At 26.2% G+C, this 62,529-nt stretch overlaps 3 protein-coding genes across 14 annotated transcripts; 2 read left to right on the top strand and 1 right to left on the bottom strand.

The window, feature by feature from the left end:
- Window positions 1-18,154: 18,154 nt before the first annotated feature.
- Window positions 18,155-21,305, top strand: LOC111275321 (endoglucanase 25-like). Its single transcript, XM_022860603.2, has 6 exons — window positions 18,155-18,675; window positions 18,907-19,217; window positions 19,310-19,771; window positions 20,029-20,164; window positions 20,259-20,431; window positions 20,565-21,305. The coding sequence occupies exons 1-6, from the start codon at window positions 18,303-18,305 to the stop codon at window positions 20,964-20,966; spliced, it is 1,857 nt and encodes a 618-aa protein (XP_022716338.2). The 5' UTR covers window positions 18,155-18,302; the 3' UTR covers window positions 20,967-21,305.
- Window positions 21,306-21,446: 141 nt separating this feature from the next.
- Window positions 21,447-26,515, top strand: MLO13 (Seven transmembrane MLO family protein). 10 transcript variants are annotated; one of them, XM_022860604.2, is made up of 14 exons: window positions 21,447-22,095; window positions 22,456-22,513; window positions 22,660-22,871; window positions 23,330-23,446; window positions 23,600-23,645; window positions 23,762-23,841; window positions 23,934-24,008; window positions 24,392-24,480; window positions 24,597-24,646; window positions 24,981-25,021; window positions 25,112-25,318; window positions 25,709-25,776; window positions 25,877-25,937; window positions 26,019-26,514. In XM_022860604.2, the coding sequence occupies exons 1-14, from the start codon at window positions 21,973-21,975 to the stop codon at window positions 26,250-26,252; spliced, it is 1,461 nt and encodes a 486-aa protein (XP_022716339.2). In that variant the 5' UTR covers window positions 21,447-21,972; the 3' UTR covers window positions 26,253-26,514. The 10 variants fall into 10 exon arrangements, 8 of the variants coding, with proteins under 8 accessions (XP_022716339.2, XP_022716340.2, XP_022716341.2 ...); XM_089756017.1 differs by having other exon boundaries at window positions 21,963-22,095; window positions 22,406-22,513; window positions 26,019-26,512; XR_016334421.1 differs by lacking the exon at window positions 25,709-25,776 and having other exon boundaries at window positions 25,112-25,357; window positions 26,019-26,089.
- Window positions 26,516-35,509: 8,994 nt separating this feature from the next.
- LOC111275320 (uncharacterized) lies at window positions 35,510-39,347 on the bottom strand. Of its 3 annotated transcripts, XM_022860600.2 has the most exons (6): window positions 39,147-39,347; window positions 38,334-38,585; window positions 37,863-38,099; window positions 37,509-37,726; window positions 36,127-36,233; window positions 35,510-36,008 (listed from the first exon to the last, which is right to left on the bottom strand). In XM_022860600.2, the coding sequence occupies exons 2-6, from the start codon at window positions 38,583-38,585 to the stop codon at window positions 35,998-36,000; spliced, it is 825 nt and encodes a 274-aa protein (XP_022716335.1). In that variant the 5' UTR covers window positions 39,147-39,347; the 3' UTR covers window positions 35,510-35,997. The 3 variants fall into 3 exon arrangements, with proteins under 3 accessions (XP_022716335.1, XP_022716333.1, XP_089611647.1); XM_022860598.2 differs by lacking the exon at window positions 36,127-36,233; XM_089755521.1 differs by lacking the exons at window positions 36,127-36,233; window positions 37,863-38,099.
- Between the last annotated feature and the right edge of the window lie 23,182 nt (window positions 39,348-62,529).

Here is a 62,529-nt window from a genome sequence, read left to right as displayed (position 1 = left end):
AAAAGTTTTAAACTAAAAAAATAAATAGTACAAAAAGCATTTTATCATTATTTGTAAATAAAATAATAAAATGAAAATTATTGAATTTGATTATCCAATTAAAAAATAAAAAATAAATGTAAAATAATATAATTTTCCTTATAATTTTATAAATTATTAGATGATAAATTTAAAATATATAAAAATTTTAATTAAAACTTTGTTACCACGCGTTAAAACGTTTTCAATATTTTAACTTTGTATAAAAATTTTAGTGAACTTGTCCCACAAAATAAATATTTTAAAATTTTAAGAGACAAACAAAGTATTTATAGTTTTGAAAATAACACGTTTTAATTAATGAATTTGTTATCAAATATATTAGTTAATGATTATAAAATTAATTATATAATAATATAATAATTTTTAATAATTAATTATGATAATTTGTTTTTGGGGGTTTTCTTTACCTTTTTGTTTTCTTCAATTTAAAAGTCATTTTTATCTATTAACTGTGTTTTCTTAGCCTTATTTACTTTTTTTATTTTAAAAATAATATCTATTAATTAATTGTGTATCTTTAACTTCCTTTATTTTTTGGATTTCTTCAATTTTAAAAATAATATTTATCTATAAATTATAATCATTGGTTGTATTTTTTGGGTTTTATTATTTTTGTTTTTTTAATGATATTGAAGATAATATTCACTTATTTAAAATTAGATTAATAGTGATCATTGATCATATTTTTTGGGGCTTTATTTACCTTTTGATTTTTTTTATTTTAATAAAAATCATATATTTATTAATTATGATAATTGATTGTGTCTTTTTTGTTTTTTATCTTTTAATTTTTACAAGATATATTAAATTGGTTATATATTGATTTTTTTGTCTTTTGACTTTACGTTTTTGTTTTTTTTCTATAATATTTATCTATTAACTATAGCACTTTTTTATCTTTTCATTTTCTTTAACTTTAAAAATTATATTTATCTATTAATTGTGATAATTGATTGTGTCTTTTGGATTTTTTTGGCTTTTAGATTTTTAAAATTTTAAATATAGTATTCACTTATTTAAAATTTGATTAACTATGATCATTGAATGTATTTTGTAGAATTTGTTTGTCTTTTGATTTGTTTTCAATTTTAATAAAAATAATATATGTTTAATAATTGTGATAATTTATTATATTTATTTATTTTTCTTACCTTTTGGTTTTTCATAATTTTAAAGAGATACATATTATATTAATTGTGCATTGCTTTTTTTGCTTTTTGGGTTTCAACGGGCTTAAAAATATATAGTCATGTATGTATATATATTTTTAAACTCTTTATTTATTTAATGAGATTTTCAAATAATTTGCATTAACATATATTTAATAAATTCCATAACATGAATAAAAAAAGTATAAACTTGCTAATGGGTAGAGAGATATATTTACAATAGTAGTTCTACAAATATAAATTGCATTATAATAATCTATTTAATTTATGATATTTAAAATTTTGAAGATATATATTTCTTTTTTAATTTTAAATAATATATTAAAAAATAATCTTGTAACATATTGGTTAAAATAACCTACTTGAGTAATGAAAAACATTTATAATATTAGAATATCATTAAAAATAGTTTGCTTAATGATAGATATATTTTTATTTGCTATAAACCAATTTTTGTTTAGGAAATTTTAGTGAATGTCGAAAATTATCAGTAATACAATTTAACTTGAAGATCGATCAATTTCTAAAAGAATGAGATACAAACAAATTTAAAAGAAAAATATAAGAGATTTAATAAATTAACTCTACTTAAATAATTTGAAAATGTAAGAAATTCATTATTCAATATTGATTATTAAGTTTATTTATCCTTCAAAAGAACAAATAATCCCTTTAATGGATGTATCAATCTTATGAGAAAGAAGAGGTTAGCCCTAAGAGATAAGGTTGCTTAGAGTACTTTTCACTCAGTTTATTTCACTTTAAATAAAACTATCATATTTAAATGATGAAAATCTTTAGTGTTCATTTGACCTCAATTTTATTTAATAGGAAAATTTTCAACTTTTATTTTTAGCTATACTTATGCCTTTTATAAATGAAAATTTGTAGTTCAAACCTAAGCTTTAAATCATGGATGTGAAGGGAAAATGTAAAAAAACAATTATCTTTTTGCTAATTCATAAAAATATAGAATTGTTTAGAAGTGTAAGACCTTAGACTTGATCTTAGAGCCATTAATTAATGCTGCAATTAAAAAGAACTATTATCATTGACAAATTCTAATATTCTTTTGATAAAAATTAAATTAAAAAATTAACGAAAGTTAATAAATTTAATTCTGGTTTCAATTGAGTGTTTTTATAAATTTGCATTAAATCCAAAAAAATTATCCAAATTCACATATATTTACAATATTACTATTTTTATGTGTCTTTTCTATATATTATTAAAGTAGGAATTCAAATTAAAGTTATATTATTATGAGGTTATTAGTATCTATAATCCCTAAACTTTAAGTTAAATTCTACTTTGGTTCTTAAACTTTAAAATGTTATAATCGAACATCTAATTATTCAAAATTATTTTATTTTGATATTTTTATCTATAAAATCATCTAAATTAACAGTATATGCTGACTAACACCACGTGATCACATTGCTAGCATCTCACGTTACAATTAAGAGATCAAAATAGAATTCACTCAAAGTTTAAGGACCAAATATGAAACTATCTCAAAATTGTATATATCTCATACGTGTCTTATAAAAATATTAAATTTAAAAGTATATTTTCATATTTTTTATTGCAATAAAACTTATTAGATAGAATTTTATTTTAAATAGAAATAGACATTCAAAACTTAAAATTAAGTTAAAATTTTCAAATTCCTTTTTTCTTTTAATTTAATACATTTTAAGAGAAAAAAAGTTTATTAAAAATATTATTTAACTCATAAGTCATAATAAAAAATATTATTTTTTGTCCAAAGAATTTATTTTTAAAATATTAAATATCTTTTATTTTTCCTTTTTAAATATATTTTATAAAATATGTTTTATAAAAAAGAAAAAATAAAAATGTTTTAATTTATATGAATATAAAGTTTTTATAATTTTGAATAGATTAATAAATCTATTTTTGAAAATGATTTGAAATTTTTACATAATATTTTAACATGATATAGAGTTTTATTTAATTTCTTAAATTGATATAAAAATTTTTGAAAAAAGAAAATAAAAGATATTTAATATTTTAAAATATATATTTCATGGATCAAAGATAATATTTTTATTATAATTTATTAGTAAAATAATATTTTTAATAGAAAATAATTTTTTATTTCGAAAATTATATAGAATTTTTAAAAAAATAATTTAAATTTTTAACCTAATTTTTATTTAAAAAAACTATTTTCTATTAAAAACAAAAAATATAACTAACAAATTATATTGCAACAAAAAATATAAAAAAATATAACTTAAATTTAATATTTATAAAATATATGTGAAATTTATAAAATTTTTTAGATAGTTTCATTTTTTGTCCTTAAATTTTAAGAGAATTCTATTTTAATTTCTCATTTGTCACATAAGATACTAACTAACATTATCACATAGTGCTAGCTGACATACCAAAATACAATTCACTCAAAATTTAGAGACCAAATATGAAACTATCTCAAAATTATATATATCTCATACGTGTCTTATAAAAATATTAAATTTAAAAGTATATTTGCATATTTTTATTTTAATAAAACTTATTAGATAAAATTTTATTTTAAATAGAAAATAGACTTTCAAAACTTAAAATTAAGTTAAAATTTTAAAATAAATTAAAAAAAAATTAATGCATTTTAAGAGAAAAAAAAGTTTATTAAAAATATTATTTAACTCATAAGTCATAATAAAAAATATTATTTTTTGTCCAAAAAAATTATTTTTAAAATATTAAATATCTTTTATTTTTCTTTTTGAAATATATTTTATAAAATATGTTTTATAAAAAAGAAAAAATGAAAATGTTTTAATTTATATAAATATAAAGTTTTTATATTTTTGAATAGATTAATAAATCTATTTTTGAAAATGATTTGAAATTTTTACATAATATTTTAAAATGATATAAATTTTTATTTAATTTCTTAAATCGATATAAAAATTTTTGAAAAAAGAAAATAAAAGATATTTAATATTTTAAAATATAAATTTTATGGATCAAAAATAATATTTTTATTATAATTTATTAGTAAAATAATATTTTTAATAAAAAATAATTTTTTGTTTTGAAAATGATATAGAATTTTTAAAAAAAGAATTTGAATTTTTAACCTAATTTTTATTTTAAAAAAACTATTTTCTATTAAAAACAAAAATAATAACTAACAAATTATATTAGAACAAAAAATATAAAAATATAACTTTAAATTTAATATTTATAAAATATATGTGAAATTTATAAAATTTTTGAGATAGTTTCATTTTTTGTCCTTAAATTTTGAAAGAATTCTATTTTTATCTCTTATTTATCATATGAGATACTAAATAACACCATCACATAGTGTTAGCTGTCATTTGCCATCAAATTTAATGGTTCCATAAACAAAAAAATAAAAATAAAATAACTTTAAGCAATTAGGGATCCGATTAGAATTTTTTAAAGTTTAGAAACTAAAATAGAATTTGAGTTAAAGTATATGAGTTACAAGTGCTATTAACTTATTATTATAAGTTATCACTTTAATTCGTATTTTTCAACTATGAGTGTAAATGAAAAAAATAAAAAAGTATTTAAAATATTATTTTAAGAAGAATTGATTTATAATATAAAAAATAAATAAATTTAATTAACCATGAGATTTCAAATATATATATACATTATTCACCTTCTGTGTTATTATAAAAGTTTTTATTATATAAATCATCACTCTAACATATATTTTAATTAATAATTGGTGCATAAGAAGAGAAAGAAAAATGTTTATTAATGAAGTTAAAATTTTGTTTTATGAATAGCAAATTGCAAAGAACATGTAAAAGATAAAAAAAATTTATTATGGTTTTTATATATTTATCAATGTTATATTAAACTCAAAGCTTCTTTTCAAATTCATACAACATTTTTCAAAATAATTTTTATGTGCATTTCATCTTTTTAGAAAAGAAATTATACAAAAATTGTATTATTAAATCTTCCATTTAAGCACATATTTTAGGCAATTATTGTATAATAAAACAAATACATCAATTTTGATTAATCAAGTTAAGTTATTATTTTTATAAAAAAATAGTAAAGTAAATAAATTCAGTCATAAGTTTTATAAACCTTATATTTATTTAATATTAACATTTTCACTTTCTCTTTGTAAATGTTTATGCCTTTTCAAAGGAAAATTTTATTAAAAAAAGTTGTATTAAAAATATATATATAAAAAAGGTTTTATTATTATAACTAAACTATTATTACTCAATGTTCGTGTTTAACAAAGGAATAAAGTGAAATGAAGTAAAAAGACAATAAATATTTGTTAACTAAATATTTTGGTATGAATTTATTTTATCTAATAAAACTTATCTTTGTATTCCACTCAACTCAATACCTATAAAATAAAAATGTTAAGATCTAATTGTTAATTAGCAAAAAAGAAAAGAGTTATTTTTTAGAATATTCTTGGAGACTTTAATTGAGTATTTTATTTTACTGAAAATTATTAATTTTATTAATTAATTAACTAATTTATTATTATTATTATTATTATTAAATCTAATGTTGATAGCAAACAAATATGTAAATTTTTGTTAATAATAATCTCATGTAAAAAAATTCTCAAAAAATAGATAAAAATTTTGAAAATAACATGGATTTTTAAATATTTACAAAGAAAGTTAATTTTTTGGATCTCTTGAAGTTATACCATAATAAATAGTCAAATAAGTATAAAAAAAAATTTATTTACTCACCATAAATAAAATAATAAAATCATTTTCATCATTTCATTCATAAAAATGATTTGATTGTTGATAGAATATTTTGAAAAATGAAAAAAAGATCAAAAAATATAAATTATAACTTTAAATTTAAAATTAAAGAGTTAAAATGTTAAACAAATTGAAAGTAATTATGCATAAACTACATAAATTTGTACCATGAATGTAATTGCAAGTGTAACATTCATTTTTAAATACTAAAAACTTAAAGAAAATGTATTCATTTTAAAATGTATTTATTTTTTAAAACTTAGCAATTTTATAAGTATGTTGTATATGATATATTATAAAATTATAAGAATTATATGATTATTTTAGTTATATTATAATTAGTTAACGTAAATCTGTTAATAATATAAATAAATATAACAACATAAAATATCTATATTTTATAGTTTAATTCTCACATAAAAATTATTGAAAGAAAGAAATAAAGAGTCAAAATCAATAAATAGATTAAGAGAAAAAAAAAGAAAAAGAAAAACATGGGATAATAAAAAGAATCAAAATCTTATCAAAATAATAAAACTTAAGTACCACATTCCACTGTCAATGAGCTCATCCTTTAGCAAAAATTTAAAATTCCCATAAAAAATAAAAAACAATGAAAAAAAAGGAAAAAGATGTAAATTTTATGTTAACTTGATTCTCTAAAAATAAAATGCTAATAAAATACTAATTCATAATTTTAAAATAAATGAAAAATTATGATATCAAACCTTTCAATCTTCATTGCAACAACTTTATCGTTTAAAAAATCAATTCAAAAGTCATAAGTAAAAATGGATTCTAAAGATGTCTTAAAAGCCCAATAAACATATTTAAATAGCAAAAACATTGATCTTGAATCATATAAAAAATAAAAAATTTTAAAGACGCAAACATAAAGAGGATCCTTAGAAATCTCACGAATTAACATGCTACATGCAAAAAATTTATAAAAAAAAGATTGAAAGAATTTATATAATCCAAAAAAAAAGTTATAAATAAACAATTTAAAATGCAATATTCATACTTATGATTTAACTAAAAAATAAGAAAATAAAATGACAAAAACAGAGAAAAAAATAGACTTTTTCATCAATCAACCTCATTTTTGTACTAACATGTTATTTAATCTTAAAATTATAAACATCCCATAATCGTAAAACACAAATTTTGATCATCCAATCATCTTTTTAATAGATAATCATCAATCGTGATATATTTTAATTTGTTAATAGCCAAGTTTAAACTAAAAAGAAAAAAGAAACATGATAAAAAATTATAAAAATACAAACAATAAAAAAAATACACCAATTGATTAAGAAACAAACTTAATATGTAAAAAAAAATCATAAATCATGATTAAAAAATTAAAAAATTATAAAAATGAAAACATAATAATAAACAAATCTCATGATTAGTAATGGTTAATAGCCAAGCTTAAACCAAAAAAATAATCATGATAAAAAAGTAAAAAATTATAAGAAAAAAACACTAAAAAATGTCAATTGACTAATAAACAAACCTAAAATGTAAACAAAAAATTATAGATCATGATTAAAAATTTATAAAATTATCAAAACAAAAAGACAATAAAAAATAAAATCTCATAATTAGTAATATGACAAACAAGAATTAAGAAAAGAAAGTATAACAGAAGTATAAAAGACATTCACATAAACTCTTATTCTTAAAAGAAATAGAAATCTATAAGTTACGAAAAAAATCAAAAGTAAAAAATATAAATCTTACAAAACCAAAGATTTGATCAATAAATTTTAACAGATAATGGTTTTAAAAAAAATAAATATAAAAAAATCAAAAGTCTATAATCCAAGAAATATGATAAATAAGCATTAGGAGAAAAAAGTATAAAAGAGACATGAAAGAAACTCATATAACTCTCACCCTTAAAAGAGATAGAAACCATAAATCACAAGAAAATCAAAAGTTAAAAATATAAATGTTACAAAATCAAAGGTTTGATTAATAAATTTTAACAAATAATGGCTTTAAATAAAATAAATATAAAAAAATCAAAACTTAAAAACTAAAGTAATATAACCAACAATAATTGGAAGAAAAAGGTGTAATAAAGATACAATTATATAACTCTTACCCTTAAAAGAAATAGAAGATCATAAGTCACAAGAAAATCAAAAGTCAAAATTAAAAGATTAATCAATACATTTTAAAAATAATGGTTTTAAAAAAATAAATATAAGAAAATCAAATGTCAATAATCCAAATAAATATTAGACAATTAAATGTATAAATTTATAATTTATGTAAAAAACACTTGGCATTTATTACAAAATATTTGAGTTATATATATAATGATATTAACTTGTATCAATATAGGACTTTTTTAGTTGAAAATGTGATTGTCAAAGCCACTTATAGCTAGTTTGAAAAATGTGACAAATGAAAATGATATGAAATTTCTCAAATTTTAAAAATATTTTAATTTTATTTGCTTTTTTTCTAATCTCTTGCCTAAATTATAAAATCAAACGCTTCAATTTTTTAAGTCAAATAAACTAAAATCCAAATGCAATTTTTATCAACAATTAAAATCATATATAATTTCAACCAACAATAAAAATTTGTATTTCTTTTTCACTTATTGTTCTAGCCACACATTATTAATGGAATATTTTTAAAAATTAAAAGCTACAACCTCATTATGGTGTAGTTTCCACCATGTTTTCTTCCTTCTTGCCTTTACCTTTAGTAAAAATTTTGTATCCATTAAAGAAAAGTAGACCCTGACTAGATAAAGAGATAATAACAAAATGTTTTTTTTTTCAATTAAAAAAATTAACCTTTGATGGTCCATGACAATTTACGGCACCGGTAAAACAGCGTTAAGGAATGAAAGAAACATCATTAAACTAAACAAGTGTTATAGCTAGAGTCGTTACTCTACAAGCTACAATAGTCGCCAAAATAGCCAAATGAGTGGTAGCTTTTTTTCTTTGTCCAATATTAAAGTAAGAGGAATGCAAAAGAATCGATGATGTTTTGCCTTAAAGCCCAAAATTAGTTTCAAAAACAAAACTAATGCTAAAAGATAGCCAAAAAACCTTAAAATTGAGAATCTTTGGTTGATTTTATGTTTGTAACTCTAATTTAAAACTGATTACATATGATTTTCCAAATTTAATTACTGTGAATGGGACTACTAGTGCTTGGGTGTTAACTTTATTGTTGATATGAAAACTTAAAGAAAGAAAAAAGAGAAAAACAATAAAAAATGATTGAGATTTTGTTAAGTAGATACAAGTATGGGAAAAGATGGAGTTGCTAGAAGCTAGAAGATAAGGGCATAAATGATCTGAACATGAACGAACATTGCTATTTTTGTGGTTTGTTCATTTATTTTTAGGATTGTTCTTGTTTGATTAATTTTAATAAGAAATTTTTATACTATGTTTGAGCTCGGTTTGTTTAGATATTAGAACATTCGAGATCAATTTAGGATTAGTTCATTTACGTTAAATGAATTTGTTCATGAATATTAAACAAACACGTTCACAAACATATAAACAAACATAAATTAATAATTAACAAATTGATCTTACAAACAATGGCTTGGGCTTTCAAAAGCGAAAGGGACATGCTTATTTATAAAGAGTTTCCTTCTCTACATTGATTTTTCAAGCTATATGTATAGAAAGACTATAAATAAAAAGTATCCTCATAACTTGTTATTATCCATTTTAGGCAATTAAGAATTATATTTACAATAATATTTGTTAAAATATTATAAAATATTTTTAATATATGTTAAGTGTATTTTCATTGAATTAATATTAAATTATGATTAAAATATTGTTAAAAGATATTTAATCATATAGTAGTCATCTTAAAAGGAATATAAACAAAATATAAACAAATATTTATTGAATTTATTTGTAAACGTTAAATAAGCTTGTTCAATAATATAAACAAATAAAACATATCTCTATTTTTGTTTAATTTATTTATTAAACAAACATTAAAATCTTATTTAAGGTCGTTTATTAAGCTTAATAAAAAAATATAAATAAACAAAAACTTAGCATATTCACAAATAGTTCATCAAACGTTATGTTCATTTACGTCCCTATTGGAAGAGTTTGTGGAAGAGGCAGCTTGAGAAAAAGGTTGGGAGAGATAATTTTATTGAGATGTTACTTAATTAAATTGAATTTTTTTTTCAAAATTATAATTTAAATTTATTTTTCATCATCTTAAATACATGGACAACAATATTGCCACATTAGCAATACACCATTGACTTACCACATCAACAAAAAATGACATGTGAGTTAAATAATTCAATATCTCACTTAAGTTGAAAGTGTGTGTAGTACATATTCTCAAGATTGTCAACAAAAGTCTTACATTGTTATGAGTAGATAGCCTTTAATCCTCTTTATATAAAATAAAATATTTAATCTTAAATTTAGTAACCACCAAAAAGTTGAGTCCTAAAATAAGTATTTAGCCAATTCAATTTTATCACAGAAAGTTAACAACCAATTCGTCCAACCTAACCTCCAACAAGATAACTTTGAATTGACACAAATTTAATTTAATTTTAAATATCAATAATTTTAACTTAAAATAATTCAATCCAATTATCTAAATTTAAGTAATTCAAATATCAAATCTAAATGACTCAAATTTGAAATTATTTAAATTAAAAATGATCTTAATTTTTTGACAAAAAAAATCAAACTCAACCCATCCAATTTCCATTTCTATACCTCCACTACTTGAATATCCATTAAAATTAAATTTACTTCTCAAATAGCACCAAAAAATTGTGTTTCAATTGTTGATACATGTATTTTCTAAGAAAAAGCACAATTCCAATATTCTTTCTCGAAAATAATTACTTTTAAGCACGTTTTTAGTTAGTATTTATAATATAAATTTTTAAACTTCACAAATAATGTTTAAACATGATCCCACGCTATATTTAAAGAAATAAAAAATATGATATCTTATTTATAATTTATAACTATAAATGAAAATAATCTCATGATTAATACTTTTTAAGGCATTATTCTTAAAACTTTCAATTTTATGCTATTTGTCATCTTTTGATTGGCTTTCTTATAAATTTTTATTTATTTATTATATTAATTGATGATGATGGGTAGAATGAAGAAGTTTCTGGAATAGGATGCCACAAAACAAAGAAATAAATAAAGGATAAAATCATGCAAAATTAAAAGATTGCATGGGATTGCAAGTGAAGAATAAGTAATTTTCAACAAATACAAAATCAAAGAATTGTGAGTGGAAAAGAAGTGATTGTAAGGTAGAGGAAGAGAGAGATATGCTTCAAAGTTTTAAACTTGAAACCCCTTTACTCTCTTTTACCCATAATTTCTGTCTCATCTCTAACTCTAATTTCTTTCTCTTTTTTATTCTATCTTATTTTGGCCTTGGGTATTTTTCTTTTTAATTTTGCTCTTTCCTTTCTTTTCTACTAATTTATTTAAGGTTTGTTTTCCCTATGGATGCTATATATTGTCATTTATGATATGGGATTTTGTGATTTTTTCTTCAAGCTCCAATCTAGGTAGGATCATTTTATACTGTTCAAGCATCATGGCTTTAGATTTTGAAAGAACTCAATGATTTGCAAAAGGATTTGCCAATTTCTCGAAATGCAAGTCCCATTTTCATGGTCTAAATATACATTAATTTTGTACCTTTTGAATAATATTATTTTTTATCTTTTACGTATACTTGTTTGACTATCTTTCTTTGCACTGGTTTCATGTGATGTATGTTATGATTTGTGTACAATTAGACTATTTTTTCATTGTTTCCAACTATTTTGTTATAAGATTATATTGGTAATTTAAAATGTTGTACATCATACATTGGATAAAAAATACTTCATTTTAATGAATAGATTTAGTGTTTGTATTAATTATTCATATTCTGAATAATTATATTTTGAGCAAAATTTTTTTTTTATAATAGTTAATAATGAAAGAGTTATTACTATTTAAACATGTTTAAATTTGTAATAGCCAACAACAAAAATTATAACTATTATGTTTAGACATAAATGTTTGATTATAAATGTTTTAACATAAACATTTGATTATAAATGTTTAAACATAAATGGTTATATTATATTTAAACAAACTGACATAGTTATTCATCAAAAAGATATGATTGTTCAATAACTATAAAAAGGTTTTTATTCATAACCATTTTTACTACTTTTGTTTAGAGAGTTTTAAGATTTTGTTGTATTCTAAATGTATAATTGTCTTTAAGAAAGTTTTTTTCACGCTTTAAAGTCAAAATTCATTTGTATTATTTTCATTTTCTTATAAAATTTCTAACAATTTAAAGGCAATTATGAATAAATTTTTATATTTTGTATTTATTAAGATGCAAAAGAAAGAAATTTAGAAATTCATTGGTGAAATCCAAATTCATGAAACAATTATGGACAAAGTGAAACTAATTCTCTACTACCATGCCAAATAAGCTTTTAGTGATCATCACCAAATTTCCAAAAGTGATTTTTGATGTTAAATTAGAACTAATTATCACTAAAAAGAATGTTCTTAACTAAGTTTAACTAAGGTTCTTTAAAAAGAATGTGTTTTAGAATATTAAACAAAACTAGGTTTTAGAGTACAATTACATTTGGGAAAAGTATCACTCCCAAAATGCCTAGATAAACTAGTACTAATTAGTCTTCTATTATTCTAAATTTGTCTTAGTTAAAAAGTTTTTTTTTATTATTTTGTTTTCTTAAATTTTATTATTTAAAGTATTGGAAAGAAATTTTAATTTTTTGTCGCCATTTTGGCAAAATTAAAAAAAAAATCTCCTCTCACTTAAAAAAATTCAAAATTTTCATTTTTTTCTTTAAAAAGGCTTTTTTCGTCTAATTTGTTAAATATTTTAATGCAAGAGTTTGTTTTTATTTCCATTTTTCTAGTTTTGGTTTTTATTTTCTTTATTTTATTTAAAATATATTTAAAATTTTCACCATTTGAATTTAATTTAGAAATACTTTTTCACCTAGAAATTATTAAAAAATCAACAATTTGTGATTTTTAAAAATTTTATCATAAAATTTATTTTTATGAATTCTATGAAAGTTATATTTTATTTTAATTTTATTTACTTGAAAGTAAATGTAAATTATTGTTTTTGAAATTTTATCTAAAATTTTTTTCATTTTTGAGAATTTAGAAAAAAAAAATCTTTCACTAAAATATTTCTAAGAGATCACCTATTCTTGACCTTTAAAATTTCATTATTAGAATAATTATCATATATTTCAAGAATTTTATTCAATTTACAGTTTGTTTATTATTTGTTTGAAAATAGATGTCGATTATTTTTATTGAAGTTAGCCATTCTTGGCTTTTAAATTTTTATCATTGGATTTATTATAAATATTATATTTACATGGTTTAAATAATTATACAAAGAATGAGAAAACTACATTTTCAAATAGTTATTTATTTCTTAATTAATCCAAAACTTTCAGATTTTATTTTTTTATGTCTTTATATTTTCAAAGAATTTAAATCTATCCCTAATTTAAAAAGAATAAATAAAAATATATAAAAAGATAAGTAAATAATTAAAATAAATAAAGAAAATAAGCTAACTAAAATTAAAAATAAAATGCAAAAAAAGAAAAAACCTTTTTAATGCGGATGGTTTTGGTATAGTTTGGTTATAGTGCAAATCCTCTTATAAGTGAAAATTGACCTGATTTCTTTTAAAGCCAAAACAATGTCGTTTTAGGTACACTATAAAACCTTGAAAATTAGCTTATCATTTCATTTACCCATTATCCCTTTTCTCTTTAAAATCCATTTTTTCAACCAAAATGACATCATTTTAGGTACAATATAAAACTTCAAAAATCTGCTATTCATTTCATTTACCGATTACCCTTTTTCTCTTTAAAATCCATTTTCTCTACCTTTTCTCTTGAATCAGCTAGGAACACTGTTACCTTTCACAAAATTTGATGAAACGTCATGGTTGTGGCTGCTTCCATCACTGGTGACTATTGCCTTTAGCGATAAAAAATATAGTTTTCCAAATCTCCTATTCTCTTATTCACTTTGGTTGGTCTAAATTTTTTGAATTATTCTAAAACTTCCTAAATCTACACTTTAAGCTTTGGGTTCCTCTTTTCCTATCACTGTTTTGATCACAAAAAAACCAAAGAAATCTTCTTGTCACTCTTTTCCCTACTAGATCACTTTTAAGAACTCTAAAATCCCTAAAGATAAACCTCAAATCGAAGCCTAAAAAAAATTACCAAAAATCTTCTTGTAATTTTTTTTGTGTACTTATGTATTGCTAATTGTGATTGCCTCTCTCTATTATCCATTGTGTAGATTTTTGGCTAGTTAATCTACGGTTTAGAATCAGACAAAAATTTTCAATTGAATGTAAGGATTGGATTTGCCAAGTAGATCTAATTCTTTTAATTTCTTCCTCATTTTGCATTTGATTGTCTTCTTTGATTTTTATTTCTATTTTTTTGCCAATTTCCCTTTTTTTTATTTTGGTTTCTAGAATCTGATTATCAATTCTTCCTTTTCAATCTTTTTGATTTTCATCAATTCCCTAACTTTTTGATTTTCATTAATCCCTCTTGATTATTTACAAAAAGGTTGTTCAAGTCAGATGTAAAGCCCATTGAAAATAAATTTAAAGGTCAAAATATAAATTTAAGGTCAAATTAACAATTGTTTATACCCAAAAATAAATCAAAAGGCTTAAAATAAATTTCAAAGCTCACAAGAATTTAAGGATTCAAAAGCCCTAAAATCGAATTAGTAGTCTAAAAGCCAATCTTAATAGTAACATTTAATTTAATTTGAATTACAATCCAAACTGGTTAAAAGATTGAGATTGAAAGTTTAAAAATGAATCGATTTTATGGAGCCTAATTAGTGAATTGTAATTGAAATATATTAAAGACAAAATTAAATGTCTTCATCCATTGGTTTATTTCATAATTATACAAATAAAATAGGTATTTCTTATTGGGATACGCAATATTGATAATTTGATTTATGAAAAACCATTTCCTCTTTTGATTTTATTAGGAATCAAAGCTCATTCTTTAAATAAATTAAAAATCGATCCCTTCTCTGAACCTCAATTTTTTTCACAATCAACCAAGAAAAATAAGTTGTCCTCGTTGAGATATGCAATGTTAATGATTTGATTTATGAAAAATAACCATTTGTTCCTTTGATTTTATCAAGAATGAAAGTTCATTTTTCAAATAAGTCAAAACCAATTTCTTGTAAAAAATTTGGATCTTTTTGTGATTAATCAAGTAAAATAAAAGTTATTGTTAGGATACACAATATTAATGTTTTGATTTTTTAAAAAATCATTGTTTCCTTTGATTTTGTTAGAAATTAAAGTTTTTCTTTAAGTGAGTCAAAACTTGTCTCTTGTAAGAAACTCTAATCTTTTCACTATTCACTAAGCAAAATGAGGAGTTTTCGTTAGGATACATGATATCGGTACTTTGATTTATAAAAAAACCATTTGTTTCCTTTGATTGTTGGTTAAAAGCTCGTCATTTGTAAGAAACTCAATTATTTTCTCAATTAACAAAGCAAAATAAAGCTTTTATTATGATGCATGATATTAATGCTTTTATTTACAAAAAATCGTTTCCTTTTTTAATTTTTTGAAAAATCAAAATTTTATCTTTCAAAATTTGACCTTTGCAGGTTAAAAGATCGATTCATTTTCATAGGGAATCGATCGAATCATGCTAGGTAGCATTCTATATGAAAAATCTTCACAAAAAGGCAATTGCCTTAAATCTTGTTTAGCACTCTTCTAATTAATTTAATTATATCTTGAGTTATATAACTTCAAATCAAGATTCATTTGAAGATTTATAAACTAAACTTAAGGAGTTTTCTATCTATATAAAATTTAACATATGATTTAATATATAAAAATTATAATGAACTTTTAAACTATCATTTATACAGTTGTTAATCATCTTACATAGTCTCCAGTATAAAAAAAAAATCAAGATACATTCTTAAAAGTTTTGGATTTCAATTTTATTTGGCCTATTAGAAAATATACTAAAAAAGCTTTCCAACAATATAAAATTTGAATATTAAAACTTTGTAAATCAATATAGAAAATAAATTAAAATCAATGTTGAAAAACTTTATTCTTACAAAATAATTTTCTCTTGTTAATCAATTTTTCAAAACTGATATTATCAGAATTATATTAAGTCCAAGAAAAATAAATTTAATTTAAAATAAATAATTAAACTTTCATTTAAACTCAAATAAATAATCTTTAAAATTTGTTTTGTTTAAGAAATGTAAAAACATAAAGAAATGATTGTTTAAATTTAGAGAAATATTTTATAAAGAATTGTCCATCTTGAAAATTATATTTTTAACATAAACATTAAGATTAATATTTTAAAATATTTTTCTCATATATTTTTAAATCAATAACAATTTTGAAAAACATAATTTTTTTTAGCATAAAAAATAATATATCATAAGAATCATGTATTAAATAATTTTTTTTTAAATTTTAATCAAATTTATTTAATTTAATATTTTATTATTTCAAAATAATAATAAATTCAAAACTAACAAAAATATCAGCGGTGAAGAAAAGAAGTTTTAAAATTTCCTTGTACATATAAAAATACATGGATTGAAACTTTGAATCTCAATTAATCCTTTTGATAAAAGAGAATAACGTTATTTAAATTATTGATTGAATTGATAAAATTAAAATCTGTTATTAATAATTTTTTTAATTAAATAATTTATAAATTTAATATAAAATTATTTAAAAACTTATGATTTATCTTAATTTTAGATTAAAAAAACCTTCCTCCATCTTAAATTTGTTCTTAAAAAAAATCATTGAAAGAAAATGGAACAATACAAGATAAAAGGCTTCGATTAAATTTTGTAGGTATGGACGAGAGAAAGAAAGAAGCAGGAGTGCGTTCGGTGGAGAGGTGCAAAATTGCTTTCATGGTACGATTAAATATTTTACATTTGTTGGTTGTGTCGGAGTACAACGCGGAAGACGGAAGGAAGCGAACAGACACGTGATATATAAATAAAAATAAAATACAAAGCAAAAATGATGACTTACAGTGTCGGCAAAGGTTCGGTTGAATTAAAAAAAGAGTCCGGCTGATTGGGTTCATTATGGAGTAATTATGGAGAATCCATGTTAGCGGTCCGGAGGGTTTGATTAAAAATTTTTAATTTATTTATAAAATATTTTTTATTATATTTATAAAATATTTTTTATTAAATTTAAAAATAATATCTGATATTTTAATAATAAATTTAAATTAAATGGACTTAAATTGATTTTAATGAACAAATCAAACGATATCTTTGAAAAACATTTTGAGATGTCACTCACACTTGAATGAATATGCAATTAATTCTACTCCACTGCATTAGTCACATATATATGTTTTTTTAACATAAATTGCTTTTCTCAAATCCTAAAGTTATTAATATTATACCTTAAAATCTTTTTACAGAATTCAAAAATGAGAAGAGAAAGCAACGCATGAGCTAAAAGCTAAACATTACCTACCGTTAGTTGACATTTGGACTAGAGCTTTGGCCTTTGGGGGAAGAAAAATACAATATGAATTGGAAACCAAGCAAAACCATTATAGGCAAGGCAGGCTGTCGTTGTCCCTTACTACTCTTGTCAGTTTCGTCAACCGCTCCTTCATTATTATATTTTATCAAGTATTTTAATAAAATGTATTATTATATTTAATAATCTTAAATATGGAATAAAAATAAATTATAAAAATATGAAAGAGATAAAATTTAAAAATTTGAAAATATATAAATTTATTAAAAAAATTCATATTTAATGTATAAATATAGCTAATAATATAATAATTTATGTGTATTTAAAATATATTTTATATTTCATGTGCTTTACGTATATCTAAAATAAAACAAACAAAATAAGTAAATAGGCAAATGGTCAATTATAGAAGAAGCGTGAGTCAAGGAAGCCAACCATGCGAAGCTTCCAGCTCAGTATTACCTTTCACCTTGGCATCCAAGTGGTAAGTGAAGTCCAACTTCTCACTCCAAAAACTAATAAAGAAAAGCACCAACCGACTACATAAGCACATATTTTATCAACGCAGTTTCTTCCCCTTCCCCTCATCAGTTATCAGATCTGTCGGTGGTGCTGCTGCCGCTACAACCTCTCAAATATTGGGCCATTTGCTTGGCTGTCTGACTAAAAGCAAATAAAAAAAATTACTCCATACGAGATGTACGGCAGAGATCCATGGGGAGGCCCGTTGGAGATAAACGCGGCCGACTCCGCCACAGACGATGAGAAGAGCAGGAATCTACAGGACTTGGACAGGGCTGCGCTCTCTCGCCCATTGGATGAGACCCAGCAGAGCTGGCTGCTTGGCCCCGGCGAGCAGAAGAAGAAGAAGTACGTTGATCTGGGATGCATCATTGTCAGCCGCAAGATCTTTGTGTGGACGGTGGGGACCCTGCTCTTCTCAGGCTTCCTCGCCGGATTCATCACCCTAATCGTCAAGACGGTTCCCCGTCATCACGACGGCCACTCCCCGCCCGATAACTACACTCTCGCTCTTCACAAGGCGCTCATGTTCTTCAATGCTCAGCGTTGTACGTTTTCTCTCCATTACTTTCTTTTGTTAGTTTCCTTGAATTAATTTATGTGGGTTTAACTTGAGATCCCATTCCATCCCATCCCATCTAACCAAACTGGAATTCAACCATGATTGCTTTGCTATGTTGGGTATTGATCGGATCAGATTGAATTATCCGTGCTTTTTTACTTGTTTTGTCATTTTTTACCCATAATATTAATCTAATTTATCAATCCACTACCTGCAGCCGGGAAGCTGCCCAAGCATAATAATGTGTCGTGGAGAGGGAACTCGTGCCTCCGAGATGGCAAATCCGATCCATCCACTTTGATGAAGGATCTGGTGGGCGGTTACTACGACGCCGGCGATGCTATCAAGTTCAACTTTCCTGCATCTTTTGCCATGACCATGTTGAGCTGGAGCGTCATTGAGTACAGTGCTAAATACGAGGCTGCCGGGGAGCTCAATCATGTTAAAGATATCATCAAATGGGGTACGGACTATTTTCTCAAGACCTTCAACAATTCTGCTGATACCATAGACAGGGTTGCAGCGCAGGTATTATTTTATATGTTAGTTAATTATATTTCCACCATAATTATTTGATTCTTTTTTTGTTAATTGTCATATGCTAACTTATAGATTCACAGGTTGGGGTAGGAGATACATCCGGAGGCAGTACATCCCCAAATGATCACTATTGCTGGATGCGCCCCGAGGACATTGATTACCCTCGTCCTGTCTATGAATGTCACAGCTGTTCTGATCTTGCTGCTGAAATGGCTGCTGCTTTGGCTTCTGCTTCCATTGTTTTTAAAGACAACAAGGCATACTCCCAAAAGCTTGTCCATGGTGCCCGGACCCTCTTTCAGTTTGCTAGGGACCAAAGAGGGAGATACAGTGCTGGTGGTTCCGATGCTGCCCTCTTTTATAACTCCTCCAGTTACTGGGATGAGTTTGTTTGGGGTGGAGCCTGGTTATACTATGCCACTGGGAATTCTTCCTACCTGCAGTTAGCTACTCATCCTAAACTTGCCAAGCATGCTGGTGCTTTCTGGGGAGGCCCAGATTATGGTGTTCTTAGCTGGGATAACAAGCTTCCTGCTGCTCAGGTAACTTTATGCTGCTTTTCTTTCTTGTCTTGTACCTTGTGTGCCTGTCTGCTCTGTTTTGATTATTTGATGTAAAGGGTTTTTGGGTAAAAGTTTGCTCAGAATTTATTTCTTCGTTTGTGTTGTTTAGAGCACTCTGATATTCAAATAATTAATGTGCATTTCACTTTGGGCAAGAAAGGTGAAGTTTAACTATAGAGCTTTCGGGAAATAGCTTGTATGTCTGTTGCTAATATAACCAATGTTTTGTGTTTTAGGTGCTTTTGAGCCGGTTGAGACTGTTTTTGAGTCCTGGTTATCCATACGAGGAAATATTGAGCACGTTTCACAATCAAACCAGCATCGTCATGTGCTCATTCCTTCCAGTTTTCACTAGTTTTAATAGAACAAAAGGTAGAAATATCTCCCGTTTTTGTTGACCATGACATACTCAATTGCGTTGGCTGTGTACTTTTCTTTGACCACTGTAACTTTGGACGTTATGCAGGAGGTTTGATTCAGTTAAACCATGGAAGGCCTCAGCCTCTGCAATATGTTGTCAATGCAGCCTTCTTAGCTGCCCTCTACAGTGATTATCTTGATGCTGCTGATACACCTGGATGGTATTGTGGTCCCAATTTCTATTCAACTGATGTCCTGCGTGGCTTTGCCAAAACCCAGGTATGTAGTAATCTGGTTTTTTTTTTTTTTTTTCAAAACATAGTCCAGGGGACATGGTTCAGACCACTTAATCCCGAATCATACTAAGGCAGGGTGGCTGATAATTTTGTTTTTCCATCTGTTAATTTGGCAGATTGATTACATCCTTGGGAAAAACCCTCGGAAAATGAGTTATGTTGTGGGTTTTGGTAACCATTACCCAACACATGTTCACCATAGAGGTGCATCTATCCCAAAGAATAAGATCAAATATAACTGTAAAGGGGGATGGAAATGGAGGGATACATCAAAGTCAAACCCTAATACACTTGTGGGAGCCATGGTTGCGGGACCTGATAAGCATGATGGATTTCATGATGTTCGAACCAACTACAACTACACAGAGCCTACTCTTGCAGGCAATGCGGGTTTGGTTGGTGCACTCGTGGCATTATCTGGTGACAAGACAACTGGGATTGACAAGAATACCATTTTTTCTGCAGTTCCACCAATGTTTCCCACACCCCCACCGCCTCCAGCACCTTGGAAGCCATAAAGATGTTTTTGATCATTCTTCTGTTTCCACCATGTTGCGTGACTTATAGTCTGATGATTTTGGATGTGGTTTTTGATACGTTGATGACCTTGAAAGTGAAAGTAATGCAAAGGGCAAGACAGGAGATGAGTGACGGAACAACCTGCAGGAAAACTTAATGGTGGTTTGGCTTTCAGATTGGAGAATCAGACTAGCATTCAGAATTTGATAATTTGAATATGAATTCTGTTTGGATTTCGTGGTATATGTAATGCATATGTATGATACCAAATTGTATTCTTTGAAACACATAAGTTTAAACACTCCAAAATCGATTAACAATAAATTTGTGTTTAATCTCGCCTTGGCTGTTCACATTTATGTGCTTTTCTCTTTTTAAGTATTTCTTACAAACTAGACTAGAAGTGTCGTTGAATTGAGAGTGTGTATTCCTTATTCCTTTCTTCTTTCATGGTTTTTGCTTTTTAAATGGAAACATAAGCAAAAGGGGCCGCAAGAGTTTGTTTGGTAAAGTTCCTTATCCTTCAACTTGAATAATAAGTGTGTAATGATGACATAATTCATTTGATGTGAAAAATGTTGCTGTAAAAGTCTGAAAAGCCATAACAATTGATAAACAGCAATGGGGGATTGGATTAGTACTTAGAAGCGGAATCTGGTGTGGCTGTGTTGCAAAGAATAAGGAACAGAGCATGAGAGAGAGGTAGGTCCAGCTGAAGTGATTCCTATCAACAATGACAATTTATCTACTTTTGTGCTTTTCTTTTGTGACTTGGCTGATTCCTTGGCACGGTACTCGTTTTATTCCATTTTACTTGCCGTTGGTTAAATTCTTTTCCTTTACCTTTGTATATGCTTATTCTTTGGTCACCTTCACGTCTTCCTCTTTCAGGTATATAATATATTCATATTCATGAACGAAAGAAAGGAAGAAACTGAAATTTTTGAAGAAACTGAAATTTTCTTTTCTTTTCCTTTCCTTGGCACGTTGACATCAGATTAAGATATGGCAGCAGAAGAAGAGCCCAGCTCTCTGCAGTATTCACCAACCTGGGTGGTTGCTGGTGTCTGTTTTCTCATTGTTTTCATATCTCTTATTGTTGAACGAGGTCTTCATCGCCTTGGGAAGGTATGCAAAACAATATTTGATCGTCCTCCTCCATGTTTTACTGCATGTGTCTAATTTATAATTTTGCATTCTTTCAAGGATATATACCATGAATGCCATCTGCAAAAATTTTCTACAATTGTGGTGCATAACTGTTGACAATTGACATTGAGATGATTCCGCAGATATTGCTCTTGCTATGCACAAATAAATTTCTTTTCTTTATTTTTGTGAAATTCCTTTACCATATTGACCTTTCTTTTCTTTTTATTTTTTTTTCTGTACATGATGCACTACTTGAATGATGTTTTTATATGTACATGATGGTCAGTGGTCACAGTCTAAGAAAATCTTCCGACTGTTTTGTGTTTGGCAATCCAGTGGTTGAAGCATAAAAAACAAGACGCACTTCTTGAAGCATTACAAAAGTTAAAAGATGGTTTGCTTTCTTCCGTTTTCTCTCTTTAAACATTATCTATGCTTGTTACATTAGCATGCTTGAGATTCCCTAAAATGAAATGTTTGGCAGCTCAAGTCATTATTTCTGTTTTTCCTAACCAATTCTTTACCGATGTTTGTTGACAGAACTGATGCTATTAGGATTCATTTCCCTTCTATTGACTGTCTTTCAAGGTCTAGTAAGTCAAATGTGCATCCCACCTTACGTTGTATCCAGTATGCTTCCATGCAAGAGGAATAATGAAAGCAAAACTCATGAAGAATATTCTCCTCAAGCTATAAAAAATAGACGGCGCCTTTTTTCCACAGAGAGTAGCTCAGAGCATTGTTCGCATGAGGTATAGCATCATGGATTCAAAATTGTTAGGTTTTCAACACTTTGCTCGTGCCCAGAACTTATGAGGTCTAATTTGACTTGAAGGAAAAAAAAAGCACTTGGTAAATATGGGTTGAAGTCTTTACATATAAATCATATTTGAGAGGCTCGGTCTGTCGATTGCTCAAATACCAACCATTTAGACTTGCACACATCTAAAAGGTTCATGATTAGATATTTCACTAGTGTGAATCGAGTCTCTACATACATACCATAACATATTTTCAAAAAAAACCCTGTGGAATTTTGGCCCTCACGTCTACCCTTGTATATACATTATTGGAATGACTTTGCTTTCCTTACTTTTAATGGCAATATACACAAATGAAACTCCAGATGAAGCTCACCCTTTCCAGAAGGGATTGATTTGACTTTGGCTCCAAATCATGCTTAAATCTGAATTTCTTCTTCTTATCTCAGGGGAAGGTCCCCTTAATGTCATTGGAAGCATTGCATCATCTCCACATTTTCATCTTTGTATTGGCAGTTGTTCACGTGATATTCTGCGTCATTACAATGGGTCTTGGAGGAGCAAGGGTGATGTTTTCTACTTCTAACTTTTCAAATTTGTTGCACTACAAGTATATTATTCATTTCCAAAGATGTTTTGCCTTAGTATAACTGCTACTTTCGTTAGCAATAAGTGTTACAGATGCAATGAGACCTAATTTTGGTTTATTTATCATGTAGATACGGCAATGGAAGCATTGGGAAAGGACTTTTAAAGACAAAAAAGGTAAAACATCAAATCAAATTTCCAAATTAATATATCTTGGATTACCATATGCTAACTAAGGTTATGTGCTCGAGGTTGAGAGTTGAAATTGATGATGATCTTCTTCTCCGCTACAGAAGACCATACCCCTCATCGCCATGCGTTTTTTGCACATGCACAAGGATATTGGAGGAAGGCAGATGTTGTGAGCTGGACTGTAAGTCTATATATATATATGTATGTATGTATGTATGTAAATATTTGACGTTGTTATTCACATGACGGCAATTTGCTTTGTGTTTTTGGCAGATGTCATTCTTCAAACAGTTTTATGGCTCTATTACAAAGTCCGACTATATAGCACTTCGAGAAGGGTTTATCATGGTAAAGTCCCCATCATGATCATCAATCATATTATTTGCAAAATGATTAATATCAAGAATGGTCGTTATAGTGAAATATTTAATGTGATGTTTAAACTTTAAAAATCTCTAACGTATTATTTGAATTATGAATCTATCAACTAAAGTGGTATTTGGTAGATTGTCAGTTTGTCACGTGTCATCATTTGAAATAAATCACATTAGGAGTAAGTAACGAATTAGTTACCATATTCATAATACAAGTATCACATTAGAGATTTTTAAAATTTAGATATTACATTAAATATTTCACTATAGTGTAAAGGCCATTCACCACATTAACTCTTTGAAAAATTAGTTTTTCCAAAATGATTTTACCAACTACCTCTTTTCCACTCCGTCTAGACACATTGCCCAGCCAACCGCGAATTTGATTTTCACAATTACATGATGCGTACACTTGAACTGGACTTCAAAAAGGTTGTTGGCATAAGGTAATTACTATTATTCATTCTTAAAATCATGGAAAGCTTTTAGATTTAGCATCTGTCTGTTTGATTTTAAGATAAATATTCCCCACTAATATCCATCCTGTGTCATTTACGTATAGCTGGTACTTGTGGCTATTTGTGGTGGTGTTTTTGCTATTGAATGTAGAAGGTAATTTTCTTTCAATACGAATGATGCAATTAGACTCGGCAATTCATGACACGATATGAAAATGATATGAAAAATATATAAATGGGATATGATTTAAAATTTTAACAAAAATTATATACGGATTTAATAAATAAAAAATATATATTTTAATGTGTTTACCAGTTAACACTTAATTTTCAAGTAAAATACGAAACAAATATATGAATTACCAATGTTTTACACAACACAGATATATGAATTGTCAAGTCTAAATGCAATTGCTTTTTTGGTTTTGCATAATTTCTCTAATGGGATTTCTAAATATTTCATATATATGTCATGTATTTCCATGCAGGATGGCATACGTATTTTTGGTTATCGTTTCTCCCTGTTGTTGTAAGTGGATTAGCTATATTTAGTGATTTAAGAATATTATTGAGATTCAGATAACATTAATGGATGAATTAAACGGATCGAGTTTTACAGCTTCTACTTCTTGTGGGCGCCAAGTTAGAGCACATAATTATTCTCTTAGCTCAGGATATGGGTGAGATGAAGGAACGAGGCGAAGCAGCACGAGTTAGACCTTCCGATGAACACTTTTGGCTTAAGAACCCTGGCATCGTTCTTCACTTGATTCACTTTATTCTGTTTCAAAATGCATTTGAGATTGCTTTCTTCTTCTGGATCTTGGTATGCCAGCCAACGTCGCAAATAGATAATTAAACTCGGGTGCGAAAAATTTTTTTTTAAAAAAAATTAAAAGATTGATTAAAAATCATAGTATTCATATGAATCGTTTTTTTATTCAGCTCGGTTTTAAAAAATTAAAAATTTCAAGAACTAATAAATCAAATAAAACAGCTAAAATTTGGTTTGAATCAAATTAATTTAAAAAAAAAGTTAGTACAAATTCAAATTAAATTTTAAAAATTTATAATATTATCTATTATTAAAAAAACTAAACTGATTCTAGTTTAATTTGAACCGATATAATCCCTAATTAAGCCATCCTTCTTTAAAAAAAAAAAAAAAATTACTTGTTGGCCATTTCACTTACTCAAACAAGTTTGTTTTGTAAAGTGCACATACGGGTTCAAATCATGCATCATGGAACGAATGGGCTATATCATCCCTAGACTTATAATGGGGTAATATTCGTCGTCTGATGCATATTTACATGATCTCAATGTCCATCATTACATGTTTTACAAATTTTGATTTTTTTTTTTTTTTGGTTTGCTTTTGCAGTGTAATGGTTCAAGTTCTCTGCAGTTACATCACCTTGCCATTGTATGCTCTCGTCACACAGGTTGATGCTTTATGCGCGTAAAATTTTGAGTTGTTATGGTCTTTACTTGAAGCCTTAACTGTGGTGGTTTTTGTGTCAAAGATGGGCAGCAAATTCAAGCAAGGCTTCTTTAATGAGTTTGTGCAAGAGCGTTTGGGCTATTGGCTTGACAGAACAAGAGGTCAAGAAGCAAGCCAAATTGATAGGATGGTGAAAGAACCATATCAAAGCATACAAATCGGAGAGCAAGAGACGATAAGTACCGCGGGAGAAACCATAAAATCAATGATGGAGCTGTCGTGTGTACTACACCAATCCCATGAACCATCAACTTAAGTCACTCGCAGCAAGTACTGCGTTTCCTTTCCTTTCCTTTCCTTTCAACTTAAGTCACTCGCAGCAAGTACTGCGTTTCCTTTCCTTTCCTTTTCTTTCCTTTCCTCACCAAAATGAAATCTTTATACTTTGACCAAGCTAGCTCAAATGTAATAATAATTAGAAACAGACCCGTTGTGCGGGTTAATTTTTTTTTTTTTATAATAAATAATATTTTAATATTTTTAATAAAAATAAATGATAAAAAAAATTATTAATTAATTTGTATATAATATGTGCATTTTATTCCCATTCTTTATATAACAAATTATTCAAATATATTTTTTAAAATTTATCTCTTCAAATATAGTTAAAAATAGTAAAATAAATAATTTAAAAAATAATAAAACTTAAAAAAAGAAAAAAGTCCAAGGAAAAAAATAAAAAAAAAAAGAAAGAGAACTAAATTAGGATGCCATTTAAACATTTTTACTAAGGATGATTATAGGTCGAGTCAAAATTGATTTTTTCACTTTGACTCCAACTTAACTTTTAAATAATTCAATCTGATTACGATCAAACCTAATATCGTGTTGTAATTTTTATATTTGATTTCAATCAATATATATGTATAATCATATCTAATTTAATTCGACCTTAAATGAATTCAATAATTTTAATTTAGTATAATATTTATAGAAATATTATTTTAATATAAATTATATTTAAATTATATATAAATATAATATTTTTATTTAATTTTATTAATATAATACATATGTAAATATAAAATAAATAAATAATAAAAATATATTTTTTATATATTTCAAGGATAGTTGTGCCATAAAATCAAAATTCGTATATGACCTGACTCAATTTAAAAAGGAAAATCATCTTGGCCCTAACCTGATATTGATTTTAAAAAGAAAAATTGCTCGTTTTGGATAAGGACAGGTTGAAACCCGTCGAACACTTTTTTTTTTTTTTGCATTGTTAGCTCCAATGATCATTTTTTTATAAAATTTATCTAATTAAAAATTAAAAAAATACATATATAAGGAAGAACAAAAAAAAATGAAATCAAATAGAAATATAACGTGGACGCCACAATTTAGAGATGTAACGGGATTAAGCTAACGTAGATTTAAGTTCATTTCAAGATTAACCTGACTTTTTAATAATTCTATCTAACTCCGAGTCGAGTTGACATTAAATTTTTTTATACTTTGGCCCAACATATATATATATATATATATGTTTGTGTGTGTGTGTGTAACATGCATTTGACTCAACTTAACCCAGAGTAAAATACTCTAAACCCTCTTTAATCCAACCATGATTTGCAAAAAGAAAAACTCACTTGCCTTGATCGAATCTCGATTAAAAAAAATCCCTATTAGATTGTAGCAAATCGAAATTTGTTGAAAATATATTATTTTATCATCTAACCTCCATTAATACTTTTTCTTACAAAGTTTAGTTAATTTAAAAAAATAACAAAATAACAAAAAGAAGGCAAAAAAGAAAAAAAGAAAAAGCAAAATGAAGGTAGAACATGGACACTTCCATTGACATAATTTTCTTACAAAATTTAATATATAAATTTAAAAAAACTAAAAAAGCAAAAAAAAACTAAAGCTAAAAAAAAACCTAAAAATAAGCCAAATTTGAATGTCATGTGAACACATTTGTTATCTTTTTTCTTACAAAAATACCTAATAAAAAACAAAAAATAAAGAACTAAAAAAATTTTAAAAAATTTTTTAGTCAACAATATCAAATGTACCTCGTCTAAAAGTTTAAAAAAATAAAAAAAATAGATTATTTTTTAAAAATAGAGAATATACAAAAGATAAAGAAGATAAAAGAGAAAGAAAGGAAAAAATGAAGAAAGGAAAAAGAAAAGAAAAAGAAAAAGAAAAAGATGATAGGTGGTTAGATCTGGTAATTTTAAATATGACATAATAACACGATACTAAAATGACATGAAAAAAATCGTGTATGGGTTTAGTGTAATCGTATTTTTTGTTTTAATTGTGTCAACATAGTTAAGACACCACATTATTTGTATCGTATTTATGTTAAATAATAATGATACGTTTAAGACATGATACTATTCATAACATACAAAAATTTTAATTTATTTAAAAAATTAATAATAGTATTTGTTATATCATTTTGGTGTTTAAATAGATTATAAATTTTTAATTTTTAAATAATTTTTTGTTTAAATACTAATTTAAGTGATATTTTTATTTAAATAAATGAATTGATCATGTTTAATCATGTTATTTGAATATAATTATGTTAATCGTGCCTGTCATGTCATATTATTTAAGTAATTAATTATGTCTAATCATATTATTTATATATAATTATGTTTATTATGTAGTGTTATGTCATATTAATTCCGTATAAATTAATTTTAAATGTATTGATTGTATCATGTCACATATAATACGAATAATAAATGTATTATGTTCGTGTTTAAATTATTTATATTATTTATATATTCGTATTAGGTTCATGTCAAAATTATTTGTGTCATTTCTAAAATAATTTTTAACACAAAATATAATACAATAACACAAATTACTAGGTTTACATGTGACAAGTCTTGGTGTGGTCAAAATAAATAAAAATATAGCATGGATAGATAATAATAACTAGCTATTAATCATGGATCACTGCTGGCTAATAATGATTTTTAAGTTGTGGCACTTTTTTAATGTACGGATTTAGAAATTTTTTGAAGGTATTCATTTATATAATATATATATATATATATATATATATATATCTCAAAAGTTGGAATGAATTTATCAATTTATAGAAGAAAAGTGTCTGAAACAAATTTTTGGAGACGTGAAAATTTTTTCTTGAAATTTTTTTTTTTTAAATTTAAGGATATTCATAAATACCCTAATTCCTTATTTGGATTCTTCCCTGCACTTTTTTATGAGACTCGGGAAAAAAAATGGAGAGGATACTAAAGCTGCTTCCGTATTTTGAAGGTGGATTGCTATGTTGGTCATTAACATATTACATATTCACTTCTCTACGAGTTAATCATGCAAAGAACCCACAATCAAATTAGTGAAACCAATTAATATTCTTGGAATAAGTAGTAGAATTCCTGGATTAATTCTACTTCTGATGTTAGACATAGAGTTAGTTAAAATGTTCTTACAAGTATATTTTTTTCATTGATGAAGAAATAATTACAAATTGAATTGTGATATTTTATGAGATTTTACAATATCTTATGATACATGATTTATAAAATTGTTCATAAGTTACGAATATTAATAAAATTTAAATATGCTTAAATTGAAGACTTTGAATTAAATCTCATTAACCCACAAATATGGATTGGATTTACCATTCATTCAAAATAGTATTTGACAAATTTTTGGTAAAGTATATATCTGTTAATTTTAAATATGACACAATGATACAATACAAAAATTATATAAAAAATATATATGAATTTTAAAAAAGCATATTTTATATTTAGTTGTGTCAAAATGAATTTTGATATGACACTATTGGTGTCTGACATGTATTTGACACATTTAATACATGTAAAACATAAAAAACACATTTAAATAAATCATGATATAAGACTAGCGTATGAAAACATGAAATATGTTTGACACATTTAACATGCTTTTTAGATTTATTTTAATTTAATATAAATATATAAAAATTATTTTAAACTTTTATTATAATATCTAATTACATATTTAATATAAATAACAATATATATTTAATATCAATAACAATATATAAAAGTTATCTCAATTTAAAAATTTCGCTCAATTTTTAACCAAATCATATGGGACTTTAATTTTGATTTCAAGTTAATTGTGGAAGGAATTTTTATATTAATTAAGTCATTATATTGTATTTTTAAAGTTATTTGACCATTCAGGGGCATTTGGTTTAAAGGAATCCAAAAAAATTTTTCGAGAATTTTAATTGTGGGTATTTAATTTTCACATTTAATTTAGGGTTACTCGATTCTTGAGAAAAATATCAAATTTTTAATAGTATTTAAAACCTCGAAATAAGAAAGAACCTTCTTCCTGTGATATTTTAAGATTTTGGATGAAAAATTACTTAAGTTTCAAATTTGACTTAAATAAAATAATTATCCTATTTATATTACCATTTTGAAAAATAAATTTGAAACTAAATTAAATTTTATTTTCAGTCAATTATGATATTTTTGTTTAACAAAATGCTGTAATTGGTTCTTTGTTTGTTTTTTTTTTTTGGATTTACATACGTTCCATGAATCTAGCGATTATGGCTTTCTCTTAAATATAGGTCGAAATTGGGTTATAAAAAGACTTGAAATGTTTATATTATGGCGTTTTTAAGGAGGAAACGCCATTTTTTGTACAGGTTGACTTTTTGCGATTTTGCCAAATTAGATTGCTATAGTCTTCTTCTTGGTACTGGTCTATTATAGCGTTTTTAAAGAAGAAATGCCAGGCTGACTTTCTGCAATTTTTACCAAATTAGAATGCTGATAATCTTTTTCGTGGTACATGTTAATGGAAATTATGAGACAATAAATGTGGAAGAAGATTTTAGATACGTAGAATCTGGTGCTTTTGACGAGTGTGCTAATTTCCTAGAAATCTTGAATGACTACGAACATGACTGTGAGGAAGCATTTTTCCGTTGTTGTAGCATGTCCAGAAGAAGATGGAAAGATGAACGGAGAATATCTGAAAACAATTGGAGCTCATGGAAACTAGCAAAGGTACTAAAGTTCTCAGTGCTGTTAGTCTACTAAGCTAATATGTTTTTTTTTTTTGTTCTAAAAAAAGTTCATTGATCATCGATATGAAGGCATTTCCTATTTCATCTATCATTATATTATAGTGGCTTTTTTTAATCTGTTGGTGCAGAGCCCAACAAATAAAAGATTACAGAGTCCAGTTGGGCGATTGAAATCTTCACATCCAAATGCAAATCGGGTTGGCTCTCATTTCTAAATTTTAAAGTTACATGTTTCACAAGAAATAGACTCACTTGGGCATTTGAGTTGGCATTGTCTTGTAATATCCCTGGCATGTTACTTTAAAAAGTGATCATTAGAGCTGAGCTGTGTGATTCTTTTGGAAAATATGATTGGAGCTAAAATAGTTTTTAGGAATGTCAATACATTAAAGATGTGCTGTAGACAAGTAAAATTTGATTGCTATACTTCATTTTATGTTTGCATGTATTTGATGAAAAAACTTCAAGGACAACTTTATGTATTTTTCATGGACACAATTGTTAACTTGGAGAAAACTCATTGAAGGAAAGGTCCCAACAAGAGTCAAGCATTTGTCTCATTACTGATCATCAATTATTCTGATGGTAATCTTTAAATTCTAATTACATTTGGACTTCTTTTATCATTAATTTTCTATATTTAAACTCTTAATATTGCATTATGTATTTATCATTACCTAACTTTCTAATATTCAATATTATATTTAACATTAGATTATATATATATATATATATATGTATTTTTAAATTCTCTAACAATTTTTGTAGCAAAATACAGGCTGTCATCTAGTAATCATATAAAACCTATATTAATCATTTAATTATAATATGACTTTAATATGCAATTATTTTATATATATATATATAACTACACTTAAATAATAATGTTAGTATGATTCTAACTCATTATTTAATAGTTTTTTATTTTGAATTTGTTGATGCCATAAATAAATAGAGTCACGTATAAATTTATGATTTGTTTGCTCTTATTCTTTTGTTAAAAATTTATTATAGCAAAAATATGAAATTTTTTTTATAGTTGAATGTTAAGTTTTACCTTTTGCTTATCCGTAACTCTTTATTGGAAGAGTCTCAACGGAATTACATCGTGATACTTGTCCAGCATTATAAAATAATTATTTTATTTTTTTAATATTATAAAATAATTATTTTATTCTTTAATTAAAATAAAATAATTAAAAATTAAAAATAAATTAAAAGAATTCCCAAAAATGTTATATTTGACATCTATTCACCATTATAAAATAATCATTTCACCTTTTAATTAAAATAAACTAACAAAATATAAATAATAAAAAAATTAAAAATATAACCCTCTATTAATAGAATTTCAAAAATGTTATAGGCGACATGCGCTTAATATAATTTCTTATTATTTACATTCACATTTTTCATGTTTTATCTTAAAAGTTTTGGCTACTCTCAAATCTAAAGACTCATTTTTCTTAACTGATTTACAATTATGTCTACATTTCATATGTCTAAACCATCTAAAATGATCATTTCTCAATTTTTTGAATTTTTCTCAAATATTTTTATTTTTGATTTTGTCTCTTCTAATCTTATCACACTCAATTTAAGCATTTTCATCTCAACTATACTCATTTTCTTTTTATCTTGTTTCTTAACAATCTAATATTCAATCTTATATAATAATGCAGGTCTTACAGTTATTTTATATAATTTTATCTTTAATTTTAAAAATACATTGCAATCATACAATACACTTAACTACTACACTACCTCACTCATCTTACTTGAATTATATGATTTACATCTTTTTTTTATTTCAATATCATTTTGAATAATTGATCTCAAATATAAAAATGACTACTTTTTTTGTACTACCATACCATTAGCCCTTGTTTCCTTACTACTACTACTAAATTTACATTTTATATATTCTATTTTAAAGTTTACCAAATTCCAAAATAAAGATACATGCAAATATTATATATATAAATTATTTTAAAATGGTAACTTAAGAAAGATACATGGCAATACTATATTAATATTATAAACTAATATTATGAGGGTACATTTGGTACATAAAATGATTATCATTTTATCTCATGTTTAATATGCATTTAAAAAAAATTAGATTACGAAGGAGAATTAATAATCCTTTTAATAAGATGATTCACTTTTTTCATAATAAAGATGATTATTTTTAATCTATGATATTAAATTTATATTTTTATTATAACTTTAAAAATTACATTCATAAATGGATATAAACCAATAAGATGACAAGTGCAAGTAATGATTGGTTTGATCAAAATGTTATTTTTTTTCTCGTTTTCTATTTTTCTTCCTTTTTTCCTTTTCCTTCCCTTACTACCGTCGGCCAAATATCATGATGACATAAAGAAGGGAGCCATTTTCCAATTGATGAGGGGTCAAACTAGTGCTTCTAACACCAAGAACCGCAAGATTTGGCCCTTATAATAGATCAAGCACATTGAGGTCTCTTGCTTTCCCATGCCATTTGGTAGCTTCAGCAACTACGGGATATCAACAAGGCCAAATTTGACCCTCATGGATTGATAGCTAGCCTTTGTCAGCTAATAAAAGAATGAAAGTAAAAAAAAAAAAGAAAAGAATAAGAAAAAATAAGAAAGTATATTTTAGAAAAATCAATTTATTTTTAAAATCAATTATTTATTTTTGAAAAAGAATGAATTTAGTTATTAACCACAAAAATTATTATAAATTTAAATAATATTTTATTGTTAAGAAATTGCATTATATTTAAAATAAAAAAATTATAAATTCAAATCATAGTTATTTTAACTTTAAAAAAGAATGATTTTAATCAATTACACTATAGAAAAAACATCCTACGTTTACTCTTAATGCTTGAGGACATCAAATATATTATAATATATGATGACATTAAATTATTTAATTTTATTTATAATCTTATTTTATCTTATCTTATTTATAATATTACATGCCAAATACATTGTAATTATACTCTTTCTCTTTCTCTTAATGTATATATATATAAAAGGTAGTGTAAATAAGTGAATACCATGTACTAAATTTTGTAGAAAAAATGTCATTAGTTGAAACAGTTATAAATATCATAATAATAGTTCATGTCAGATTTACTTTGTTTCATGTCATCTTGGGTTCATGTTATTTCGGATTTGAACCACACATTTTTGGATCATTTTAAAATTTTTTGAATTTAATTGTTTTTAATTTAAATTATTTTAGATTCAAATTGTTTTAGATTCTTATTTCTTTAGGTTCATGTCTTTCTTTTCTTTTTCAATTTGAAGTGACTCGAATCCTATATATATATATATATATTTTTGGACGAGTTTTTAGATTAAGATTTATTTTGTCTCTTTTTTTTTTATTATATATATAGGAAAGATGTAACTCTTATATTTTTTGGATCTTTAAATCAAAATAATATTTTTAAATTTAATAATTTTGATTCAAAAATTTAAAATATAAGTAGGTTCTTTCTCGTATAAGTAGGTTTTTTCTTGTGTGTGTATATACATATATATATATATATTTATATATATGTCAATTGTCACCTCTATTTTTTGTTATTTAGTTGACCATTAAAATAATATAGCAATAAACTCAAAATGTTAGTGGAAGGAAAAAGATAATTTCAAATTTATCACTCATTTAGAGAGGTGCAATTTTATCATTATACATTAAAAAAATCAAACTGAAGATGTACATAGAACGAGTTACTAATCAAGCTCATTTATTGGCTTGGGTTTATTTTGTGAGCCTTGAATATGAATTTTTAGATATGAGCTTGATCTAAAAAGTTTTATATTAATTAATATTATATTTTAATTAAATTTTAAAGTTAAAATATATGTTAAAACATAAAAACATTTTTAATATTTCAATAATAAACTTAACTAGTCAAACGAACTCAAACTTGAGTCTTAAAAGTATCAGTTAAGTTCAACTTAACTTTGTTCATGTACTCCAACCAAAAGTCGAAAATTAAGGAATATTTAATGAAAAAAAAATAACTGGGTTTTGATTTTTTTTTGGCCAAATTAGAAAGTAAAATAGTAAATTTGCAGCTGTTAAAAATTATATAGCGGTAAATTTAATCCACTAATCAAATAATGCGGTCATTATGAATCTTATTCCAAAAGAAAAAAAAAATCTGTTATTTGCACACCCCTTGTACACACCTTATGTCGACCTAAGCTTGGCAAAGAGTATTAATACGAAAAATTTACCCCTAATCATGCTTAGGGTGAACACGAGGGTCTGCAGCTATGTGCAAATAATATTTTCCCAATGAACATATATATTTTGCACCAAATTGTAGTTGTAGTGTCTTCAATTTTTTTTTTTTTTAATTGGATGACTGATGGAATATTTGTGATTATGTTAACAATTATATGACCTATTCATAAAATATTTGACTCTTAATTCAATAATTAGAATTTAAATCATGACAATCTCAAGTATAAAGAAATTTGGAGCACTCCGAAATCATAACAAGGACAATGCAAAAAAGCAGCAAAGCAAATAGCGTATATGTGTTTCATAAACATGTGACATTTCGTATGGTATATTTTTCCCCTGTCAATTTTTCTACATACAAAGACGAACAACAAAAACCCAGTCTCTAAAGAAAATGAAGAGAAAGAGAGAGGATCATATATACTTCTATGTGAATCCTAAATCCCATCTAATACACATTCCTAAAAGTATCCAAGCTATGATGAAAAAGACATGACACCCACCTGCTTCTCCATCTCAATGCCACCTGGATATGAGGCAGACTCATCTTCTCCCTCGATCTTTCCATTACCAAGATTGTTTAAAGCTCTCTTTGCGTAAACTGTAAAAGCAATTGTGGTAACAATTGCTATGATTAGGGAGACGATATTGTATATAATTTCCACCGCAGTCAAGTGATGGTTGCCATATTTAACATCAGCGAATGTTCTTATCAACCGACCACTGCACAAAGACATAAGTAATTAGTAACAGAATCCACCAGCAGCATATAAAATCATATTAAAGCTGAAAAACTTCATACTTCAAGAGAGTTGCATAAAATCTTGACTGTTTATGTCACCTGAACAGTAGACAATTAGTTTCAATCTGGTTGAAGCCTGAATTTTAAAATAGTTCCCTAAATTAGACGGTCTTCTTCTGTAATCCTTGGACTTGCAAAACTGATCACTGACACAATCAAGAATGACTTCATTACATACTGCTAGGGTCAGATGACATGGCAGCATAAGTAACGTGGCCAAAAACTTAAATGCATCACGTATTTGTCTAAGAATTGCAATGTTTTGGCCATTGGCATTTTCTTCTTTCCTCTTTTCTCATCTTTTCTCGTCTCCTTTTTAAGAACATTGAGCAACCCATCCTCAACCTCCTTGCCATTTGCCTTCAAAACCATCCCCCAACTGCCAGCAAAGGTGATCTCTCCTTTCTTCTTTTATTCTCTCCCTTAATGCAGTTGCTTGCTCTGAACAACTCTTTACCCTCCGTTCTTGTCCTCTCATCTTTTCCTTATTCCTAAGTTTTCATTGTGTTCACTTTGATTTAGACTCAAGTGTAACCCTCATTTCTTTTCTTCAACTCTCTCTCCATTTCTGAACTTCTAATTTGCACTGCAGATAGTTATGAGATATGGGGCTTGCAGTTGAATTGGCATTAACAATTTCTGAAGCTGATTGCTACAGGGTCTTGGAGAGGATTGGTGATTATTATTATTATTATTATTATTATTATTTTGGCTTTACAACAGCACTAAAGTGCCAGGGATTTAACAAAAGTCACTTTCTTAAGGTAGCAAGGAGGTGGGGAAGTGGCAGTTTTGCACTGTGCTTGATGGTGTTCGACTTATTTTGGGTTCTGCTTGATGGAATCTGGCTGTTGTGACATTATGGGTGGTATAGGGTGGCAGAGCCAGAACAGGCAGTTTTAGAGGGTAGGTTTTCAAAGACGCAATGTACTACCGTAATTAGCATCGATGTGGCACTTTTAGCTGCATTAGCAAATTATTATATAGGATACCATCAGCTTAACTTAGCACCACACAAGGAACAAGGTTTGCATTCACTTGATTGACAAAACTGCAAGCCCAGACACTATATTAGACCTCATTTGGAGGTACAAGGACAATAACTATAGAGAAATTATTTGATATACCGACAGTGGAGTTTTTTAACTCCACAAGCAGGGTTCAGATCATAACAAATGTACTACTTCTTTTTTAAATGAATTTTTTTAAATATATAAGGGACATGTGTCACCAACTTAATTCTGCTTGTAGAGTTAAAAAACTCCACTGTCAGTGTATTTGATAATTTCTCATAACTATATTAGACTCATTGCACAAATTAATAAATAAACTTAAGGGACTCCTAACAAAGCTTAAACCTAGAAAATATTTCTTCGGACCAGGGTACTGTAAAATTAAAATGATTTGTTCACATTGCATACCTGTAGATATAAATAAAAGCTTCTGGAATCATTCCAGCAATCGATCCACATAAATATGGCCAAAACCTCATGCTGGTTACCACAATTGCATAGTTGAAAATTGTGTAAGGAAATGGCGAAACTCTAAAGAGAGCAACCACTCTAAATTGATGCAACCAGCTTCCTTCTCCTGCAAGTCGAACCACAGCAGCTGTCTGGGGCCATTTCTTTAACCATTGCTGCACATCAAAATAAAGAAAAAGATCGGAGACAGCAGGAAAGAAAAATAAAGAAAAAGATCGGAGACAGCAGGAAAGAAACTCAAGATTCCTGATTAACCAGTCAACATCAGCTGAAAACAAGTAGAAGTCTTACATGGATATGGTCACGAAAAAGCAGTCCAATCAAATAGGGTAGGACCATTCCAATAGTTGTTCCGACCATAATTATGACAAACCCAAGACCATATCCAAAAATCATCCCAGCCAACCACATGGAAGGACCAGAAGGTATTAAGAACACAGGAAACAAGGCAAGAGAAGTAACAAGCACAGCAGCAAGAACTGGGCGGCCAAAGGCAGTTGCTTCCCATTGCATGATTGGAAAAAGAACCTATAGTTAAATTGAAAATTCTTCAAATGCTAAAATTTCGGTGTGCAAATGGTAAAGTCATTCAACAAGATGCCATAGAGAAAATAACTACATAGTCCTTTTCTTTTCTTTTTGCAGCAATTAGCCAAACAACTAAAGAAAATTACATACATGCACAATTGGGACATAATGCGTAAACTAAAGTTAAAGAGAAAGTAGAGAGAAAGAGAGAAGACAGTTATGGGCAGCAGGTACCTTCTCAAAAAGAAATGGCATTCCCCATTTCAAGAAAATGAGAAGCAATATAACAGAAAAAATGCAGAAGACGACAGCTTTGATCCACCAGATGAAAGTGTTACTCCTTGGGGGTGGTTGAGGTTGTAAGATGTCCATTCCAGCAGCAGCGGGTTCATTAGAAGTAACCAGCCTATCATATTCACTGTCTTCCCTCAGATGATGCCCAGAGTTGGGGCCCTGTCTTTCCAGGTCCTTAGATGAGTTCGACATCTAAAACAGAAAAGTAGACATTTAGCAAATTACACATGAAACTACTCAAACTGCCTATAGCCGATTGAATGATTGCCAAACAACATTAGAAACAGAAGAATCATATTTCAGTTATTGATAATTAATCTGTTACAACTCATAAAACTAACATTATCTCAAAATAGAATATTTAATGCCGCAAAAGAAAAGATAAAAAGGAAAACTAGGGGTTTAAATGAGTCAAGCTACCAGTGAGCAATTCAGGCTCTGACTCAAAAAAAAAAAAAATTGAGCTCAACTCGTTCATTGTCCTTTCGGTGGAAGATGGAAATATGATTTCAGAATTAATTAACAGGTAAACAAATAATATACCAGTCATAATCAGCATATCTAACTCCAATTTATTTTTGAATAAAAAGTGGAAGCCCTAATTCTAATTCTATTACATGAAAACCATCTATGTAGCTTAGCAAGAATCAAAATTCAGCCTAAAAACCCTAATACCTTCATATTTCCTATGATTTAAGCCAATTATTGCTTTTCAGAATCAAGGGTAATAGAGAGAGGAATATAAACTGTCACCTGTCTTTCTCTTTGTCTTTGTTGTTAACAGTTACCAAGTTCCGGTTCCAAAGGCGTAGGAGGAGAAGCAACAGCCGAGACGAGCTCCTCGGTAGCACGGACGCTCGGTCGTCGGTCTGTTCCGCGGCTGGTCGAAGATCTGTTGATTGTGTTTTGAAGCAGAGTAAAAGTTTGCAACTTTGAATTTTCCGTCCTTCATTTATCCAAACATGCCTTTTCCAAGTTTTTTAACAAAAATTCAAAACGTAGCAACTACTTTTCTTTTTTTTTTTTTTTTTTCATTTTCTCTCTCTTCCTTCCTTCCTAAACTTTCTTTCTTTCAGAATATGTTTTTACCTTCCATTTGTTTATCATTTTCTTATGTATAAAAATTATAAACATTTTACTTATAATTTTTTTTATTTATTATAATTTTGCTATTAATCTGTTGAATAAATAATTATTTAGAAATTTATCACTATATATAACTCTAAATTATGATTAAATAGAATAATATAATAATTATAGGTCATGTGTGATATATAAGATATGATAAGATAAGATAATATTATAAATAAGATTAGATTAAATAATATTATCTTATTTTATATTTGATATATGTAAAAATTATAATAAGATAATTTATTTATTTATTAAAATTATCTTTTATTAAAATTTATATAATTTAAATTATTTATTTAATTTTTAAAAATATAATTATACATATAAGTTTAATATTATAAATTAAAAATAATTCTTTCTACTTGAGAAAAATTGAATAATTTTATACCAAAAAGATATTAATTTTTTTTATAATTTTTATTTTTATTTTTAAATATAAATCAAACATAATATATGATAATTATTATCTTATTTTATCGATAATTTTATTTATCAAATATGACTATAAGTGATATTATTTCATCAAAATTATAAGAACATGATTTTTATTTTTAAAAAATTAAATATTCTTATCTTATTTAATATATCTATACATAAATAAATATTTTGTTTTTTGTAAAGAACGTAAATTTTGAGGCAAATAGCTTAATTTCTTAATATTCGGATAGTCTTAAGACCCGTGTCTTATAATTAATATATCTAATTTAAAATTTTTTTGTTTTTGTTTAGACAAATTTTATTTCTCATGTTTCATTATTATTGGTGTAATTTTAAGTTTAAATTTAGCAAAAACTGATTTAATTGCAATTATCTTATTTTTATCATATAATAAACATTTAATATATATATATATATATTTTTTGCGTGTAAAGGAAGAATCTCTAAGTTAAAAATGTTTTTTTTTTCTTGATTGACATTAGAAATTCAAATAATAACATGAATTATCATTAAAATTTTTACTTTATTTTTTTATACAGGTTTGACAATTCAAATAGTACTAATTAAGTATTATTCCTAAATTACTTTTGAATCAGGTATTCATATTTTTTAATTTATATTTTACATTAAGTAATTAAGATCCAAACTCACTTCAACAAATTGGTGTAGGTTCACAACTATATGTTCTTTCTACTGTTTAATATACTTTATGTAGAAATTACAGGCGTATAGGTTTTTTTTTTTTTTTATACCTTTTTTTAGTCTATTCCATCCATTCTCATTCAAGTTAGGAGTTTTATTTTTTAAATAATATTCCTTCCATTTCATAAATAATGTTTGAATTAATCTTTTTGTAACAAAAAATTTTTAATTTTAACCATTAATATTTTAAATATTTTGTTACATTAAATTTTATAAAAATATGTTTGAAAGCCTCTTTATTCAAGGTTTCTAGAAAGCATTTTTTTAATATTTTACTCATAAAATATTTAAAATAAAATAGCATCAAAATTAAAAAATTGACCCAAAAAAGTCAAATCAAAATAGTATTTATAAGAAAAAATGAGTATTAAGTTGTTTGGTCTTATTTGATTTTTTTAATGTTTGATAATGTTTACCTGGGAGTAGACGGCACCTCCCGTGTTTGGTCTTATTTGAATCGATTTTTATTTTATTTTTATTTAATTTGTTGCGCCATTAGTTGAAATTCATATATATAACTACAGTTTATTTCATAAGATACTTGTCCGACTTGCCGTGTGTAAAATATGGAGTGATCCGAAAACCCAATTCCTTGTTTTTATTTTTCCTTTTGTGAAAAATATTGAATGAAATAATTATTTTGGTTCAACATATTTTTTTATGTAAAATATTTTATGTAATTATATTAAAAAATTAATTATTTATTATATATCACATATATAAATTTATTAAAATAAATATTTATCATTTAATTATTACATGAGATGTGTAACAATAAATAGCTGATTTTTTAATAATGTAATTATATGGTATAATTTGTATAAAATGAATATATTCTCACGTGAAGTAATTATTTCATATAATGCTTTTTTCTTAAAAATTGAAGTAAAAGTCAGCTTCAAAGTAAAATTAATAATTTAAAATATGATATGATGACATAATATAAAAATAATAATAAATAAAAATATGAAAATAAAATAGTTTAAAATTTTATTAAAAATTATATATAAATTTAATAAAATAAAAAAATATATTTCATATATTTGTATCGACACAAATTATAACAAGTAATTTTTATGTAAAATATAATATAATACATAAATTATTAATATTATATATGATATAAATATACAAATTATCATATCTATTCCAAAATTACAAAATTAAACAAAAAAAAATCTTCAAGTTATAATTAAATTTGCAACTAATTATTGGATCAAGTAAATGAACTTAATGGTCAGAGTGATCACAAAAAGACTTACGGCTTTATATACTTTGTATGTGTTATTTTATTAATTTTGTTTGTGTAATATAAAATTTTAAATAATAATAAATTTTTTTATCAATATTGACAATAAATTAGATTTTTTAAAAAAATCATGAATTAAAGTACTTCAAATCCTTTTAAAACTACATTGTACTCTGAAATATATATATATATATATTTATAAATTTAGTTTGATATTAAGCAAAATATTTGTATTTACATTTGTAAAATTTATTATCAAGTTACTTTAATCATTCAATAAATCTTAAGTCCATGCCTTTTTCTTTTAATGAAAATTTGACTTGAAGTTTCTAAATTTAAGATGTAATAAAGTTCAACTATCGATAAAGATGTGCCATTAACTCGAAAATTGTTTGAATGTCTAAATAATAATATATTATTATTAGATACGAAAATCCGTACAGATATTTAGGGAATTACCTATGTAATCTTATGATTAAAACCAAATTATCTTCTAATCTTGTATTTTAAGTAGATGTCAATTCACAGAACATGGAGGGTAGAAAAGGGAATTGAAAAAAATAAGATATGACCCACCCACCGTCGGTCAAGCTATGGCGGATGATTTGTGTTCTAGTCTTCTAGAACCGCTTCCTCTTTCTTTGTCAGCAACATCTGACTTTCACCGCTTCTTTTTTGCACAGAATTACAACTGTTGGCGCCCAATTAGATGTCATAATTTTTATATTCCTATATGTCTATTTTATATTTTAATGTGTATAAAATATAAAAATTATTATATTATATTTTTTAATTTTTGTTAAATTTGTATAAAATTTTAAATCATTTTACTTTTATATATTCTTTCATATTTGTTATATCATATTTATAATTATCATATATATATATTAAATGCAAAATATATATATATATATTAATTTTTATCAAATTCATATAAAATTTTTATTAAAATTTTAAATTATTTCACTTTCATATATGTTTTCATATATGTGTGTGTGTGTATATATATATATATATATATATATATCCAATTATCTTTGTGTCACTAAATAAAAAAATAGAAAAAAATTAGGCATAAACTAGTGTAAGTTTTTTAACAAAAAAATTGGTTTGAGCCGATTACATACTTAATACTAATAGTTTATATGTTTACGAAAACCCAATTTAATATTTGGAGTTTCAAAATTTTTCAAAACCTCACTCAAATTAAAAAAATAGATTTTAAGTCCACCAATTAAACTTAACTAATATAATAAAAATTTAAAAAATGATTAAATTAAATTTAATGGGATTATATTCAATTCGCATATATATAAATTAAAAATAAAAAATATATAAAAATTAAAATTAAAATTTAATAGTATATAATTTTTATTTTTAATTTATATATGTGAATTAATTTATATATAATTCATATATATATAAATAAAAGTTTATATATAAATATATATGAATTCGGATCAGACTAAGTTTGGGTTTTATTTTTTTTGTCCTGGACTTGATTAGAAATTTAAGCGTCTTAAAAATTGTGCTCAAACCTGTTTAACAAGTTTTAAATTTTTGTCCAAACTCTTTTACAACTTGAACAGACTTTTGAGTTTGGGCAGGTAACTCGACCCTTGAATAGGTTTAGATAAAGGGCAAAAGGGATAATTGGTCTATACAAAACAGAAAATAAAAAAAGAAGGGGAACATAAATAATGAATCTTGTTAAGAATAAGCTTTTGCAAAGCATCATGGCTAATACCTTTAAACATTAAGGGTAGTTCAAGACCTGTACATTAAAATCTTCAAATGTGATTTCATATATTTTCATGATGATATCATCTTATCATATCAAGTTTGAGCAAGCTTTTACATTTTGCTTTTGATTGAATATACAACATTTAGTTTTTAATGGAACTGTTCATGGTGTTTTGGGTATGAGTGAACTAGATGGTTATTTGAAGGTTGAACTGGGAATAACTTGTACCTGTAGTAGGAAAATATAGTCAAATGGACATTAAAGTTTGTTTTTTGAGATACGCTTTGATGCTCAAGTAAGTCAAGTGTCTAAGGTTTTTAGAGGAAAAAGGTAAGCTGTAGAGAATATAAAAGAAGTTGAGAGGTGACGGGTTCATAATGTTGTTGCTAACCCTTCAGGAGTACAACAAGTATACGGGTCGCAAAAATAAAAAAAGATTAGAAGTATTTCAAAAATCATCTCTTTAGGGATTAGGAGTTTTAGACCTAAAGGTAAATACTAATTTTGACATTTTGGGTATATCTAGTCCTATGAAAAATTTGAAGTGAACTAATTAACCTAAATTAATCTAACAATATTACAAAGTAAATTAAACCTAATTAAACTACCAATTATGGAAAGAAAATACCTAAAAGAAATAGTCCTAAAATTGAGTTACCTAAAATGATAGGTTGCTAAAAATAGATAGCTACAAATCTTAAAATTACATTAAGTAAAATTAAAAACATGAAATAAATTGCAATTAAAAAAAGAAGAGATAGAAATCAGAACCTAGAAACATCAAATTAAAATAAAAAATTAAACCTAACAAAACATAAAATGAAAAGTTAGCATTTTTAATTGAAAATTAACTTAATTTAAATTCTAACCTAACCTAGAATGCATGAAATGTCAAAAATGAAAATAAAGCATGAAAATAACATGCAAAATGAACTAAACAATGATTTAAAACAGAATTGAAAATTGCCTAAAAAGACTAGCCACAAAATTGAATCATGCAAATGTTCATTGAGACATTTTATCAAACACCTAATATACTAAAAGCAAACTCCTAAAATACCTAACCTAAATACTAATGCATGCAACTAGAACTAAATCTATGCTAAACTAAATGAAATGACAAAAAAATGTTGGGTAAAATACCTAAAATAAATAAAAATGCTAAACATTTGATTAAAGCTAAAATGTAATCTAGGCAACTTGACTGAATGAAAATGTGACCAAAATGGATACAAAATCTAAATGTGACTTGAATAACCTAAATTAGGAAAAAAAATCTATAAGACACTAAATGTAAAAATTGAACCAAAAGACCAAAAAAATGCAATAAAAATTGAAACACTAAAATGCCATAAAACTAAACCCTACGAACCAAAATGCTAAGAAAATGACCTAAGACCTAATGTTACTGAAAAAACTAAATGAAATGCCTTAAACTAGACCTAAATCGAACCAAAGAGATGCTGAACACAATTCCTAAAACTAACCAAGAAAACAGAAAAAAAAAGTGCAAACTGAGAGCATAGACATTGGTTTAAAGCTAAAACCTAATGGACTAAATGCTATAAAAATGGAAAATGCTCCTATGCAACGTGAAAACTAATTACAAGACCTTAAAATAAGCATGCAAATTGACAAAAAACAAAATCAAAATTGTGTAAAAATTAAGTTAAAAAAAGTAAAACAAATGCATGGGAAATGCATGAAAATAAAAACTATAACTAAGCTATTTTAAAACACATGTACTAAACTAGTAAATCTATAAAATAGAGTTATTTTTAGTGCTTCATTTTATGAATTTTGTTTAGTTCTTGGTAAAATAATTTAATTTCCTTTTCTAATTTGTTTAATTTGTGTATGTGTAAGAAAAATTTTAGAAAATTGAAAAAAGATGAATTTTGAGGCAATTTGGCTAGATTTTGGAGTTAAAGTGCATAGGATATCATGAGATTGCATAGAAGAAACAAAACAAAATTAAAATTCTATCTTGATCCAAGAGATTGAAATCAACAAGAGAAGTCATCTTTCATTCAAGAACTCTACTCTAAATTGAAGAAGTATTCTACTCTCTATCATGACTATAACATTTATGATTCTCTATCTATAAATAGCTATATTTTGTTTAGGGAAAGGACATATAATGGTTGGAATGACAGATCAACTTATCTTTTTAGCTTTTTTGTTCTTTTATTTTTTTAAGTTTTCCAATTTCTTTAAATTTTCTTTAAACAATTTTGATTCTTGCACTTTTACTTTCTTGCAATTTAATTTCAAGTTTGTTTTAATTCTTATTCAAGCTCTTTTAATTAGTGTTCATACAATTTAAGTTTTGTTTGAATTTCAGTTTAACCTAAGTTGTTTTAGGATTGCATTATAGTTATTTGATAGTTTTAGTTTTTAGTTCATTATTTAGGTTTAATTTTGCTGTATTAATTCTTGTTTTAGCTACTACATATCTTAGAATTAATTTATGGTTGTTCAATTTCTTTGTTTTGTAATGTAGTTAATTCTTATTTACTATTTTCGCTACTATATAAATTTTTTTGCATATAATTTAGGTTTAATCTTTTATTTTAGCTCTTTTAAAAATTACTTTTCACTTAAATTATATCTATTACATTACTTTACTTACATAATTCTTCATTAGATTTAAGTTATTTAATTTTAATTTAGTTTTTTTATTTTGGTTTTTTTTATTAGTTTAGTAATTACTTTAATTTTCGATTTTCTGAATATAGTTAAATGTGTTTAATTTTGGTACTTAATTCTCTCTATTAAAGTAACTTTACTTATCATTTTATTACTTGATATGATTTTGTGCACATGTAGATTTTCAATTAAGTTTTTAACATCATTACCAAGGACTGGTGCAGTAAAACCAATATCAATATTAGACATCTTAACTATAGTTTAGATTTTTATTTTATTTTGCTTTAATTTATAGGTCTAAGATTTAGAGCTTATCTTTCTTGACACTGAAATTAGAAGAACTTTTAGGAGGCTAAAATGAAAAAAAAAAAAACAAGGTTTTGCTCTACAAATTACTATAGCCGAACCTCAAGAATGTAGAACACTGAAGGGCTATGCTGTCCTGCAAATAGATGGTTTTTAGCCCTCATTCTGGAGGCTTTCCATACAAGCTAATAATTTTGAAATAATGTCATCAATTATACAAATGATCCAAACTTTTGTACAGTTTGAAGGGTTGCCCAGTGATGACCCTAATACTCATTTATCTAATTGCTTTGAGATATGCGATACTTTTAAACAAAGTGGTGTTGCTGATGATACCATAAGACTAAGATTATTTCCTATTTCTCTCAGGGATAAAGTTAAAAGCTTGTTAGTGTCTTCTCCTTCTGGCTCCATTACTACATGGGATAATCTAGTAAAGAAGTTTCTTGCTAGATTCTTTCCCCTTGTGAAAACTGTAAAATGTGCAATGACATCACAATTGTTATGCAGTTTGAGTCTAAATCCTTGTATGAGGCTTAGAAGAGATACAAGGGAAGTGTTAAAAAAATGCCTACACCACGGACTGCTTGAGTAATTATTGTAGACATCTAATTTTATTCATATAAAATTTGATCATTTTTGAATCTCTTAAAATATGATCTAGTCCAAATCTAACATTTTTTTAATTTTGACAAGTTTTTAAAATTAAAATTAAGACTAGTTTGATCAAAATGGCCCAAGGTCAAAATTGGTCAAATAAAGTCAAATTTGATCAAAATCGATTAAAACAAATAGAACTTGAGTCAACTTTCAAAATTCACAAACAATTAGAATCAATATGGCTTGGAATTGAAATTCATGATTTTAAAGTATTAAAAAAACTAATTGCACTTTGGGAAGGATAAAATTACCAAAATGCACTTCATAGGTATTTCATAATTTGACCTTCTTGAAATTAGATTTTTATGAAAACTTTTAGATCACAATTAAATAATTTTTAATGATTTTTAGTGCATTAAAAATCTTAATCATTCCTTGGGAGGTGTGAAATTATTAAAATATTCTTAGGGGTATTTTTGTAAATTAACCTTTCCTAAGTCAAAATTTTATGAAAAGCTTTAGATTATGATTTAATATTATTTGATGATTTTTAGAATATTGAAAATCTTGATCGTACCTCAGAAGGTGTGAAATCATTGAAATATTTTTTAGGGGGTATTTTTATAATTTAACCTTTTTGAGGTTGATTTTTCGTGAAACATTTTAGATCATGTTTTTAAACTATTTGATGATTTTTGATGCATTAAAAACTGTGGTAGCACCTTAGGAGCTGTGAAATTATTAAAATATCCTTTAAGGATAATTTTGTAATTTGACATTCTCGAGGTCATATTTTTATAAAAACTTTTTGATCTTAATTTCATATTATTTCATGATTTTTAGTAGTTTGAAATCATGAAAATGAAGAGGGGAGCATTGTTTTCCAAAAAAATGACCTTAAAATAAAAAACTTTCTAAGGGGTAAAATGATCTTTTCACTTGGTTTCAATAATATTAAAAATCCAATCTTTTGAAGTAAGCATTCTCAATCATGTGATGATCTTGAAGGGTTGGATCCAATGGTGAAAGGTAGCTCCTTGCAAAGAAAATAAAAGAGAAATTTTAACCATTAAATGAAGTTTTGATCTAAGGGCTTATATTCATTTGTATAGGATATTTTCTTGCCATTTAAAAGGCTGGGATACACAAATTTGGAGGAGGAGCTAACACCGGAGTGTTTGCATATCATACAACTTAAGCTGAAACTAAGGCAGACTTATCTAAAAATAAAATGGGCCTATCCTTAGTCTAAATCCACTAAATAAATGTAAAAATAATGTAGGTTGCAATAGGAAGATTGTGTTCACACTAGCTAGAGAAGAATAGTATGAATATGGATGGGATTATGGTCATATTCATTATTATGTAATCTGCAAGAGTAAATAAGTTCACATACAAATCCCTTGATTTTAAGTACGATTCTAGTAATATAATCTAAAAGTTTTCACGTTTGAAAGGATGTTCCTAGCTTATATATTTTTTATTATTCTTGGGTAGAAGATGAAATAGAATTTTCTTTATCCTTAAGCAATCTTTTAGATTGTTCTTTAAGTTCTACATCTCTTAGGTGGATTTTCTAGAATGGTGAACTTTTATTATTTTGTATCTTTAATTAGAATTCTTAGGGTGGTGTTTCTGTATCCCTTAATTTCTAGTCTTGGTGATAAACTTTTATCCCTTTTTAATCCAATAATCATATTTTGCCATTATTCAAATTTTTGTGAGTTATCTTTTTTGTGAGTTTTTCTATTTGTAGTTAAACTCCACATCTTAAACATTAATTCTCGACATGAAATTGGTATCAGAGCTATTACAGGTCATCTTCGTCAAGCACCGGTAGAAGAGGTTGAAGCCAACATCAATATTACAGCAACTACCAATATTGACCCAAAGGATACCCTTATGAAAGAGATACATCAACAGATCCTTCAACTACAACATCAATTACATATACAAGAAGAGAGTAGAGATAAGGAGACAATAAAAAAGGTACAAAAAAGATGAAAAAAAAACCAATCCATACCGTAAAAATGATAATGATTTTGATGATAACACTTTATCTCACCATAACGAGTCAAAGATTATCTATGTAGAAATCAATTTCAACCTAGCATATTCAATCCGAAGATAGAGATTCCTGAGTTTGAAGGAAAAATGTGACTTGAAGAATTCTTAGATTGACTACACATAGTTGAATGTATATTTGAATACCATGATGCCTTTAAACATAATAAGGTGAAGCTAGTGGCCATCAAACTTAAAAAACATACATCATTTTGGTAGGAAAATCTGAAAAAGCAAAAGAAAAGAGAAAGCAGGAGAAAAATTACAACTTGGAAAAAATGAAAAGAGAATGGAAAAGAAAGTATCTCTCAGTAACTTTTAGTAAGATGTCTTCTTTTGGCTCCATAACTTGAAGTAAAGAGATATCTCATTGGATGAGTATATGATTGATTTGACCATCTCATGTTAGAATGTGAATTGGTGGAATAGGAAAAGTAGACAATTGCCAGGTATCTTGAAAGATTGAAGATTGAGATAGCTAATATGGTGTAACTACAACCTTATTGGACTTTCAATGATGTATACAAGCTTACCTTTAAGATGGAGAGACGATAATAGGAGGCTCATGGTAACAACTTGAGATTTCGGTCCCGAAAAGGTAAGTCTCAGTTTAGTGAACAAACCAAAATGTGTTTTAAATGTCAAGAGCTTGGATATATTGCCTTAGAATGCCTAAACAAGAAGATTATGACTCTAGTAGAAGAAGACTTGAAAGAAAATAAAGAAAAATTGGCTAAAAAAGATCAAAACCTTAAAGAGGAAGAAGAGATAACCTATGGCGATTGTGGAGCACCTTTAGTCATACAATGCAGCTTGAGTACCACACCTGCTAAAAAAAAATTGGTTGCATAAAAACATGTTCTACACTCGATATATTACTCATAGAAAGCTATGTGATGTTATAATTGATAGTGAAAGTTTTAAAAATATTGTTTCTACCTTTATGGTGTAGAAATTAAGCCTCAAGGTAGTAGATAACCATTAACCATATAAGCTATCTTGGCTACAGAAAGAGAATAAAATCAAGGTTAGCAAGAGGTGTTTAGGTCCTTTTTCATAAGAAAGTAATATAAAGACGAAGTGTAGGGTGATGTAGCTTCGATGGATGCTTGCCATTCATTGCTCAAAAGACTTTAGCATTATGATAGGAGGGTTATTTATAATGGTTATCACAACACTTATATATTTGCGAAAGATAGATACAAAATCATCCTAGGTTCCATCAAGCCCATGGTAATGTCAAAACCAATCAAAGGGGAAAGAAGCAGCTTGTTTTACTAAGGCTAATTACAAAAAGAAAATTAAGGTAAGTGGTACTTTGTATGCATTGGTGTTGATTGAAAAGAATAAAGATAGTAAGGAAGCCATTGTAGTGATACAACCATTATTGGCAGAATTTTAAGATGTTGTTCAAGAAGAGTTCTTAGCTGGTTTACCACCAACAAGGAACATTTAATACTGTATCGACCTTATTTCAGGAGCTGTTCTACCCAATAAGGTAAAAATTTTCTTAAAGAGTTATGCAGGAAATAAACTAAAATAATGGAAACTTATTTTACTACAAGTGGAGTTTGCCTATAACCATTCATTAAGTCAAACTATTGGTTGTAACCCTTTTAAAATTATTCTTAGTAAGAATGCAATCTATCCTTTGGATTTAATTCAATTTTATACTAACCAATATTTTGATAGAGATGTAAAACAAAGAGCCAAAAGTATTAAAATATTTCATGAATAGGTTTAAAATAAAATTTTACAGAAAAATGAGAAATATAAAAGGGCAATAATCATGTATCGAAGACATGTAAAGTTCAAAAAACATATTTTGGTGTGGATTAACTTGCAGAAAAAGAGATTTTCTTCAAGGAAGTTTGGTAAATTACAACATAAGACATATGGTCCATTTAGAGTTCTCTAATGCATGGGGCAGAATACCTATAAGATAAAGCTTTTTGATACTTATGGAGTATCTTCTACTTTCAATATTGTTGATTTGTCACCTATCATGGTGAGAATACTAGTTCAGACTTGAGGATAAGTCTTTTCCAACCAAAAAAGATTGATACCAAAGTGTCTGCATATCATACAATTTGAGTTGAGAGTGAGGTAGACTTATCCAAAAATAAGATGAGCCTATCCTTGGTTCAAATCCACTAAATAAATATAAAAATAAGGTGAGCTGAAATACGAAGATTATGTTCACATTAGCTAAAGAAGAAGAGCATGAATATGGATGAGATTATGGTTATATTCATTATTATGTAATTTACAGAAGTAAATGAGTTCATAAACAAATCACTTGATTTTAGGCATGATTCTAACAATGCAATATGAAAGTTTCTACATTTGGAGGGATGTTCCTAGCCTATATATTTTCTATTATTCTTTGGTAGAAAATAGAATAGAGTTTTTTTTTTTATCCTTAAACAATATTTTAGATTGTTCTTCAAGTTTTATATCTTTTAGGTGGATTTTCTAGAATGGTGAACTTCTATTATTCTATATCCTCGATTAGAATTCTTAAAGTGATGTTTCATATCCCTTAGTTTCTAGTCTTAGTGATGAACTTTTATCCCTTTTTAATCCAATAATCATATTCTATCATTATTCAAATTCTTGTGAGTTTTTCTATTTGCAGTTAATCTCCACATCTCAAACATTAATTCCTGACATCAGGAGTAGTTGGGATTCATGAAAAGATAAGAAAAAGAGAGAAAAATTTTGAAGCTTGCGTACTTGGACGTATAATTCCTAGTTTTTTTTTTTTTTTTTACATTTCTTCACTATATTTTCATATTTGTTTTCTTTATTTTTCTATTTTTTCTTGAAAAAAATTCATAGTTGTTTTTGTTTTTGACCTTAAATTTGATCCAAAAACTCAATCAATTAACCCATAGATTGATTTGAGACAAGTGATCAAAGAAAACAAAAAAATCTACCATTAATGCCATTGAGAGGTTTGGCCAAGCTTCTATACTCCATGGCCAAACCTCATTTTGATTTCTTGTAATGATTTTCTTACTTTTAAATAATGTTTATGGTGTTTAGATTGTTAGTTTGCTTGCTCCTTGCATGAATTTTGATTAGGTAGTTGTGTATGTTTAGTGTTTGGCTATATATGTTTGGTTTCATGGTTTCCTTATTATGTAGTTTATTATGTGTTTGGTCAAATTCCACTCCCAAAGTATATGCCTTTATATTATAGTTTCATGCATGTCTAATGTTTGTTTAAGCTAAATTTGATGAAATCATGTTGGGATAAGCCATAGAAGTGTTTGGCCAAGCTTCTCCATGCTCTGGTTGAATCTTCCTCCATTGCATCATAGCCAAATGTTGTTTGGTTCCTTTTAAAATGCTTGTGATCTTGCATAATTCTTCAAATTTTCAATATGTTTGATTGAATTTTTTTTGAATAAAATGTTAGTTTGGGTATGGCTTTTAATGATTTTAAGTTTGTTTGCGTGATTTTCAAAACAAAAAAAAGGGTGAAAATGTCTTGAAATTCGTTCTAAAGTTTTAGTATTTGATTTGTTTACATCACATTTTCACATGCACATTTAGTTTGTCATTTAGTTTTTAAAATGCCTAGATTTGTAATTAGTTTGTTCCTTAATCATGAATTTTTCATGCATAAATATTTACATTTTTACTAATGACATTTTCGTCATTTGTCATATCATCAATATTTACATTTTTATCAATGACATTTTCATTATTTGTTTTTATCAAATGCATTTCCTATGAAACCTTAAAGTCCAAATCTTAAACTACTCATGAAATCCTAAATCACCCACGAAGCTTTAAACTAACCTCCAAACCCCAAACCACCATCTAAATCCTAAACCACCATCCTTACCCTAAATTTTAAACCTTGAACCACCCTCAAAACCCTAAATCACCTGCCAAATCCTAAACTGCACTCCAAATTCTAAACAAACCTCCAAACCCTAAACCACCCTCTAAACCTTAAATCACCGATAAAACCCTAAGCCTGAAACTTTAACCCTAAACTTGAACCAACCACTAAACCTAAAACTTAAATCCTAAACCAACCCAAACCAACCTTTAAGCCCTAAAATTAACCCTTGATCTTTTTCATGCATTTGCATTTCACTTTACTTTATTTTTACATGCATTTTAAATTACCATGCATTCATACTTTGTCATTTATATTCAATCATCTTGCATCCATATTATTACTATGTTCATGCATATATGCATCAATTTTTATAAATAAAATTCTTCAAAGAAAAATATTTTAAAATAGGATGATATCTCAAACAAATATAGCCTTGAGATCTGGCTTAACTATAGGGAAACTCTCAATGACTATTATTTATGTGAGGTGTTATCTCGATTTTATGGGATAAATTGAAATCCTTAGGCTCTGTTTGTTTAGTGAAAAATAGTTTTTGAAAAATGATTTTTGATAAATATTTGTATTTTCTGAATTGAAAGAGATTTTTTGTTTGTTTGGATGAGTTAATGAAAAATGTTTTTCATTGTTTAGTTGTTTTTTTGGAAAATCTTTTTTTTTCCAAATAATATTAATATAACTATGAAAATATTAAAAATGATTTATTGTTAAAGTATATTGAAATTATTTATTATTAAAATTATTAATATTAAAAAATAATTATATTTTAATAATAATATTTAATATTAAAATATTATGTTAATATAAAAAAATACTTAAAAAATAATTCTTTATATTATTTATTAATATATTATAATATTATTTATAAATATTATTTATTAATATAATAGTATTTATTTATTAATATAATATTATTTATAAGTAAAATTATGCTAAAAAATATTGATAAATAGGTTTACTTATAGATGGTTATTTTTCAAAAAATGTTTTCTTTTTTTTTTTTCAAATTCGTAAATAATTTTCAAAAAAAATGATCTTATTTTCTGTTGTTTAGTAAGTCATTTTTAGTTGACTAGATAGTTTTTTGCCAAATAAATATCTGAAAATGTAAAAATCATTTTTTGAAAGTTATTTTTTGTAAAACAAATGGAGTATTAATTTAGAAATATTTTTAAAACTCTACCTAAATATAGGAGAGTGGAAATGATAATTCAATACTTAGGAAAATTTCATTTTAATCCAAAAATAAATTGTTTAACTTTCAAAGAAAAAAACTAAAAATGTTTTGTTTTTCAAAAAGAAAAAGGGAAAAGATTTGTACCGTTACCAAATGTTAAATCTTAAACATTAGAATATGACCATTTTACCAAAGTTTAAGGATAACATGAAATTAATTGGTCCTGTCTTTGACGAGCAGTATGGGGTTAATCTTTCTTCATGTGTAGCCGACTCCTGAACTTTAAATCTGATTTTTGCATGCCTTAATTTGTTGTTTGTATAAAACTTTTAAATCTTCTAAATGTTTTATTAAAAGAACAAAAATTTTTGGATAGCTAATAACACCCTAAAAAAGTTGGTAGCGACTCCTTGATTTGTTTTTATCGAAAATACTTTATAGCTCCTTGCTTTATTTTAAATTCCCATTGTCTGGCATTTGGGTTTTTTTTTGGTCTTAAAATGTCATGACAGTTTGGTGACTTAACTAGGGACATATTTTTATAGAATCAAGCCAAAAATTGATTGCATGTTATCTTAAATTTTAGTTTAATGGTCCTATTTAATGTTTAATCTTAATTTCTTGATTTTAATTTTCTTGTTTTCTTTAAAAGTGGAAAATTGAAAGAAAAATGAAAAATTTTGAAAAATTTTGAAAAATTGAAAAAAATTGAAAAAAATGAAGAAAATGTTTTGATTTTAATTTCTTTATTTACAAAAACACTAAAAATTTGAAAAGAATGTGTATGGATTTTACATTTCATGCATATTTTAATTATGTCATTTATTTTAAATTATTGTTATTTATTCTATTTTTAATAATTATGGGGCATTTAGGATAGGGGTGTGTTAGGAAAGTATGAAAAGTTTGTATATTCCTTCACACACACTCATATTTGTATTATATGTATAAGTTCTATACCTGGACTCTAATCCTATTTAGGAGGAAGTAAAGTAGCTAAGCTCTCGTGAGGTGTAAACCTCTGCAATGGTTAGTGAAACACTTAGACTCAGATTGATCCTTTTTCATTTATTGCTTGTAATGAGTAAGGATAGGGATGCCTTATTAGTTTATGATGGACGATGATATATAAAAAAATTTAAGGATCTTTAGATACTCAATTTTTAGCCCAGTATCTAGAAATTTTAGGAAGCTAACTTTAGATAGAGCCATGTCACGCCCTTTATGAAAATTCCCCTAAATAAGTTGTATGAAGGAACACTCTGATACAATCTATATTTAGGGGGTAATAATGGTGTGAATAAGTAAAATTTTGAAAAATAAAAAGAAAAAGAAAATAATAAAAAAAATTCTTTTAACAAAATTTTTTATTTTTCTTTTGACATACACTTTGATTTGCTTAATATTTGTCCAAAGTGTCCATCTTCAAGAAATGTTTTAAAATAAAATTTCTTTTCACTATCCAACAAAACAAAAAGAAAAAAAAAAAGCAACAAAAACAAAATTTTTCAAGAAAAAAAGAGAAAGAAAAAGCAAAAAAAAAAGGGGGGGAAGTTTCTCTAATATAAAAAAAATAAAAATAAAAAAAAGATAATCTTTGAATCTAATTATTCTGTGTGGAATAAAAACAATATGTGTTCTTGAGTTTTTCCTCCTTAAAAAAAAAAGAAAGTTAATGTTGTTTCACTCCTTGTATTTCATTTAATCTTATTTGCATACATTCTCATGTTTTTGGAGTTAAAAATAATAATATAGTACATGCATTTCATTTCATACACATCTAAATCGATAAGACATGTTGTCCATCTCCTGCATCTCATAATAAATAACAAATGTAGTTCATGTCATGTACATTGTAATAGACACTCATGCATTCTATCCCATGCACATCTTTATAGATAGTACATGCATTTCATCTCACACATATTAATACATGTATTTCATTTCACACATATCTTAATACATACATTTCATCTCATGCACATATTAATAGATAATAAAAACATTCCATTTCATGCACATCCTAATAGATAGTACATGTATTCCATTTCATGCACATCTTAATAGATAATACATGCACTCCATTTCATTGCATATTTTAAGGTAGTGTCAATTTCATTGGTTTGGCATAGCATGTATTGCATTTCATGTAAACGAATCTCATGCATGTAATATGTTAGTGCATATCACATAAATATATTGCATCAGTCATAGGTATACATCTCATTATGCATATAGTATGTCATTGTATTTCATACATGTGGATCCATGAATAATATGATTCTATAAAACATGCATTGTATAAAATTGCACTCACTACCCCTACAACAGGATATTGCATTTCTTGTATATTTTTAGGTGATGTAATTTTTATCATTTAGGCCTTGTACATATGAAAATCCATTATCTTAGGCATATTTGCACTTCATGACGTTTTCTAACATCTTTATCATATTCATGCATTCATAAACATGTTTTGTGTGTTGTAGTTTGTTTTGTTGCATTTTTTAGTAAGAAGTTATAACATAGACTTTTTTGGTCTAAACCTTGGAGTAAAATGTTTGTCTTGGTGGGCATTAGAATAACAAAAATGGAAAATTAATTGGAGGTAAGGATCAATACATTGGAATGAATCAAAAGGAATTTGGCCACGAGTTTTGAAAAATAAAATAATAGATTACTCAGTTGCTAGAAATGGTTAAAATTAATAATGAGGTTAAGTTTATTTCTTCTCAGGGGTCGTTGTCACTTCCAATTCAATCAAAGCAAAATCAACTAGTTCTTGTTGGGTCTAATATCCTTCAATAAGATCTCGATGCATATGGTGAAGATCAGGGTTTGAATAAGCTTAAGAAAAGGAACAGGTAAATTGGCCACATAAATGATTGAACTCAAAAGTTTGGTTTATAAAATAGAGTCACCAGGTTTTAAGTAACCCTTACCAATTATCCTAAATCCAAACCTGCAGTCAAACTCTCCTCATGACTAATTTTAACCTTTTTTTCAGCACCTAGGACCAGGCCTTCAAGCTTTATACAATAAGAATTTCGCACTTGAACTACAATAAAAATTTCGCACTTGAACTCATGTCATCCACCTTACATTACACAATTACCTATTTAGCCTACTATTCTGCCATCTCCTTCTCAACCAATGTATCAAGCCAATATTTTACCTAAAGTTCCTTAATTCACTCCAGCATTAACTACATAGCCATTTTCCCAACCAGGCAATCCAACTTTAGAATAGAAAAATTTCTACACCACCGAAATCAGAAAAAGAACTCTTATTGACCCAATGCTCATATTTTACACAAACCTTTATCCATAACTCCTGAAAGGCCACCTTATTTCCCCTTAACCTTATTAAGCCTCTTAAACCACTGTATCCCAAATGGAACAACCTTAATGCTCGATGTGAATACCATTATGGCATTATGGATCATTTATTGAAAGATTATATGACTTTTGAGTACAAAGTGCAAGCATTGGTAAAGGTCAAGGACTAAATTTTGACACCAAGATAAAGTCAATTGTTTATGAAAGTCCTTTATTAGCCAATGTCGCAATAACAAATAGTGCTGTAGCTTATAGGAAAATTGTTCAGGAAAATAGAAATAAGGACAAGGTGATTTTCACAAAACATGCACCCAAATGTTTGGTTGAGGCTAATTTGATCTTAGATAAGCTAATCCTTCAAAACATGGAAATAAAGAATGATAAGATTAATGAAAGTGATGTAGTTGATAGTGAAGGAGGTAGTACATATAAGAAGAAAAAAACAAAGATACAAATGGTCACATAGAAAAAGCAATCATTTGAGGGCCTTACCTCATGCAACCTTTATCATTCTCACTTGTCATAAATAGTGCTTCCCAAAGTTCCTATCTTTATCAAACTAGCCTTTAAGAAAATCCTCAAAAAACTATAGGTATGACTGTCTTTGCTCTTGGATTAGCACCCAAAGTTACAACTCAACTGGTGATAAATCAAGGTAGGCTAAAAAATTATCATGGAAAGCTGTTAATTTCCATTTCTGATCTCTTACTTTTGCTTGTCAAAAACCAGCACCTTATGTAAAAATTGATCAAAATGGTTCCAAATCCATTAGCAAGGAATTATGATCCCAATGGTAAATGTACTTATCATATGGGGGCAATAGGCCATTTAATAGAAAAATGTTGACAATTGAAGGAAAAAATTGATGATCTTATCAATGATGGTATTTTGACTTCGAAACTTATAGAGTAATAGGGTTCCATTCTGTTTAGTTAGAGCTAATAGCTATGATAGTTGAATAATGAAAAAGTCAAAAATCATAATTTTAATGATAATGCAGTCTTTTAAATTTGTATATCCTTAAGAGTGTTAAGAGGGTTTAAATGTTTGCATTGAATGAATAGACTTTAAATTTCAATTATAATGTATTGCATTGTCTCATGAATTTATGAACATTGTCATTTGAGATTTTTAATTTCTTTAAAAGTTTTGGATTTTAGTATTTTTCCCAAAAAAAGTGCAAAAAAAAAAAATTCTTGAATTAAGAATAAAGTCCCATATAATTAATTTTTAAAAAATCCTAAAAAGAGAAGAAAATGTCTTTAAAAAAAAAAGGAAAAGAATAAAGGAAGAAGTAAAAAGGGGGTTGTCTTTTGTAATAAAAAGTGAAGGAAGTCTCAAAAGAATTAGCGTTCACTATTAGAAATAAACTTGTCAAATACTTTCACACTTTTTTCAAACCAATTGATTTCACTCATTAACTATAACCCTTCAAATGGAGTGAACTTGAATTTGTAAAGCTTGCGTTCACCTAATAATATTAAAAGGTTGATAATTTTTTCTTAGGTAATGAACAATGAGACAACCAATTTGAAAATAAAAAAACAAAAAAAAATTGGGTTTCCTAGATGATCAAACAAACATAACATTTTTTTAAGAATTTAGATGTGGTAATTTGATGTGTTATAGCTATGCTAAAACTCCAAAAAATTTTCAAAAATCAAAGCCACCCAAATCCTTTAAAAATGACCACAAACATACCAACATCTAGACATGGTAATTCATGTTTCATATCATGTTTGACACGTGTAATAATACGAATTATTAGAAAACAAACACGATATGAATTATAAAATGTGTTTAAATCCTAAACATGAATATGACATTTTTACTATACGTGTTACATGTGATACGGCACAATTAAAATGTGTATATTTAATCCATTTAAACATGATAAGAATAAACATAAATAACATGGATATACATGAATATGCATGACTAACAAAAATATACATGAATAGACATGACTAACATGAATATATACAAAAACACAACTAAAATAATAAATAACTAGAAACTATCCATCATTTATAACTTAATAAACTTAGCACATTAATAATATGAAAAAGTACTTGTATATTAAAATGAATAAAAAAATTGATACCCATTTAATATGTATTTAATATATATATTTAAATTTTAATATATATATATTACATAACTTTATTAGTTTTTAGTATCAAATTCAAAATGATGAACTACTAAAAAGTAAAGAATAAGATAGTGATATATAGGGCTAGTACTAATATTTATATTGTATTTATATTATTAATATAAAAATAATTTTATAATAATTATTAAATGAGTATCATAATGAAATGTTTAAAATTTCTTTATATGGTATTAAATAGCTAATTAAGTATTATAATTAAAAGATTAAAAGTTAAAATAATCTTTATATGTTTATATTAAATTAAAATAAATATAAAAGTGTTTATATTAAATTAAAAATGTAAAAAATATGTTTAAACATATTAAACTTGTACTCATATGATAAGATTAAATTAAATATATTTTTTGTGTCATGTCGTGTATTAGATGTGTATTCGTGTGATATATTTTATTTTAACATGTTTTTTATATCTTACATGTATTTAAATTTGTTAACACGTATAAGACAAATTATATCGTGTCAAAATTTGTATTGGCACGAATAAACACAAAAAATATTTTTTTAAAACACATAAATAATTTTTTTCGTGTCATTTTCATGTCGTATCACCTATCTATCTGAAATTATCAAGCTTATCTGCCTCTTAGTTCTTTTCCCTAAAATTGCCCTTGTCTAGTGTCTTAGGGCGTATTGACCAAAAAGAAAGACCTCATTGCCTTTAAGGTAATTTAGTTATGATCAATCCATTTGTTCACTTTTTATAGAGTGACATGAACCATTTAACATTTAAATGAGTTCATTCCACATTATCCTTGTTTCACATTAACCTTCGTTAGAGGTGGCTTGTCAAATTAAGCATTTTTCTCGGATTGTATTAAGGGCACACAAAAAAATAAAAAAATAAAAAAAGGAAAAAGAGAAAGAAAAGCAAGAAACAAAAAAAAATTAAATGAAATAAAAAGAAAATTTTGATTATGATATCATGTACTTAAGATATTTAAAAGAATCCAAAAATGAAAAAGATTTCAATAAATTTATAAAGAAACCAATGAGAGAAAAGTAAAGACTTCGCAGAGAGTTAAAGTCCAAAGAAATCTCAAAATAAAAAATCTTTCTTCACACCTTGTTTCTGAAAAGAATTACTTTTCAAATTTAAGTAACTTTGTTTGAGATGATAAATGGTCATTTTTTCTTATCCTTTTAAAAATATAGAAATTTATCTCTAGCTACCCCTTTACGTTTGATAAAATTTTTTTCAAAATTAACCATAACTAAAGATTACCTTTTATAGTATGGGACAAAAAAAGATGCATCTAAGGGTTAAAATTAGTAAAATCCAAAGAAATGACTTTAGATGCTGAAGGCAAAAGTCCAATAAAAGGTTCCCAAAGTTTTGAATCTACTTAAAATAAAAGAAAGAAAGGAAAAAAATGAAAAAGTAAGAAAAGAGAAAAAAATGAAGGAAAAAAGAAAAGAAAATATGGGAAGAACAAAAAAAAAAAAAGAGGGGAAGAAATAGAAGAAAAAGAAAAAAATGAATGATTGAGTGGAAAACATGAGAAAATGAAAGGATAAATGCCCCATAATGAATTTGTCAAATGAAAAAATTGATCTTTAGTTTTATCACCTTCAAACATTTATTTTGGGATTATTTATCTCTTTTTGAAAAAACTTTGAGCTTTTGCTTACGTTAGTGGTATAAATGATATATTAATACTTGTAAGCTATTCAGATTTGATTCAGTTAAAATTTGAATTTAATTGGATAATTGTCGAGCTGAGCTCGAGGTTGAATAGCTTGACTTATCGAACAAGCAACAGTAATAATGCATATGGCTCATTAACAAAGTGATTATGCAGGTTTTTTAAAAATGTAGGCACATCATTAATGGTGTAATGCATGCAGTTCCTTACTCTTTTAAGTTGAATATAAATTATAAAATTAGAGTTACTCTGGTAGAGAAAGTGCTTAAATATATATATTTGCTTATGAAAATAATTGCTTCATAGATAAATAGTTGTTTCTAGTTGTAAGTACACAATAATGTGATCTTTATTTCTATCTAACATGCATTAGCAACTTACATGGACTTTTAAAGAAAGTTAATATGATAAGATTTTTAATCTTTCTTTTATTCTTTTGCATGCTGTGCTTATGGCAGACTAGTAATACACCTCACATATGCTGGCCCAAAATGTATAAAAATTACTATAATAAGTTAGATGCTAGATAATTCTTCATAATACTAGTAGTTAGTTACTAGTATGGAGTAGTATTACCATTTAGAACACTTTCTTAGAGGCTATAGATGCAGCCATGGGATGGATGTAGTCCATACTCTCTTGATTTTTTTTTAGCAAGTTGAAAGATTAATCATAACATTTCTCCCCTCAATAGATTTGATCCTTTTAATTTATTTGAATTTTAACTATTTTGATTTTGTTATTTAGGTTACCCTGTTCATTAGATCGCTAAAGTGGTGGAATTACCAAATTTGGACAGCTATTCAGTCTCTATCTACTTCTTATAATGGGTTTAGTAATTGAAATAGGCTATAGTATATCTTTTAACTTCCATTTGATCAAAATTATCACACAGCCTTTTTTGTTTAGTGAATCTTTTTTCCTGATATTGATATTATCATATCTTGTTGGTTAATCAGATAAACTTTTAATTATAGAATAAATAGTTATTTTGACCAAAGTATTGACAAGATTTATTATGATTAGTCGAAACTTTAAGTAG

Source organism: Durio zibethinus, chromosome 26 (genome assembly GCF_047325235.1).
Source record: "Durio zibethinus cultivar Kanyao isolate XHJ-2024 chromosome 26, ASM4732523v1, whole genome shotgun sequence".
Taxonomy (NCBI): domain Eukaryota; kingdom Viridiplantae; phylum Streptophyta; class Magnoliopsida; order Malvales; family Malvaceae; genus Durio; species Durio zibethinus.
This window is presented reverse-complemented; position numbering and strand designations above follow the sequence as displayed.

What these genes read in the sequence shown, in the direction of transcription:
- LOC111275320 (XM_022860598.2), bottom strand. Translation starts at nt 38,585, where the DNA reads ATGTCGAACTCATCTAAGGACCTGGAAAGACAGGGCCCCAACTCTGGG. An exon ending in TTTTTCGTGACCATATCCAT is followed by an intron (nt 37,727 to 37,862) that starts GTAAGACTTCTA and finishes TTTGATGTGCAG; the next exon opens with CAATGGTTAAAGAAATGGCC. An exon ending in GCTTTTATTTATATCTACAG is followed by an intron (nt 36,009 to 37,508) that starts GTATGCAATGTG and finishes GTCTTTGTGCAG; the next exon opens with TGGTCGGTTGATAAGAACAT.
- LOC111275321 (XM_022860603.2), top strand. Translation starts at nt 18,303, where the DNA reads ATGTACGGCAGAGATCCATGGGGAGGCCCGTTGGAGATAAACGCGGCC. An exon ending in ACAAGCTTCCTGCTGCTCAG is followed by an intron (nt 19,772 to 20,028) that starts GTAACTTTATGC and finishes TTTGTGTTTTAG; the next exon opens with GTGCTTTTGAGCCGGTTGAG. An exon ending in GTGGCTTTGCCAAAACCCAG is followed by an intron (nt 20,432 to 20,564) that starts GTATGTAGTAAT and finishes TTAATTTGGCAG; the next exon opens with ATTGATTACATCCTTGGGAA.
- MLO13 (XM_022860604.2), top strand. Translation starts at nt 21,973, where the DNA reads ATGGCAGCAGAAGAAGAGCCCAGCTCTCTGCAGTATTCACCAACCTGG. An exon ending in GACTTTTAAAGACAAAAAAG is followed by an intron (nt 23,646 to 23,761) that starts GTAAAACATCAA and finishes TCTCCGCTACAG; the next exon opens with AAGACCATACCCCTCATCGC. An exon ending in TATCGTTTCTCCCTGTTGTT is followed by an intron (nt 25,022 to 25,111) that starts GTAAGTGGATTA and finishes CGAGTTTTACAG; the next exon opens with CTTCTACTTCTTGTGGGCGC.